This window comes from Ipomoea nil, unplaced genomic scaffold (assembly GCF_001879475.1).
Source record: "Ipomoea nil cultivar Tokyo-kokei standard unplaced genomic scaffold, Asagao_1.1 scaffold0666, whole genome shotgun sequence".
Lineage (NCBI taxonomy): Eukaryota > Viridiplantae > Streptophyta > Magnoliopsida > Solanales > Convolvulaceae > Ipomoea > Ipomoea nil.
The window spans coordinates 984,100-1,056,188 of record NW_017617094.1 but is presented as its reverse complement, the minus strand read 5'-3'; the positions used below and the strand labels follow the sequence as shown (position 1 = coordinate 1,056,188).

The 72,089-nt window shown below is 38.2% G+C and overlaps 1 protein-coding gene and 1 pseudogene across 2 annotated transcripts; both read left to right on the top strand.

The window, feature by feature from the left end:
* The first annotated feature begins 33,309 nt into the window (after window positions 1–33,309).
* Window positions 33,310–36,204, top strand: LOC109174815 (annotated as a pseudogene).
* Window positions 36,205–46,278: 10,074 nt separating this feature from the next.
* LOC109174813 (disease resistance protein RPM1-like) lies at window positions 46,279–64,273 on the top strand. 2 transcript variants are annotated; one of them, XM_019324052.1, is made up of 3 exons: window positions 46,279–46,285; window positions 58,564–58,570; window positions 61,633–64,273. In XM_019324052.1, exon 3 carries the CDS (start codon window positions 61,689–61,691, stop codon window positions 64,212–64,214), a length of 2,526 nt encoding a protein of 841 aa, XP_019179597.1. In that variant the 5' UTR covers window positions 46,279–46,285; window positions 58,564–58,570; window positions 61,633–61,688; the 3' UTR covers window positions 64,215–64,273. The 2 variants fall into 2 exon arrangements, with proteins under 2 accessions (XP_019179597.1, XP_019179596.1); XM_019324051.1 differs by lacking the exons at window positions 46,279–46,285; window positions 58,564–58,570 and having other exon boundaries at window positions 61,392–64,273.
* Window positions 64,274–72,089: the final 7,816 nt, after the last annotated feature.

Sequence of the window (72,089 nt, the reverse complement as noted above, 5' to 3'; positions counted from 1 at the left end):
AATATTCGTATCTTGTTTAATTGGTTGTGTCATTTCACCAAACTGTGAGTTATGAAAGGAAGAGTCTGAATGCAGGGTAATTAATCATCTTGGGCGTTGCTAAGTATGATTGCTAATTACAATGCTTACCTTAAAAATGTTTGTTAATTGTGATTAGAAATGCTAATAATATAATGCTCTCTGATTCAATACACTTATTCATATGTATGCTTAAAACCAATTTCATTTATCTGAGTTATATTTTGCCAATTTGTGTTGCACGGAACCTGAAGAGTTCTAGCGTAATATATTTTTAGCTTGCATTCCTAACTGCCAATTTGCGAATAAATGGTTGTCAATTGAATAACAATGCCGTGCTAGTTCAAGACCAAGATACGATATACTAAGAATAAATTGAATATGATAATAAATGTAAATGTGTGACTTGACAAAAGGCTGTGAACCACATTGCAGTCCCACCCCATCCATCCTTATTGCACCCAAAATAGTTAGCTAAATAACCCCCACCGAACTAACCCCTTGCGTCCAAAACAGAACGCCCCCCTGTACTACCTACTGCTTAACCAAACCAAAAACGCAACAAGTGTACTAAATAATTATTGCTAGAGTTGTGCCCGCCTTTGAATATCATATTGGCCAACGCGCGCTGCTATATTCTCCATGTGTTCGTTGTCCTTGCACAAAAGTATGCTGTGCATAAAACGCTTTCGTAGATCTAATAGTTGTTGACTGTTTCCTCACTGCAAACCACAGTCCCAATTTGCACACCTTTGCCCGGTGTACGTCTCCATATGACGCATTGTAAACACCGCAGAGTCGAGGGTAGATGTGGTGTCCCTCCACGGCATCTGCATCCTTTTTGGTTTCATGCTTTCTAGCCGGAATGCACGGAGCGTCTGTTTTTTCCTATCCAGGTATGTGCTCAGTAGATTAATCTGCACAACAAAAATTTGGTCAGTTCATTACACCAATTTGGTAAGGTAATCTGGTTAGTCACGTACCAACTCCTGTGGTGCTCCGCCATACAACTCTTTGTTGGTTCTATTAGTGGACGAGCTGTCGATGATATCAAACCTAGAGTGCTTGAAACTTATGCTCATCATGTAGAACCAGCCGTTGTGCATTACGGGAAAAATAAACTGGACAACACCAACCTGAGTGCGTTAGTTACTGCTTGTTCCATGGTATGCATCGATGTCTTACGTATTTAAAAGTTTGTGAACGGTTACCATATCTATAGTCGCCGTCCCTACATGGTGTGTAGTCCTTAATTCCTCATCGAGTCGCCTCGTAAACCACAAAACTCTCTCATCTTGGCTGGCGGAAGTGGACACGATGGTGCCAATCTGCAACAAGGTATGTTATACCCCAGTAGTTTATGTGGGTTTAATTGACCAGTGCAACATGCTCATGCCACAAGGGTAAAGATACTCACCGTGGTACTAGTCGAGAAAAAGATGCGGGAAAGTTCCCCCTCCCGCTTGGTTTTCTCCCTCAAATTGAGCACGCTGCACCATGCATCCACTACAGTCTTTGCCACGTTAGTCCGCTACCTTAGAGTTTTGAAATCACACCATCTCGCTTTCCGCTTGACATGTTGAAACAGCACCTCACGACTACATAGATAACCCAAAAGTGTTAATGACACAAGTGGATTCAGCGAATACTTATGAAACCAGTTAAAAACACATCAGCACTTTAAATAATGGGGGATAGTAGTCAAATAGAAGCCGTGCTGTGATGCACGCAGTGTGGCATCAATTATTTTGCAGCAGTAATAGAGTACTCCATAGTAGCCCAATATTACAATATTAAATAATGGTATCACGCTCTATGATGGGTATTGTACCATTTGGGAGTCCTAATACAGCTGCAACGTCCTCCTCTGTAATTTTGATGTATCTCCCACCACCCAAGTCCAATACCATTGCCGAAGGGTTAAAACAAGACAACAACCAATATCTGAGACGAAGTGGTAACTCATTGATGCGTAACCCCAGAAGGCTCCCCATTCCAATACTGATGACACCCTGCCTCTGTCGTGGTGTTAGTGAACCAACAACCCGCACGAGTTCCTTGGGCATCCCCCACGTGTTGATCTGGGGAAACAGGTAGTCCACATGTCCAGGCTCTGCACTAAGGACCCGCAGAGGGGTGTAGAAGTCCTCATCCGACTCACTTCCAGCATCAGTTACTAAAACAGCATGGTGTGCATCCCGACCTGCGACAAACCAAATACAAAATATTCAGGCTTAATAGTTCGCGTCCCTATAGACATCAAGCTAGGACATCATTATTATGAAGTTGACAACCATCAAAACACTTTCTACCAACGAACCTAATTGGTAGTTAGGACTACAAGCTAAACATAACTCAAGATAATACAAAGAAACTAGAACAGAAATCGGCAAAACATAACTAAAATAACAGCAATTTGGGTTTTAGTAATAATTAGAAACAGCAATGACCAACCTCAACTTTTAAGAGTTGCAGATGTGAACCCATGGGAGCATTATTATCATTTCTAATCAAAATTAACAAACATACTTGGGTGCAATATGAACGTGTTGGGACTGCTATGTGGTCTAACCTTTTTAATAATATCACATATTGAATTGGTTCTTAACATATTGTAAGACAAAATATTCAGGCTTAATAGTTCGTGACCCCATAGACATTGACCTAGCACAACATTAATATGCAATTGACAACCATTAAAATTGGTAATTCAAAGTGCAACTAACAAATCACTCCCTACCACCGAACTTAATTGGTAGTTAGGACAGCAAGCTAAAACTAAATTAAGATAAAACAAATAAATTACAAGTCTTCAGGTTCCAGGCACCACACACTGGAAAACACATAACCCAAATAAATGAAATTGGGTTTGTAATGCACAAAAATACTTAGCATACATGAGAATAAGCAAATTGAAACAGAGAGCACTATTAACATTTCTAATCATAATTAACCAAAATACTTAAGTTAAGCATTGTAATTAGCAAAAATACTTAGCAATGCCTAAGATTCGTAATTTACACTGCACTCAGACTACCCATTTCCATAAATCCCAAATTGATGAATTGACACAACCAATTAAACTGTTGTGCGAAACTTTGTTCTTATAAACTAAAATAAAATAACAACAACCAGATTGTAGACCCTGGAAATTACAAAATGCGAAAATCAATTCTGCACAAACACCCCACGGAGCACCCTGCGATTTTTTAGCCCAACCATTCCTACCTAGCCCACCCCCCAAGCTGCGAATCTTTGATCTTACTATCTAAAACCTAAAATAAAATAACAACAGCCGAATTCTAGAACCTGGAAATTGAAAAATGTGAAAACCAATTCGGCACCAACCACCCCCCACGAACCTTGTGATTTTTAGCCCAGCCATTCCTATCAAGCTAACCCACAACAGCATACAAACAGCCCCCCACCCAGTCCACACTCCCAAACCCACCGACGCAGGACAAGAAAATAAATTGGGAAAAAAGACGCAAGAGAAACCGAACTAACCCCACTCCGCCGACCGTCGCCCCGACCGTCTCCTTGCCTGGACCCTGGCCGCTACCCCAGAAGCCGGACAATCGCATACCCCACGAGCCACCGATTGCGATGGACGGCCACTTGACCGTCGCATGAAGACACGGTTCCCCACATTCACCCTATGCGAACCAGCTGCCGGCGGCGTTGCCGGCGTGAACGGACGCCCAGACCGACCCCTCATCGACCGGCGATATCCACTTGAACGCGCCATAAGCTCTGGACAATCAACCTGTAACAGAGAGACGAACCAACAAATGAACGGAGAGACGAGCTACTGGAATTTTTAAGAAGATAAAACCCAATTAGGAATCTAGACCCCTGGTAACGCCCACTACCGTGTCAAAGGGTTATTACAAAAATGCCCCCAAAATTGCGCAACAGGAATATGCACCATTAAGTCGCGGTGCACACTAGCCCCCTGTACCCTCATCCCGGACCATCGATCAACATAAAATGAGCGGTTAAGATGAATGCACACGTTCACATAGTACCAAAAGTTCACACCAGGACTTTATTCTATATAGGCTAATTTTCTGGTGCACGCCCAGACCGACCCCTCATCGACCGGCGATATCCACTTGAACGCGCCATAAGCTCTGGACAATCAACCTGTAACATAGAGACGAACGGACAGATGAACGGAGAGACGAGCTACTGGAATTTTTAAGAAGATAAAACCCAATTAGGAATCTAGACCCCTGGTAACGCCCACTACCGTGTCAAAGGGTTATTACAAAAATGCCCCCAAAATTGCGCAACAGGAATATGCACCATTAAGTCGCGGTGCACACTAGTCCCCTGTACCCTCATCCCGGACCATCGATCAACATAAAATGAGCGGTTAAGATGAATGCACACGTTCACATAGTACCAAAAGTTCACACCAGAACTTTATTTTATATATATATATATATATATATATATATATATATATATATATATATATATATATATATATATATATATATATATATATATATATATATATATATATATATATATATATATATACCAGGACTATGTGGTCTAATGGTATTCGGGTTGGACTTCCATTTGGAAGATTATGAGTTCGAGCCTCAGTGGAGGTGTTATTGGTTCTTTGTGTTTCAGTAGGTTGAGAAAGTATATGAACAGATACTACAATGTAATAGAGCCAATTGCTTTCAAAATATATATATATATATATATATCTCCGGTCGCCGTTTCTCTCCCATTGCGTCTGTTTGTGCATTCTCAATCTTCCGTTCGTTGCCGCCGACTACGAATCGCGATCACGAACTAGGGTACAGCCGTGCAGGAGACCACGAACCGGAGGTCATCGCTACCCACCGCGAACCAGAGGTCGTCTCCGCCATCTGCAAACCAGAGGCCGCCACCACCGACCGTGAACCAGAAGCCGCCGCCGCCTACCGCAGTAAACCAGCGATTGTTTGTTTATTGCTTTTCTAGTTTTCTCGTTTCCGTTTTCGTTTCTGCGAAAAGTTTCGTCAATATGTTTATGTCTGCCCTAAAGGTTCGAACGATGCTTCCAATGAGCGTTAGATGCAATACCTACTGGAATTATATCTACAAGGGCACCAAATTCAACTCCCGCAAAGAAGATGTCGTAGGCGAGGTATGTAGGAACTTATCAATTATTTTCACGCTGTTACTATCTTAATTTCAGCCGCTCTATTCATCTTGGAATTGATGGAAACTATGCAATTTAGGGTTTTAGCAAAAATATACTGGTATATTTTGCTGCTTTGAAACATCATGCACAAAACTAATTCACGTGTTGAGTGTTGAACGAATATGTGTAAACTACTCTTAATGCTAGTATAAGCCTGGTCTGCATTTGGGTATTTATAGTTTGATAAAAGAGTCATTTTGTGTCATGACATCTATATTGATTAAGGATTGGCTTTCTTTTGCTGAAGGTTTTCCTTTGGATTAAGTGTAAAACTCACTTGAGGCAAAGTTAGCATAATGTTATCCTTCTGTGTGCGTAGGTTCGGGTTTGCGTGTGCGTTTTGTGAACTTGGTCGTTGCATCGGTGTGGTATAGCGTGTGCATTTATTTCATATTGTTTGTGTGTGGTGTTCTAATTAAACTTGTATTATTGGTATACAAAGCTTGAACGGAGTATGGAATAATATTGTGGAAATTAAGGAGGAGTGTATGGATTTAATTAGAGGTAGAAGTCTGAATGACTTAGGTGTGTGCATGTGTTTTTTGTTGTGGGTGCATTGGAATAGATTATATGAAAAATGAATTAATGAATAAATATAATATTTTTGCAGCATTGGCACTACTATATAGCAATTCTCACCTAATTCAACCTACTGCAGATAGTCTTGTTCGTTCTTGGTGTTTTGTTAGCGTATGTAGTGTGTGCATTGTAGTGTTATATTTCTGTGCGTAAGGCTTTATATTTTTTTTGCAGGGTCCACTTCTGACGACTTTGTAGCCCCCCCGATGTTGCATATCCTCCTGCTCAAGTAGACTTGGCAGCTCCGCCTGTTGCGGTGTCTTCTAGTGTTCAAGCAGATCCGGCTATGTTCAAGCACACACCTAGCATATACACGCACACAACGTTGTTCAAAATCACATAAAGTAATTTTTAAAATGCACATACCAGTGTGGTTTGTATCCATTCGTAAGCTATGATATTTTTCTGTTTCTAGTCTTCTTTACGCACGGTATCTCTTAACCAGCTCTGTAAAAAAATTATTAGTAGTTCTTTCCATTCATATAGTACCTAATAGATGCACACTCTACCGTAATATATGCCACATGTCGGGGAAAAAAAGCCGTTGCACTATTTCAATCTTTTTGTTCAAAAACAAACCACCAACATGTATTAACACACACACCAACTAATAATCTTGGAAACTCAAAAAAAAAAAAAAAACCCTTGCATGGATTCAGTCCATAAAATATGCACACGCCATGGAACATACACTCACACACCACTGTTATATATACCACTTGTTGACAAATAAAAAAAACAAGCCCTTCCACTTTTTAAAACTTTTTTCATAAAAAAACAACCCACCAACATGAATTCACGCACACACCAAATAGTAATGTCGGTTTATATATATATCTATATAAAAAAAATAAAAACTAAAAAATAAAAAACAAATCCCCAATCCATTCAGTTTGCACATGGCAAAGCACATATACGCACACACTACAATAATATATGCAACATGTCGGAAACAAACCAAAAAAAAAAAAAAACGTCGCACTATTTAAATCTATTTCTTCAAAATCAAACCAGCAACATTTACTAACGTAGTCACCAACTAATAATCTTGAAAACCCAAAAAAAAAAAAAAAAATCAGTGACCCAAACCATAAAATTTGCACACGCCTTAGATCTTACACGCACACACCGCCGTATAGAATTAGTAAAAAAAAAAAAAAAAAAAACTTACACTTGGACATACTAGTATTATGACAAAACATTGGCAAGCTCTGGTTTGATGTCGCATTGAGCCTAGACTACGAACGTTTTGTCTTCAACAGCTTTGCACACATGTGTATTACTAGTTGTTGCCATTTATATTTTCCCTAATATCAAGTTAATAATTACAATTTGATTCTCATCAAATTTAAACACATGTCTACAATTACCTTTTAATCCTTCTGAATTAAATATATACTTAATTAATTTACATTTTTCATTCAATCTTAACCATCCATTTCCAATGAATTAATGGATGTGATGAGATCTCATGATCTCATGTATAATAGAGACCTCACCAGATCCACATCCTATATATATATATATATATATATATATATATATATATATATATATATATACTAATAAGAGCCCAAGAGAGTTAGGCCTATAATGGGTAGAAAAAATGGCGGTCACAGATTTTAATCAAATTAATGGCTCAGATTGATTGAAAGATTGATCAGATTTAAATTTTACACTAAAATACCCACACACCGTTACTAATTCCGTTAAAATTTTAAGAATTGCCGCTAGTTCACCGTTAACTTACTCATTGATTTCAATAGAAAAAGGTTTTAGGTTCGAATCTCATCCCAATCAAAGTTGGCATAATTAGTACTCTATTTTACTCTTATTATCCTTACAATGTCTTTATTCAGGGAAAAAAAATTATTAATTATCAATAAATTAATTATGTGTCCACAATGTCTTTATTAAAAAAAAAATTATTCATTATCAATAAATTAAATAAGAGAAATAATTTTATTAGTTATATTGTCTTTATTTTTCTTCAATATAAAAATTCTTTATATTCAAATTTATTAATTGATTATATTCGCTACATTATCCTTACAATGTCTTTATTCAGTAAAAAAAATTATTAATTATCAATAAATTAATTAAAAGAAATATTTTCATTAGTTATATTGTCTTTATTTTTCTCAAATGTAAAAATTTTTACATTCAAATTCATCAATTGATTATATTCACTATATTATCTATTATCTTTTTTCTGCACTATTTTTCTAATTAAATATCAAAATTATAATACAAAATAATGCTATATATTTATTTACCAAGTATTTTATTAATACTATGAAAAAATTAAAAAAAATATAATTAATAAAGCCAACCATATTAACTACTTGGGAGATTTTGTGACAAAAAGAGTATTCAAATCACACAACAAATTGAAGTGAGAACTACCTCGCAATGTCCTTGTTTGACAATCAGCAGTTAGGGGTTAGCGTTAGCGGATTTGACCAGCGAATTTATTTAATTATTAACATTGGGTAGAAAAAATGACCGCCAAATTATTAAATCAAATGAATGGTTCATATTGTTTAGGTTTTAACTTTTTTCTTTTAAGATTTTCTAATTTATCCTTAATTATATGATTATCCATTTAATTTTTCCGTTAATTCACCGTTAGTCTAATTCTAATATTAAAGTCTAATATAGAATTATAACTACACCATTAATCTAATTCTAATATTAAAGTCTTAATAGAACTTAACCACAAATCCTAATGTCGGAATCTCCTCAAACAATAATAGTATATATTTAATATTTTATGCCCTAATTTTTATTTGTTCTCCCTTATGTCCCGTATTTGGTTTCAACCATACCTATACAATTATTTTATTGACAATTATAATCAATCTTGACTATATTATCTTGCATTTGTAAACTTAGAATTACCTATTTAACCCGCACCGGCTTAGCTCAATGGTTTTGAACCTCGGCGGCGGCAGTGCGGGAATTATGTCCAAAGTGGGCAGATTCCTTGTCCACAATGCTCTGTCGGGTCGGAGTGTGGGGGACCCTTGGGGTTGGAGACTCAACCTTTGGGAGAAGAATTACCTATTTAAATACGCAAATTCAACCTTCAATTATCTATGCATGAACAATTTCAATATAATCCTGCCTTAATATACTTTAAAGTACTTATTTAAAAAAAACATTGGGCATTATCCCAATCGCGCAATGCGCGTAAAAAACTAGTATATATATATATATATATATATATATATATATATATATATATATATATATATATATATATATATATAGAATAAAGTTCTAGTGTGAACTTTTGGTACTATGTGAACGTGTGCATTCATCTTAACCGCTCATTTTATGTTGATCGATGGTCTGGGATGAGGGTACAGGGGGCTAGTGTGCACCGCGACTTAATGGTGCATATTCCTGTTGCGCAATTTTGGGGGCGTTTTTGTAATAACCCTTTGACACGGTAGTGGGCGTTACCAGGGGTCTAGATTCCTAATTGGGTTTTATCTTCTTAAAAATTCCAGTAGCTCGTCTCTCTGTTCATCTGTCCGTTCGTCTCTCTGTTACAGGTTGATTGTCCAGAGCTTATGGCGCGTTCAAGTGGATATCGCCGGTCGATGAGGGGTCAGTCTGGGCGTGCACCAGAAAATTAGCATATATATATATATATATATATATATATATATATATATATATATATACACACACACACACATACACAATTATTTTTTAAAAAATTAATATAACTAAGAATTTAATATTTAATCATAATATTGAGCATATATTTGTTGCGCATCGCGCATATAAAATATTAGTATTATATATATGTGTCAAGTACCTTGTGCTCACATGACATGTAGTGACTCTTCCATATGGAATGTCATGATATCGAGTCTCAATGGAGGTGGTGTTGATTAGTGTTGACTCTTTGTGCTTCAACAGGTTGAGAAAATATAAATGAATAGGTAGTCAGTCGACCCTCAGTGATTCATTAACCAATTATGGTGGAGAAAATTACTATGGTTTTTATTCTTTGATGCCATTTTATGTGGTACTATATGTCAAAGATTACCATTAAGATAAGTTGTTTATATACAAAGTTTAATGAAGATCTTACACAACAATAGATTCCTCTACTCGTTTATACCTTAACCTAGGGCAATCTCAATAATGAGATTTTTGGGATGGTTTTTGAGGTGGTAATTAGAAGAGAGAGGAGAGGAAGAGAAGAAAGAAAAGAGAAAAGAAAAAAAGTCTAACGCAAACTAAGCAAGATCTCAATTAGGGATTTTGGAGCCCTGGACTCTATAGAATTAAAAGAATTTGTCAAGAAGATTCTTTCAGTCATTACAAAATAGATCCATAACGGCCAACATTATAAAAAAAGCAAGCTAAACAACGAAACTTTGAATTTTTCGTTTTGAACATACGTTGCGATATGTCTCATATTTTATAGAGATAAATACAAATAAGCTATTGAACTATTTGAGAAATAACAATTATGTCATCGAACTCAAATAACCCCCAAATAAGTCATTGAACCTGGAAAAAAAGAGCAAATAACTCATTGAACCCGAAAAAAAAAGAGCAATTAACATTTTAACATGTTAACTCCAGATTTTTGTTGATTGTATTGCCAAATGTTTATTTTATTTACGTTTATTATTATTATTATTATTATTATTATTATTATTATTATTATTATTATTATCCACTTGAACAGTATTATATTTTAAATTAATTAAAATCAAAATATTTTGTCTTGTTGACATTTGATTTATTTATTTATTAGAGTAAATACCCAAAATGGTCCCTCAACTATAGCTAAATTCACAAATTGGTTCTTCGACTTTCAATTTTAACCAATTAAGTCCTTAACTTTGCAATTTTAACACGATTTGGTCCTTCAAACACTTCTGCATTAACGCCGACGCCCGCGCCGTCATCGACGATATCCAGAAGACACTAGTACAAAAAACTACATCCGAGTCACCTGTAAAATACTTTTCGAGTCACCTGCACAGGTGACTCGGATTCCTGTGACGCTGAAAGTGGTCAGCTTTTCGCGGCACCCGTTAAGGGTGTCGCGGAAAGCTGACCACGAATTTTTTATTTTTTATTTTATTAGGACTCGGAAAGTCATTTTGTTATTTATTATCCGCGACACCCACGCCCAAGTGGGTGTCGCGGATATCCACCTTTTTTTTTTTTTTTTCTAATTTCTACTAAAAATACAATAATTCCCTAGTTTTATTTGCTCAAAATTAAACCTGTACAAAATTTTTCAAATTCACACAAAAATTTACAAAACCATTAACAACTAATTAAACGTATCTATTCAACAACAAATTTAAACCAACACCAATAACTACGAACACAAACATAACTATATATATACTTCACAATATAATTATACAATTCTTTAACAAAACATAAACATAAGTTAATTAATAATAATAAAGATATATAATGTTTAAACCAACTAAAGTTACAAGCACCGATCTACAAAGTATTGTGCCCACAACTCGCAGATTTCATGTATGGAGTAGGTGGGCTGTTCAAATATCTACAAAAAATTTAATTTGATCAAATTAGTAAACATATTAATTAATGTATTATAATTTAAATATATACATTTAGTTGTATTTAATTTACTTACCTGTTCTAGACAATGAAGCTCTGAATGCTTGTTAACGATCTCAAACATGTATCGCAGTATGTAATATCCACATTCAGAACCTCCTGGTTGTTGTGGACACTACAAAATAGATATATATATATTCACGTTGATATATATCATATCAAACAATAAATAAACACAATTAAAACTTTAACTTTAACTTTATACTCTGCATTCTTTCCATTGTTTAAGTAACATCAAATTATAGGTTCTGGAATGAATCTACTGCATACAAATGTAGAAACAAATACTGAAGATCTTTTATAAAATGCACGAGAAAGAATATTTATGCACTCAAAACTAGACAGGACATTGAAACTTGAGAATAAATCTTTAAATCAATCACCTGACGTTTATTGGGCAAGAAGCCAGGACAATTATATTGGATCTTCCTCCCAATAGAATCTGATCTGCTGCCTGTAGAAGTGCAAGTGCTTGCTTTATTGAGGACTATCTATATATACATTTTCTAATAGTCAATGATTTTTATTCACCAAAAATAGATCCATATATACACAAATAGACACATACCACTTGAATGAGCATATAATTAGAAAACTCGCAAACAGAAATATGTACTTTGCAACCTTATAAACACCAAAAGTCTACAGTGAGATGTAATAAAACATTGACTAACAAACATAAACACCTAGCAAACATAAACACAAAGAACAGGAATACATTATACATCTACCAAGAGTATTCAACAAGATCACATTTCGACAATAGATTACATTAAAAAACCAAACAAATAGGTAAAACAGAAACATTTCCAGAGAAAAAAAAAAATAATAAGCAATGCGAAATAACAGGCATAAACAGTACAAAACAAGAGAGATTAGAGATCGCAGACACTTACAGTTGTATAGGCAAAATGTAGAGTTTTTAGCTTTCTCTTCTCAAGGAATCCTTCAGGGGAGGTTGCCTATAAACTTTTTCGCACACATCTTTAGGGTGGTGCCTTTTGCACCAATATTCCCAGATAAATAAGTCAAAATAAAAATGGTAAGACAAAGATTGGAAGACCATAAGAAATAAAATCAATCAAAATCAGGAAAAATATAGTTTCTCAACTCAGCCAGAAAAGACCTATATATCCATGTATTAACCTGGCAACCATTCCATACAGACCAACAATACAGACAATTTAAGTACCAAAATCCAAATCTACAGCTAATTACAAACAGGAACTAGGATTTAACTGTTGTAAGATACCAATTCTATTATTAACCAGGTTCATAAAAAAGCTACCTGAAAAAAGAACATGCCAGTCTCCTCAAGCAATATATACAAACAAACATATAAATACTTAAGAAGATAACAAGTGTCTAGTTCCATCCATATACAACATGTTTAAAAAAGAATAACACAATTTCATTTCAAAACAACAAAAGATTGCTAGTTCTTTCAATTATCAGTTGGCTAATGATAAAAAAACAGCATCATCTGACATGTTTCTTTTAAAGAAACTGTATTGTTGAGACAGTAAAAACATCCTTACAAAATCACTGGTTTACAGAATAGAAATAAAATAACAGAAGAAGAATCAAATTGCATACTGCAACTATTACCAAAAGAAGCTTCAATTTACACTGTAAAGCAGATAATGCAGCAGTACATTGTGCGATCCCTCACTTCGAATACTTTGCACTGACTAACGTTTGAACACTTCGCGAACTTTATTCCTTTGTTTTTACCTTTTCCCATTGATTCCATCAAATTAGGCATTTGTTCTCATCATCTATGCAGTTCGGGCAAAAAAAGCATACATATTGAAACTTTTTAACAAATAAAGGAAGGATCTAATCTTAACAATTGTCTGCATGCGTGCGTATTTCGGAATCTAAGTGTTGAACAAGACGAAGAGAGAAGATAGAAGCGGGAAAGGAAGAAAGTGTTTTTTTATTAGCTGGAATGAAGCAGAATACATTCGAATATATATCTAGGCCATCAAAGCAAGAAACGGTTATAACAACCTTTATGTAAGCCAATTACAAGAATGCCCTTACTTTACCAAATTAACCAGGGGCATTTATGTCTTCTCCAATACCCCCTGTAAGCTTGGCGTATACAAGTCGTGTGTACCAAGCTTAGCCTTAAAGTTTTGAAACAGAGAGGATGGCAGAGGCTTCGTAAACCCATCTGCCGTTTGATTAATGGAGGAAACAGACAGGAGTTTGATCAGGCCTTGATTTATCTTCTCACGAACCACATGCCAGTCAATCTCAATGTGCTTGGTGCGTTCGTGGAAGACGGAGTTCTCTGCAATTGCGATCGCAGACTTGCTATCACAGAATAAGGTGGCAGGTTTATTTGACATAAGCTGCAAATCATGGAGTAGATACTCAAGCCATTGAACCTCGCATACGGTAGTGGCAAGTGCCCGATACTCTGCTTCTGAGCTAGAACGAGACACCGTTACTTGTTTCTTTGAACGCCATGATATGAGAGATGCGCCAAGGAAGACACAGTAACCGGTGACGGACTTGCGTGTCTCTGCGCATGCTGCCCAGTCCGAGTCTGAAAAAGCCTTGAGATGCATATCAGTTTGTGTAGGGTAGAATAACCCTTGGCCTGGTGCACCCTTAATGTATCGCAATATGCGATGAGCTGCTGCCAAGTGAACATCTGTGGGAATGTCTACAAACTGGCTTAATTGTTGTACTGCGTATGTGATATCAGGCCTAGTGGCCGTGAGATACAAGAGTCTCCCGATTAGCCTTCTGTACAATCCGGGATCACTGATAGGAATACCTTCATTATGAGCAAGCTTCAAACCTGAAACCATTGGAGTATTAACGGGTTTACATTCCAAAAAACCGGCCTCTTCCAAGATTTCTAAAGCGTATTTGCGTTGGCAAATAGTTAGGCATGTGTTGTCCATGTGTGCCTCAATCCCTAGGAAGTAATTTAGTGTTCCTAGGTCCTTAATCTTGAATGTGGAATCTAGAAACTGTTTAAGGCTTTGGATGGGTTCCAATTCTGCACAAGTGACAAGTATGTCATCAACATACACCAAGAGAGCAATAAAGTTGCGTCCTTCTCCTTTTGTAAACAAGGATGGATCAGCCTTAGATTGTTTAAAACCGATATGAATGAGGGCTGTGCTTAATTTGGCGTTCCACTGACGGCTGGCCTGCTTTAAACCGTATAAAGACCTCATTAGTTTGCATACAAGGTTCTGCTTCCCATTCTCAAACCCCGGGGGTAACTTCATATATACTTCCTCATTTAGATCGCCATGTAGGAAGGCGTTATTAACATCTTGCTGATGAATGTGCCATGATTTGGAAGTAGCTGTGCATAGGAAAGTCCTGATCGTTGTTAGCCTAGCAACCGGTGAAAAAGTCTCAAGGTAGTCAATACCAAGCTGCTGTGTGTAACCCTTCGCTACAAGCCTCGCTTTGTGCCTCTCAACTGTGCCATCGGCCTTTAATTTTACTTTGTAAACCCACTTATATCCTATAGGGATCTTTCCCGGAGGTAGTTCAGTGAGTTGCCAAGTCTTGTTCTCTTGTAGTGCAGTAATTTCAGCTAGCATAGCATCTCTCCAACAGGCATGCTTAACTGCCTGTGTATAAGTCTTTGACTCATTTGTTAAAAGAACTGATAAGGCAAAGCTTCTGTGAGAAGGCTTAAGATTGTCATAAGTCATCACCTTTGATAGATGATGTGGTGATGTCTTGTTGTGCATAACACTATCACAATAATAGTCTTGCAATATGCTAGATGGCTGCCTTTGTCTATTTGAACGACGAACTTGGACAGGATGGATTGGATTAGGATCACTCATTCTATCATTAGTAGGAACTGCATGGTAGTGTGTAGAGGTGCTCCCTGCAGAATCAGAGATCAACTCAGTTTGTTCACTGTGTCCAGAGGCTGGGATATTGTCATTGGACTCAAGCCCATGATACGACTCTGGCATATATGGTGTTGTAGACTCCTCTTGTGGCTGGTGGTGTATATGGAGACCAGGATCCACATACTCAGTTATGGAATGATGGGTAGAGATGGAGCCATGGGATCAACTGTGTGACTGGACTGGGAATTAAGAGGAAATTTGTCCTCATAGAAGACCACATCCCGGGAGATGAATGTGGATCTATCAGCTATATCATACACAATGTAGCCTTTCACTCCTGCAGGCACACCAATAAACACACATTTCCTGCTTCTTGGAGCCATCTTATGTCGAGAGTTAGAGAGAGTAGCAGCATAGCATAAACATCCTAATACCCTTAAGGTGCTGAGATCAGGAGGCTTACCATACAACTTTTGATATGGATTCGACCAATTGAGGATAACTGAAGGCAGCCTACTGATGAGATATACTGCATGCATGACACACTGACCCCATAATTCAAGAGGAAGACCTGCCTGGAACCTTAGAGCTCGAGCTACTGCTAGGATGTGTTGATGTTTTCTCTCCACCACGACATTCTGCTGTGGAGTATTAACGCATGATCTCTAATGGACAGTACCATTCTTGTTGAAGAATTCCTTCAAATCAAACTCTAGGCCATTATCACTTCTCACGGTCTTGATGATCACTCCAAACTGAGTGTGTACCATTTTGAAAAAAAATTTGATCTCTTCCCGAGTGTCTGATTTTCGTTTCATGAGCTTCAACCATGTGTGTCTAGAGTAGTCATCCACAATAGATAGAAAGTATCTTTTGTTGGGTAATATGGTTGAAAATCCCAAAATAATAATAATCCTACGGAAAGATTAATATTATATGGGAAAACAGAAAATTGGGAAGGAAAAGGTTGAGTGTTTGGGTAGGGATTTAGCACGAGTTCGAACACGAAGTTCTTTTCCTTAAAACCTTATTTGCTACCTCCCACAAGTGCTAGGAGCGTTGTAGCCTAGGTTTCCCAGGATAAAACGTGCTACGATTCCTTGTTTAAGCACCTAAACAAGGAACCCGGCAAACAAAGCACAGTATGAACACTGTTGGCAAAAGAAGAGAGTAGAAGCAGAAGTTTTGAAGCTGAAAGCTACTGGAATTCCTTAGTTTCGTGTACTGTATATAATGCTACTACTCTACCTCTCTTTATATAGGGATGTTGGAAGGGATAGCATTCAACATGGCCTTTAATTGGTATTAAACCAATTGTATAACACCTGTAACGGTCACCCACTAAGTAGGATTAAACTCAGAATTTAAAATTGGAATTAAAACAGTATTAATTCCGTAACAGATGAGTTTAATCTGTACAACAGGCTAAACTTTCGGGTTTCAGACCGTTGGGGTGCAGGTTCACACGAGAGCACACGGACCAGGCAACACGAGAGTACATCTCTCGTGTGCACTGTGGTGCAACCCGAGAGTGCACTACTCTCGTGGTCACAGATGCACGAGAGTTGTGCTCTCGGTGCACCACAACCTCTCGTGCTACACACGAGAGTAGGTGCTCTCGGTTCGGTTCTGGCCGAACCAAGTGACTATACCATATGGAAAATGATACCGAAGTTAGGCATAACTTAGCCCGCAAGGCCAGCCCATTTCCGGACGACATTCGTGCCCGCAGGTGCCGGCGCACGCGAGCTCGGGCTTGATTTCAACCATTTTCCATGTCCTCTAGTTGGATTTTGATTTGCAATCCCCCCCCCCCCGCGCGCGCGCGCGCGAGAGAGAGCCTCTATGCTATACAATTCTACAAGCTTGAAATAAGCTCATGTATATAAGGGGGGCAAATCTTGTTTCCAAACCAATGTGGGACAAAGTCCTACATTTTTCCTTCATTTCCCAACTTAAATGGGTCTACTTTGAGAATCAATATCTCATTCACCCATTATCCGTTTTGAGCGTACAATATATCAATCTCTTCGTCTTACTACGAAGAATCCGAATCCACTTTGACCCGACCCAAATCGGAAGTGGACCCCACTGATAATTATACCACAAAATAGCCACTTAATATGCCATTTTATGCCATTTTAAGCTAATTTTTCCAACAATCCCCCACATGAATGAAAATTGATTTTCGGGGTAGTTTTAAAACGGAAACAACTGTGTTCAACGGTCGATCCCTGCATGGGATAGGTAGGGTCACACCCTTTGAACCTTCCCTCGTGAAGATACATTTACTCTACTGACTGTACGGTAGAACGCGATGTCTTTGAACCGACTGCCGTTTGTGTAGACGATGACATATCTCACACAGGAACCTCCCAACCATGCTTTGTTCTCATGATTGTGCCCATTTTGGTCGTGGGTCACCATTCCTGGTTCTGCAAGAGTTTGTGAAGAATTGTGCCCGTCAATTCTCCTTTGAAGCGACCCTCACTTCTCTCTCACATAGGTGATTCTTTCCCGAGTATCCCGCATACTCACATATGTCAACCAACATTCAAATCACTAAAGCATTTAACATGCTAACCTTGTGCGGGAGCCACTGTTTCTAACGAGGAGTGGTAGGGAATCCGAGACCCCCACAGTGACACGCTCCGTTCCATAATTTAGTTGTCCCATTGAACCTAGGTGCCAGCTAGGTTGGGTGTCCACTATAGAACTTATACCAAGGGCTTTAGACCCATTCCTCGTCTCAACTTCTCCACAGCTACTCTACATAACCCTTTGGTTAGCGGATCCGCTATATTGTCTTCTGACTTTACGTAGTCAATCGAGACAACACCAGTTGTGAGAAGTTGTCTAATGGTATTATGTCTACGACGCACATGTCTAGACTTACCATTATACATATGATTCTGTACTCGTCCAATTGCAGCTTGACTATCGCAATGCACACACATTGGAGGTACAGGTCTTTCCGAATTAGGAATATCCTCTAAAAAATGGCGTAGCCATTCTGCCTCTTCACAACATTTGTCCAAGGCTATCAGCTCAGATTCCATCGTGGATCTAGCTATCACGGTCTGTTTAGAGGATTTCCATGCAACGGCTGCACCGGCTAGTGTAAACACGTAGCCACTTGTGGACTTGGAGTCCTTAATATCGGATATCCAGCTAGCGTCGCTATACCCTTCAAGTACAACAGGATATCTCCCATAGTGCAGTCCAAGGTCTCGAGTATACCTTAAGTATCTCAGAACCTTCACTATTGCCGTCCAGTGCATGGCACCGGGGTTACTCGTATATCTACTGAGTTTACTAACCGCAAAGGCAATATCCGGCCTAGTACAACTCATTAGATACATCAAACTACCAATAACCCGAGCATATTCTACTTGAGAAATACACTCCCCGTGGTTCTTGGTTAGATGAACGCTTCGATCTAATGGCGTCCTAATCCCTTGATGATTATCCTTGTTAAATTTTTCAAGGATTTTATCAATATAATGTGATTGGCTTAACACCAGACCATCAGGTCTTCTAATGATTCTAATCCCGAGGATTAAATCAGCCAAACCCATATCCTTCATGTCAAATCTCGCATTTAACATGTTTTTGGTAGACTTGATCATCCGATCGTTACTACCAACGATGAGCATGTCATCTACGTATAAACAAAGAATGACATAACCGTCTATCGTTTCTTTAACGTAGACACATTTGTCACTTTCGTTTATTTTAAATCCATTAGTCAACATCGCATGGTCAAACTTCTCGTGCCATTGCTTAGGCGCTTGTTTTAAACCATATAGCGATTTAACCAACTTACACACTTTCCTTTCTTGGCCCGGAACCACGAACCCTTCGGGTTGTTCCATATAGATTTCCTCATCTAGTTCGCCATTTAGGAAAGCGGTTTTAACGTCCATTTGATGAACTTCCAAATTCCGCAGCGCAGCTATAGCAAGTATCATTCTAATGGAGTTTATTCTCGTCACGGGAGAATATGTGTCGAAGTAATCAAGGCCCTCGCGTTGCCTGTAACCCTTGATTACAAGCCTAGCCTTATACTTCTCGATGGAACCATCGGGTTTCATCTTCCTTTTAAAGACCCACTTGGATCCTAAGGGTTTACTACCCAGAGGAAGATCAACAAGTTCCCAAGTGTGATTTTGTAAAATAGAATCCACTTCACTTTTAATAGCCTCTTTCCACATTGGTCCTTCTGTAGAAGTCACGGCTTCTCCGTACGTTCGAGGCTCGTTTTCTATCAAACAAGATAGAAAATCGGGTTCATTTTCTAATAAACAAGTTAGAGTACTCGAATCGTACTCCAACAAGTAAGTTAGAAAATCAGGACCAAATGATTTTCCAACTCTCGCCCGCTTACTGCGTCTTGGCTCGAGCTCGGGTTCTCTCTCGGATTCCCCACTATCATTATCCATAGCTTCGTCAAACGTTCGTTTTGACGAACTCGGTCCCTCATTGGACCTACAAGGAAATACATTTTCAAAGAAAGATGCATTCCTTGATTCTATTATCGTGTTCTCGTGTACGTCCGGATTATGGGACTCGTGTACTAAGAACCGATAAGCACTACTATTATGTGCATAGCCAATAAAGATACAGTCCACCGTCTTAGGACCTATCTTTATTTTCTTAGGTGTTGGCACCAAAACTTTGGCAAGACACCCCCACACTTTCAGGTACTGGTAGGAAGGTTTCCTACCGTTCCACAGCTCATAAGGAGTCTTATCAAACTTCTTGTGGGGTACCTTATTTAAAAGGTAATTACTTGTCAAAATAGCCTCACCCCACGCGTCTTGAGGTAGGCCCGAACTTATAAGCATCGCATTCATCATATCTTTCAATGTACGATTCTTTCGTTCGGCAACACCGTTCGATTGAGGTGAGTAAGGTGCAGTACGCTCGTGTATTATACCTACACTCACACAGAAGTCACCAATAGGTGCTTCGTACTCACCACCTCGATCGCTTCTAACTTTCTTAATCTTACGATTAAGTTGGTTTTCAACTTCATTCTTATAAAGAATGAATTTTTCCAAGGCTTCGTCTTTGCTTTTAAGCAAATACACATAGCAATAACGTGTGATATCATCGATAAACGTGATAAAATATTTATTACCACCTCTCGTTTGTATCGATCTAAAATCGCACAAATCACTATGGATTAATTCTAGTGGTTCAGTTTCCCTTTCAACCGATTTGAAAGGTACTTTCGTTAATTTTGCCTCAACACAAATTTCACATTTGTTATTTGTGTTAATTTGAAAATTAGGAATATGGTCCATGTTCATTAATCTACGTATAGAATTATAATTAACGTAACCTAGTCTACCATGCCACAAATTGGAAGACTCAAGTAAGTAAATGGAATTAACTTTGCTCTTATTCATGATAATAGGCATTACATTGAGCTTAAAAAGCCCATCAGTTACATAACCTTTGCCTACAAACATTCATAACTTAGACAAAACAACCTTGTCTGACTCGAACACCATGCGAAAGCCATGTTTGTTCAACAGTGAGCCAGACACCAGATTCTTCCTCAGCTCTGGAACATACAGCACGTTCTTCAACGTCAGTTCCTTCCCGGAAGTCATCTTCAGAACCACCTTGCCCACGCCTTCCACAGCAGACTGAGCAGAGTTTCCCATCCAAACCTTCTCGCCCTCGACGGTCTCAAAGGTGTTGAACATTTCTCGGTTGCAACACAAATGCCTTGTTGCACCAGTATCGATGAACCACTCTCGTGGGTTAGAGTCCACGAGGTTCACCTCGGTCACCATAGCCGAAAGGCTAATCTCGACCTCCTTCTGATTGCTTTCCTCAACCATGTTGGCTTCAGAACTCTTGTTCTTCTTCTTTGGAACTTTGCACTCAGAGGACTTGTGGCCAGTCTTGCCACAATTGAAGCATTTTTCATGAAATTTCTTCTTGGTAATGCCTCCTTTCGGACCTAGCTTTTGCTTGTCCTTCTTGTTCTTCTTGGAGCTTTTAGCATGCTCCACAACATTGGCCTTAGCGCCAATAGTGACAGAATTTCTCCCATTATTCGTCCTGTTCCCCTCCTCAATTCGGAGTCGCTGGATCAGGTCCTCCAGGTTCATTTCCTTTCGCTTATGCTTAAGGTAATTCTTGAAGTCTTTCCACCCTGGAGGCAGCAAGTGGATAACAGATCCCACTAGGAAGGCTTCACTCAACGTCATGCCTTCGTCACGGATTTCATCAAAGATTAGTTGTAAATCTTCAACCTGACTTAGCACGGTTTTGGAATCAACCATTTTGAAGTCAAGGAATCGGCCAACCACAAATTTCTTTGCGCCGGCATCCTCACTTCGGTATTTGTGATCCAAGGCTTCCCACAGCGCTTTCGCTGTGCCAATCTTGCGATATACATCGTATAACGCATCACACAATCCATTTAGGATGTAGTTTCGGCATAGGAAGTCCGAATCCTTCCAATAGCCAACTGCCATCACGGATTGGGCATCCTGTTCCCTTAGTTCGGGAACCTTCTCGGTCAAAAATCTCGCCAAGCCGAGAGTTGCTAGGTAGAACAACATCTTTTGTTGCCACCTTTTGAAATTCGATCCAGTACCGGTGAATTTCTCCGGTCTTTCGGCCGAACCACTCGGTACCGTAGGTACCCGAGTCATGGGAATATATCCCTCGGTGCTCCCACCATCTTGTGAACCAATGTTCACTGGTGTAGCTTGGGAATTAGCAACATTATTGCCATTCCCACCACTGTTGTTCTCAACAACATTCTCCTCCCCGAGAGCTGGCAAAACTGGATTCTCCATTTCTTCTAGGAAATTAGAGATAAACAACCAACGGGAAACGGATATAAGGTTTTAAGATTGTTAGGTAATATGGTTGAAAATCCCAAAATAATAATAATCCTACGGAAAGATTAATATTATATGGGAAAACAGAAAATTGGGAAGGAAAAGGTTGAGTGTTTGGGTAGGGATTTAGCACGAGTTCGAACACGAAGTTCTTTTCCTTAAAACCTTATTTGCTACCTCCCACAAGTGCTAGGAGCGTTGTAGCCTAGGTTTCCCAGGATAAAACGTGCTACGATTCCTTGTTTAAGCACCTAAACAAGGAACTCGGCAAACAAAGCACAGTATGAACACTGTTGGCAAAAGAAGAGAGTAGAAGCAGAAGTTTTGAAGCTGAAAGCTACTGGAATTCCTTAGTTTCGTGTACTGTATATAATGCTACTGCTCTACCTCTCTTTATATAGGGATGTTGGAAGGGATAGCATTCAACATGGCCTTTAATTGGTATTAAACCAATTGTATAACACCTGTAACGGTCACCCACTAAGTAGGATTAAACTCAGAATTTAAAATTGGAATTAAAACAGTATTAATTCCGTAACAGATGAGTTTAATCTGTACAACAGGCTGAACTTTCGGGTTTCAGACCGTTGGGGTGCAGGTTCACACGAGAGCACACGGACCAGGCAACACGAGAGTACATCTCTCGTGTGCACTGTGGTGCAACCCGAGAGTGCACTACTCTCGTGGTCACAGATGCACGAGAGTTGTGCTCTCGGTGCACCACAACCTCTCGTGCTACACACGAGAGTAGGTGCTCTCGGTTCGGTTCTGGCCGAACCAAGTGACTATACCAGATGGAAAATGATACCGAAGTTAGGCATAACTTAGCCCGCAAGGCCAGCCCATTTCCGGACGACATTCGTGCCCGCAGGTGCCGGCGCACGCGAGCTCGGGCTTGATTTCAACCATTTTCCATGTCCTCTAGTTGGATTTTGATTTGCAATCCCCCCCCCCCCCCCCGCGCGCGCGCGCGAGAGAGAGAGAGCCTCTATGCTATACAATTCTACAAGCTTGAAAAGAGCTCATGTATATAAGGGGGGCAAATCTTGTTTCCAAACCAATGTGGGACAAAGTCCTACATTTTTCCTTCATTTCCCAACTTAAATGGGTCTACTTTGAGAATCAATATCTCATTCACCCATTATCCGTTTTGAGCGTACAATATATCAATCTCTTCGTCTTACTACGAAGAATCCGAATCCACTTTGACCCGACCCAAATCGGAAGTGGACCCCATTGATAATTGTACCACAAAATAGCCACTTAATATGCCATTTTATGCCATTTTAAGCTAATTTTTCCAACATCTTTCCCCTTTTAGAGTTTCAACAGGAAAGGGGCCCCATATGTCCATGTGGACTAAATCAAAACAAGCCATAGAACTAGTGGTACTTATAGGAAAAGAAGATCTCCTGTGTTTGGCAAGGTGGCAAGTATCACACACTAAGTTCTTTGTGTTGGAAACAGGAATATCAAGAAGGTGCAGTTTATTAATGGGGAAATGTCCCAGTCGTTGATGCCATAGCTCAACATTATTACATTGCACAAAAGAACTATAAAAAACAACAGAGTTGACATTAGTTTCTGGTGGCTCATTCAAGAAGTATAATCCCTTCTCCTCCTTAGCAAAGCCATTGATCCTCCCATGGTCCACTAGAAGGCACTGATCATATGCAAATATCAATAGATGAGAGGTGTTTTTCAGCAACTTGTTCACAGAAATAATGTTGAATTTAAATGATGTGATATGTAAAGCATCATTCAGCCACAAGTTGTTTTTCAACTTTATGTTTCCCATATGCTTGACAGTAGTAACACTGTTTCCATCTGGCAAATTAACCATGACTCCTTCCACAGTTTGATAATTATCAAAAAGTTCAAGGGAACATATTATGTGGTCAGTAGCACCTGAGTCCACAATCCATGTAGAAGATGAAAGAGAAACTGAATTGATCTGAGTAAGTTTAGAAATCTTGCCTTCATTCCCAGTATTGATATTATTAAACTTGGGAGCCAAAGTCACAGCAGCAGTACTAAGTTGTTGATTGTTCCCCAACTGGTTTTGTAGAAGAGATATGAGGCTCTGGATCTGATTAGCAGAGATGTTCTCGGATTGTGCTGTGGTCATTGCATTCGAAACATGTTGCTTGCCTTTAGATTTGTAGCCCGGTATCCATCCCGGAGGATAACCGTGTTTCTTGTAGCACTTCTCGATTGTATGTCCACTCATTCCACAAAAGGTGCACCTAGCTGTGTTCTTAGTTCCTGCTCCCATACTCATTGGTTTCCTGCTATTAACAAAATTAACACTGGTGTTAGAATCATCAGAATGGTCCTGTCCGGTTTCTACTGCATTAGCATGAGCGATCTCCAATCCAATGCTGTTCAAGTTGGTGATGTTAAGCTGTCTCTCAAACTTCTCAGCCATCACGAATATCTTATGCAACTCGGGAAGAGGATCAAGCAAAAGGACTCCAGATTTCAAAGAATTGTATTCTTCATTCAAACCTTGCAAAAATCTAATTATCTGATCGATTTCTCTGTCTTTCCTGATTTTGTCTACTAAATCACACGAGCAGCGTGGAACACACTTACAGATCGGAAGAGGACGAAGATCATTCATCTCCTCACAAAGAGTCCGGCAGCTTGTATAGTAATCGTTGACAGTCATGCTTCCCTGTCTTAGGCCATAGATTTCGTTTTGCAGAGATGAGATGCGATGTGCATCTCTTTGCGAGAATCGTCTTCGCAGATCATTCCAGATTTCCTTGGCCTCCTCCATGTACATTACACTTTGCGCTATTGAAGTGTTGATAGATTTCAGGATCCATGCCTTGACGATGAGGTTGCATATTCTCCAAGCACCGTACTGAGCATGGCCGTATTCCGGCGCGATGAAGCTTCCGTCAACCAGGCCCCATTTATTCTTCACCTCGAGGGCAACACGCATGGAGATGCTCCACGAACTGTAGTTTCCACTGCCGGTGAGAGGTGGACTGACTAGAACCACATTGGCGTTCTCGTTGATATTTAGATACAACGGATTGCCTATATCTTCACTGGTATTGTTCCTCTGCGGAACTCTCTGTGCGTTGATTACCGGAGGTGCGCGAACAGGAGATCCAATGATCGGAGATCCTGCACGAACTCCCTGACTAGACTCGCCGGAGCCACTGACTGCGGCGGCGTAACTTGCTCGCCGTGGCTCTGATACCATTTCGGAATCTAAGTGTTGAACAAGACGAAGAGAGAAGATAGAAGCGGGAAAGGAAGAAAGTGTTTTTTTATTAGCTGGAATGAAGCAGAATACATTCGAATATATATCTAGGCCATCAAAGCAAGAAACGGTTATAACAACCTTTATGTAAGCCAATTACAAGAATGCCCTTACTTTACCAAATTAACCAGGGGCATTTATGTCTTCTCCAATAAAGAAAGGAAAAGGTGAAAGAAGCTCACCAACGCCGGCAATGGTGGCTGCGTCGGCGGTGTGGCTGACGGACGGCGTTGCAGTGACGGTTGGCGGCGAGGAGCCGCGATTGACGGAGGCGGTAGTTCAGAGGGCCACTCTGCCGGACATTGCTGTGGACGGAGGAGGACGGACGACTGAGGAGAACGGAGGACGGACGGACGATTTGGCGACTGAGGAGGACGGTCGGACGATTTGGCGAATTTGGGGGAAATGAAATTTGGGTATGTACGTAGTGGATCGCACGACAAGAAAAAATAAATAATTAAAAAATACCGCGGCACCTTCTTTAAAAGGTGCCGCGGATTCCCATTTTATTAAAATAATAATAAAATATCCGCGGCACCTTTTCCTAAAGGTGCCGCGTATTCCATTTTTATTAAAATAATAATAAATTATCCGCGGCACCTTCTATAAAGGGTGCCGCGGATACCCATATTAATATTTTAATAATTTAATATCCGCGGCAACCGTTTGTCGTGGGTGTCGTAGATTCCCTATTATTATTTTAATAATATCATTTTCGAGGCACCTTTATTGTGTAGGTGACTCGAAAAGTGGGCGTCCATTCCAAATTCTGTACTAGTGAGAATCCGCAGCTCTCACCGGAGCACATGGAGGCCTCCAGGATGACGCTGCACCGGTTCGGAAACACGTTGTCTTCTTCACTCTGGTACGAACTCAACTACATTGAATCCAAAGGGAGGATGAAGAAAGGCGACAGGGGATTTGGTAGATTGCTTTCGGCGGTGGATTCAAATGTAACAGTGCAGTATGAAAATGCAACCGGAACCTTAAAAAATCGACGATGGACCATGAAATTACATATATATCCTCAAAAATCACAGTTAACAAACGGTCCAATTTGTGAATTTAGCTATAGTCGAGGGACCATTTTGGGTATTTACTCTATTTATTATTATTTTTTCATTGGATCTTTTGTTTAAAAAATAATAATAAATAAATAAATTAGATCTAGACAAGACAAAACTATTTTGATTATAATTACTTTAAAATATATTACTCTCTGTCTCATTTTATCCGTCTTACTTACTATTAATTGGTCAAACCAGTTCTTTCTTCTTTGTTTATTTTCTTTAGTATTTTTTACTTATTTTTAAATTTGATTTTTTGTGTTTAATAGTACTTTTACTATAGTTTCGAAATATATAAATTTTGTATACTAATACTCGACTTAATATTATGAAAAATTGGATTAAAAATAACTCCAATCAAGCCTCGTTAACCGAACCAGACACATAAAATGGGACGGAGCGAGTACTATGTAGGTGGATTATAATAAAAAAACGTAAATAAAATAAACATTTAGCAATCCAGTCAGCAAAAACATGAAGTTAACCTGGTAAAAATGTTAATTGCTCCTTTTTTTTTTTTTTTTTTTTTTTTCCGAGTTCAATGACTTATTTGGGGGTTATTTGAGTTCGATGGCTTAATTGATATTTCTCATACGTCAGTGACTTATTTGTACTTTATCCCTATTTTATATTAGATACCATGCCCTTTTGATAAAAATTACATATAGATAATTTTTTTTTCCACAACTTTCTTTTTATTGAGTTAATAGTGTATTCTATTTACACATTTTCCCCTTTCACAAATAAAGTATAATTTTTTTTTAAAGCAAATTAGAAAGTAAATATATTACCAGGACTATGTGGTCTAATGGTATTCGGGTTGGATTTCCATTTGGAAGATTGTGAGTTCGAGCCTCAGTGGAGGCGTTATTGGTCCTTTGTGTTTCAGTAGGTTGAGAAAGTATATGAACAGATACTACAATGAAATAGAGCTAGCGACACTCAAACAAAAAGAACCTCCAATCATTATACGGTGCACATAGCAACGTTGTTTTGTATTTTGTTATAAAATTATGTGTTTCAGGTATAAAATTTTTGTACATTCGAAATGCGCCTCTCAAAACGACGTTGTTTTGTATTTTGTTATAAAATTATGTGTTTCAGGTATAAAATTTTTGTACATTCGAAATAGGGAATTTTTATCTTTTTAAAAAAGATTATATGTTTTCAGGTATAAAATTATGTGTTTTCAGGTATAAAATTATGTGTTTTCTATTATATAATTCTGTACATTCGAAACATGAGAATTTTCAGTTATAAAATTCTGTGTTTTCAGGTATAAAATTATGTGTTTTCTATTATATAATTGTATACATTCGAAACATGGGGATTTTCAGTTATAAAAATGATGTGTTTTCAGGCATAAAATTATTTGTTTTCAGGTATAAAATTCTGTGTTTTCTATTATACAATTCTGTACTTTCGAAACATGAATTTTTTTTTAAGGGATTAACAACAAACACGCAAAAAAAATCAAAATGGCATCGTTTTGGGCCAGGGCGCACAATGCACCGTGCGCCCTGGTGCATGGTATAATTTGCCCTGCCCCCTCAGCCTTGGCTAAGGAGTGGGAGTAATGGTTATTGACTCTATGAACATAACGTACTACACAACCATTCAAATTATCATAAAGGGTCCGCATGAGCAGCTCAACTGGTCATAGAGGTGAAAGTTGAAAAAAATGACAGCAAAGATCTAGGGCCGGGATGGTCCATACAATTATTTGCCTTTATATTATTAACAAATTTTTCATTTCAAAAAACAGGGCAAACAATTTTTAAAAACAAAATTTGAAAGAAAGTATAAATGCACAAAAAATACAAATACTTTATATAACTTGTATTACTACTAACTAGTTTGATTGGTTTTGCAGATGATAACATTCTCTTCTTCGAGGCTAATATCAGGAGGTTGGGGTTATTAAGCTCTGTCTGATTGATTAGGCTAACAGTATCTCTGTAAATCTCTTTTATTCTAAAAAATGATCCCACTTTCACATCATTCCATTTACAAATCATCTACTATTTACACTATATCCCTATAAATCTCTCTCACTTTCAAAAATAAATCTCACTTTCATTTTATATTATATATATATATATATATATATATATATATATATATATATATATAATAAAATAATAAAAAAGAAATGAAAAGATAAAGCAAAGGATGGCAGCCAGCAGCCTTCCTGCCCTGAATTACTAAAGTACAAAAGGCTGCTATTTGGCAGCCTTTTTTGTACTTTGCAAATTTGCATGCAGTGCAAACTTGCATTCCACATCAGCTTGCTATCATATTTAAAAAAAAAAAAAAAAAAAAAGCACAAGGCATGTCAGCTTGCAAAGATGAAATTTGCAGGGTTAACTTTAGTTTTATGAGTATTTGTCTGATCACGTCGTGAACTACCACAAGTCTAATGTATGCTTTAGCAAGAACACGGTAGATGCAGATAGGGAGGATGTGGCGCTTGTTTTGGGGTTCCTCAGGCTCCTAACTTTGGTAAATATTTGGGTTTGCCATCATTTGTAGCCTGGTTTAAAAATCAGCTTTTTCATACATTGAAGATAAAATTAAACAGATGATTAATTCATGAATAAGAAGCTTTTATCGCATGCGAGTAATGAGATTCTCTTTATAAAAACGGTGGCTCAAGCTATGCCTACGTTTAGTGTTTTTTTACTGTCCGACTCTGTCTGTGTTGCTCTTGAGAGAACCATGAATCGTTATTGGTGGGGTACTGGCAGTGACATGGGTATTCATTGGAAAGCTTGAGATTGATTATGCATTCCAAAGAAATTCGGGGGCCTAGGTTTCAAGGAGCTTCAGATTTTCAATTTGGCAATATTAGGGAAGCATGCTTGGCGATTTTTAACTAAGCCCCACTCTTTGGTTGCTAGGGTATATAAGGTAAGATACTATCCAGAACTTCTTTCAGGGAGGCATCCCTGCGTAATAATCCTAGCTATTGTTGGAGGAGTATCGTGGCGGCACAAGATTTAGTTCATGGTGGTATTAGGAAGAGGATTGGTAATGGGGAATCTACATTAATTTGAGGACATCTTTGGCTTTTAGATGATCATGATCCTGTGGTCTAGACAGATATGCTTGAGCAGTAGAGTGGCTCATTAGTAGTTAGCTTAATTGATCAAGAAACCAAAACGAAGGACCTGGATATCCTAGCCGATATTTTCACGCTAGGGACCGGATTGTTAATGTTCCCATGTGCCTGTATATTAGGATGGTTGGTACTGGAAAGATGACCCAAAGGGATGTTATTCAGCGAAAAGTGGCTATAGGCATGTGGTTGGTGACTACTCTACCACCCCCCCAATAGTTTTAATAAGTGGATCACTCTACGGAAAATTAAAACCTCCCTAAATGAAAGGACTTTCTTGTGGAAAGCATTAAGTGCAGTGGTATCCTTCCAACCACTAACAATCTGATTTTAAAGAGAGTGGAAGTGGATCCATCATGCCCTATGTGTGTCATGAGAATATAATGCATGCATTAGTTTCATGTGATTTCTCCTTGTTGGTTTGGCGTGAATCTTGTTTGACTGTTTCTGCAATATTTATCAATAACTTTCCAGTGTGATTCTCTCATGCAATGAGCAGGGACGGAGCCAAAAGGGGGCAGCTGCCCCCCTCACCCCACCCCCACCGCCACCCCATATATAATTTTTGTATGTATATATAGTATATGTTTTAGTACTAGTATAAAAAAACTAATGAATGTCAACAAGTAAGGAGTTAGATTAGTTGGTAAAGTATATGTTTGGTAATAAGAAATGTTTCAACTTGGGTTTAAATCCTTGCATTAACAAAGTTTTATATATTTTTGAGTCATTTTCCATGGCTTCGACACAGTCACTTTTTAAATATTTATTACACACACACACACACATATATATAACATTCTTTTATATTAATAGTGAGATGCGTAATTTATAATGTGTTTTCTATTCAAATTATTTTATCAAATTAATTATGTTTCATATTTTGTTATGAATATTTTTATAAAGTTTCGATGTGTTTTATTTTTGGCATATATCCAACAATATTTACAACTATATTTCTTAGGTAATAGTTATAAAAAAATTCTTAGGTAATTTATTTATTTATTTTTAAATTATCTCTTTTGTTTTAATGTTTTGCTTTGAAAATTTTTTTTGAATCCGTACTACTTCATCTCCTCAATCGAATTTCTGGCTCCTTTCCTGGCAATGAGTGTTCCTAATGAGGATAATCTTGTGTTGGCTGCGGCAGTACTGTATCATATATGGAAGGGAAGGAAAAAAGCTGTTTGGAAGGCATCTCTAATGTTACCCAAGAGGGTTTGGGCGGCGACAGAAGCATCCACGAAAGCGTGGCAACAGGTGCATCAGCGGCGGTCTACTGCAGCTGCCACTTCCGTTCCTCGCACTGCCCCCTCGCCTGCCATGCATCCCAGGTGCCATTTCGATGCTGCTTTCCACCCATCGTCTCGGAAGGCATCCTTTGGAGAGGTCCTATTATCGCCGGAAGGAAGGTTTGTGGTAGCCACCAGTGGACCACTTTCGGATTGCTCTTCTCCCCCTATTGGCTGAATCACTTGCATGCAAGGAAGCTCTCTTATTGTTAAAGGGTCGGGATGTGTCGACAGTCGAGTTGTTTATGGATTGCTCAACCTTATAGTGTTACTTGACTTCTTCCGGCCCTGCTCTGCTCTCTCGTTTCACGATTGATTATTGCAGGACTGCCATGTATGTCCACTTTTATGTATTGTTTCGTTAAATTAGTACCAAGTCTTGATAATGTTTTAGCTCATATTCTTGCTTCTGCCGCCTCTGTTCAGACTAGCTGGGACTCAGTTCCACTAGACTCTATTTCTGTTTTGCTCAGTTAATCTATTTATGCTATGTGTTTGCTTTTAAAAAAGCTAGTTTGATTGGTGTGATTGATTGTGCACTCTCATCCAAAGAGATTAAGAGTTCAAAACCCCATTTAGTATTAATTATACATTTGTTGATTTTAATTGGGATTACCCAAAGCTTTTTTTTTAAACACCAATTCATATTATAGGAAATAAACTAGTAATTCACCCGGGCGATGCACGGGAAAAAATTATGTTATTATAAATATAAATAAAAAATAGAAAAACTAAAATATTTTAAATTATTTAATATAAGAATATTTTTGAGCTTCCATTGGTCAAGTATTTATTATTTTTATAGAATACAAAATTAAAATTAAAATTAAAATTTTGTATGGTTAATATAATCTCTAATTATGTGCATATTCAAATAAACTTATCGAGAGAATTTACATAATTACATTGATTTATTTTTAATTGTATTTCATCTATATTATAATTTTCACAATACGAATAATAACTAAGATAATTACATTTGGAAAGCAAATTTTAAATTTTGTATGTGTAAATTTAAACTCTAATTGAACACATTTTTTATATGATTATATAATATATAGCTATTTTATTTTTCAAAAGTATATTTTTATATGATTATATAATATATAGATATTTTATTTTTTAAATGTTGTGCTTTTTTTTTTAATTATTTTTTTATAATAAAGGATGTTGTGACATTAATTGTAACATTAAATATTTCCCAAACTATATAGCTTTATTATATAAAGGATGTTGAATACACAAAGGAACGAAAGAAATCCAACAAGATGCACTATCATGTGAATCAATAGTCCGAGTATGAGCCAATTGATTCCCTAATATGCAGATATGACAGAAAAACACCATTTCAAAGTGCTTGGTAAAATAATGACAACCTTCAATGATACAACCACTATATGAGTAATTCAAGATTGACGAGTTTAGTAGACAAACAACATTTAAACAATCAGATTTCACTCGAATTCTTCCACAACTTTTGTCCTGCATCCAAGAGAGTGCTTCTTTTACAACCAAAGCTTCGATCGTATGGGAATAGTCAAGACATCGAAGGGGTCCTCGGCGTGCGGCAATGAAGTCTTTTGATGGAGAAAATAACGAAGGTAAATAAGCTCCCACCTCGGTCGAGAAACACAGCCACATCCACTTGACAAATCACAACATCTGTATGTAAATAGCGGTCTGCGTGGACACCTTGCGTATTTTAATTAATTGCTCTATCCTATCTTTTCAAAAAAAAATAATAAATTGTTCTATTATCCACCTCTTTAATCAGGAGTTATAAGACAAATAATAGGATATATTGTATAATATAGTACTAATTATATATTTATTTTGTTACAGTAAATCAACATCTCTCTTGATATTATTTTTTTTAACGCCGCGTGAACTTTAATTAATATATGGCGGTGGTTTTGGTCCGCTATGATATTATTGTTAAATTATGTGGTTTATTTGATAGATTCGGGTCCACCTTGTAAGGTAGATTTGGGGTCTAAATGTTCACCATTTATATATTAAATGTTCGCAATTTATTTTTTAAAAATTCACAGTTTGTATATTATTAACCCATAATGTTAACATATATGTAGTTGATTACTTTGTTTTATATTCACAAGTTCCTTTCCAATACTCCAGTCACATAATATTAACAGATTAGGATTTGATAACTTTGTATTGTATTCAAAAATTTCCTTCTACAGTGTGTTTTGACTTAAAAACACAATTTATATACTAGAAGTTCATAATTTCAATACACAATTTATACGTCGTTTATGATTAAGGTCCACCTAGCAGGATGGACCCGATTCATGTTATAACAACTCCATATTAATATATTATTGCGTCGGCACCTAAACAATTGTATAAGGTTTGTTCTGAATTGAAGTCTGAACTGAGCTTCATAAAAAAAACATTGCCAAGGACGAGTAGCTTTCCATTCATCATATCGCCGGTGAAAGTAAAATCTGAACTTTATTCCTTGCCGTACTTATGGCGCATGCTCCAGTAATGTTTCTACTGGGACAACTTTCAACCTTGATCCGTGATGAGTACTCACTGCTGGGAGGGCTCAGAGAAGACGCAGAAGACATCAGAAATGCTTTGGATCGCCTAACGGCTGCCTTGAGAGTCGCCGATGAGATGGAAGAAATTGATCCTCAAGTTCAAGCCTGGGTGAGGATAGTCCGGGAGCTGGCTTATGACACTGAAGATGTTCTTGACGAATTCCTGTTCCGATTTGGAGGTGGCCGGACCGGTGGTGGAGGGATCTACACTAAGATCAACAACATATACACTTCCCTCAAGAACTTGAGAGCTCGGCGCAGGCTTGCTCTTGCACTTCGCAGGATCAAGGCCAAAGTCAACGAGAACTCGCAATATCAGCCAAGCTTGCCAACAACCTTTCCAGGCACGGTTCGTCACGGCCACAACAAAAGGATGTATGATAGTAGAGGGGATGCTCGTTTGGTAGAAGATTCAGATCTGGTAGGTATTGAAAATCCCAAGCAATTTCTTGTTAATCTCTTACTTGCTAATGATGAGGAGTTGAAGGTCCATTCTGTAGTGGGCATGGGGGTTTGGGAAAGACTACTTTGGTTAAACAGACATATGATGATGCGGAAGTGAAAAATCACTTCCAGTATCGTGTGTGGGTTACAGTTTCTGAAACTTTTGAGATTAAGGAGTTGTTGAAAGATGCAATTAAACAACTTGTGGAGCAAACTAAGCAAGGTCTCCCTCAAGACTTTGAAGCCATGGGCTCTACTCGATTGAAAGAATTTGTCAAGGAGATTCTTTCGAGTCGAAGGTACATCATTATTTTCGACGACATATGGGACGTTAATGCTTGGATGGAAATCAGATGTGTTCTTCCCAAACAGGCTTTTGGTAGCCGTGTAGTTATCACCACGCGAAATAACAAAATAGGTGCTCAGGCATGTCATGATACCCGCGGTGTTGTATACTCTTTAAACAATTTGTCTCCTGAAGATTCTTGGACTTTGTTTTGCAGAAAGACATTCTTATGCGATCCATGTCCGCAACACTTGGTTAATATCACCAGAAACATCTTAAAGAGATGTCATGGTTTACCCCTAGCGATTGTGGTTATTGCGGGGGTGTTGGCCACAAAGAATGAGGACATTGAAGAATGGGAAAGATTCCAGCAAAGTCTCAACATCCAATTAGTAGAAGGCAATGATATGACAAAGAACATGAAGAATTTACTTTCTCTAAGTTACTATGATTTACCGTATTATCTAAAGTATTGTTTTTTGTACATGTGCATCTTCCCCGAGGGTATCATCATCCCAAAAACGCAAGTGATTCAACTATGGATTGCAGAAGGATTTGTTAGAGAGAACAACCAACAAGTAAAAGAAGAAGTCGCTGAAGCCTATCTTAATGAATTACTTCATCGAAACTTAATCCAAATTGGAAGGAAAACTATAGTTGAAAAGATTAAGGGCTTCCGAGTGCACGACATTTTACGAGAAATTGTTCTTTCTAAGTTAGTGGAGCAAAACTTTGCAACCATTGCTAATAGGCGAAACATAGAATCACCCAACCAGTTTCGACGCCTAGTAATCCATAGATTTGATGAACAAATTTTGAAGAGCACTACATCAAAAAAGAATCTTCGTTCCTTATTGATCATCGAATCCCTTTCAAGTTTGAATGTGTCACTTTTGTTATCAAAGTTATTCACTTGCAGTTATAATCCTCTAAAGGTCTTGGATTTAAGAGGTGCTCAACTAGAGGAAATCCCAGAACAAGTTTTTAACTTGTTTCAATTGAAGTATTTGAGTTTGAGGGGTACAAAGTTGAGAAGCGTTCCTAAGTCTATAGGACGTCTTCAAAACTTAGAGACACTTGATCTGAGGTACACTCGTGTGAATGAGTTACCGGCTGAGCTCTCAAAACTATGTAAACTCCGACATCTCCACTGTTACTCGAATTCTCATGTGAGATTTAATCTTTGGAGTGGTGGTGAAATACCAAGCTTTAAAGCTCTATTTAAGGTTGGGGAATTATTGTTTTTACAAAAGTTGTGTCATATACAAGCAAAAGATACTACTAGGGGCAAAGTAGTGTCTGAGATAGGAAAGCTAACACAACTAAGAAGACTAGGAGTTACTATGTTGAGACAAGAAGATGGCATAGAATTATGTTCGTCCTTGAAAAAGTTGACAAATCTTTGCTCTTTAGATCTTTGTTTGGCCTCAGAAGATGAGATCCTTGATATTACACTTGATCTTCCTCTCCGTCTTCGTCAATTAAAATTGATAGGCCGTCTTGAGAGGGCACCTCAATGTTTATCCTCACTTTTAGGCTTGACCAGTCTATCCTTGATATGGAGTAGACTTTCTGAAGATCCGCTGCCGCTCCTCCAAGATCTGCCCATATTAACAAATCTTGTTCTTATGAAATCTTATGAAGGGGAAGGATTGTGCTTCAAGGCCGAAAAGTTCTCAAAGCTCAAGTTTCTGGTTATCTCTAGTTTTGAGGCACTGAAATGGATAACAATGGAGGAAGGTTCATTGCGTCATCTTGAAGTGTTTGCCTTGTTTAAATGCGAATTGTTTGAGCAGGTGCCACTAGGTATTGAATATTTGTTTAATCTTAGGATATCTCATTTCTCTGAATTAGCTGACAAATTGATGGAAACTTTAGAGAAAAAATATCTCACATCCCAACCATTTACACTTCCAAGTTGATAGATGGTAAGCATTACAATTTTTCATAATGGTCCGAAATTGTAGTATGTGTTAATGGTCATGTAAGTTGTATTAGTTTTTAATTAATTAATAAGGTGATAGTTCCAATTGTGAATTGTGTTTACTTTAATTATATTGTCTTACATACTCCGTACAATTTAAGAGTCTTCAATAATATCTGTCATGTAATTTGGGATGCCATATACATGGCTCAACCCATGTTACTTCTATCTTCTTTTATTATTGTTCTTTGTTTTATTATTTGTTTTAAGTTGTACTAGTTTTAATTTTTATCATATATAATACAACTTTCTTGATGTTGTCTAATATTAATACAAGAAAAGAACTTAAACTAGTTAGTACAATTATATAAAAAAAATTGGTGTAAGATATATATGATTTGTAGACTATATTGGTGACCTCTAATGTCCTTTGAAAATGTTCAGCATAAGATTTATCCACAAGTTTGCAGCATATGTGTTTTTATTATTATTATTATTATTATTATTAATTCTTTAATGCCACTTTATGTGGTACTATGTCAGAGATGATTATTGTTACGATAACTTGTTTAACTACAAAGTTTAAGGGTGTGTTTGGTTGGTGGGTTTTGCCCATAAGAATGAGTATGAAAGTGATTGTTATTGTTTGGTTGATAGGTTTTTAGAACACTACTATGAGTTTCGAATACCCCTTCAATTGAAAAACTCATACCCAAATAAAATAAGGGTTTCATTCCCTTATTCATTCTCAAGCACTATTATTAGTAACCATTACCATTCCACCGTACTACCAAACATGTTAAATACTTTCACCAAAACCCATTATCATTACCAAGTATTTGATAACCATTTCGATTCCGATTCCTATGTGCGAACCAAACACAACCTAATAAAAATCTTACCCAACAATAGAATGCTGTGAATCCCTTCATAACCTAAGTTGTTAGTGGAAAAAAAATCACGAAGAAGATTGCTCAAGCTGTTCTATAAATCACTAAATGAGATGATATTTCTTAATTAAACTCAAAGTGTTGCAAGATATTCTGAATTTTAAGGCATAGAATGAACGCACCATATTAGATTAATATCCTATTCACATATATAGATGTTGGAAATTAGCAGGTCTTTAGAAGCACAAAAGTATTCCTATGGGATAGGAAGATGGAAGGTTCTATATATGTACACACTATATATCCCATTAAAAAAAAAAAGTTATAACTAACTCTTAGGGTAAAAAGACTAATAAGCCCCTAATGCCTCAAGGCTTATAACAGCAGCAAGCAACAGAGAAATGAGAAGTCACTTGGCTAGCTCATTGGATGTGTTATGCTTCATCAGTTTTGTATACTATATTCATTAGTCGATCAATTAAATATTCTTGATCACCTAGGCCTAATTGATCACCTAGGCCGAGCTCAGGGCTCGGCTAAGAGGCCATCAAGGCCCGGCCCCGTGTCCCGCCTCGGTTACTAAGGTTGAGCCCAGGGGGCTCGGCCACGGCCATCAAGGCTGAGCTCAGAACTCAACCTCAGTCAATTAGGGCCCGGTCATAGGACTGGACATGGTCAAGCCGTCAAGGACAGTTGTAACTACCTCTACTTGTCTATACTAGTCTAGTATCAATACAAGAGAATGAACTTGAACTAGCTAGTAAATTTTCTTTTTAAAATGCCTATTGTCCTTTGAAAGTGTTCACCAAAGATTTATCAAAAAGTTTGCTGTATATGTTTTTATTCTTTGCCAATAAAATGCAAAATCCTCTCACCCCTATCCCAATCCGACAAAATAGTAGAGTGGTAAATCACAGTGACTCATCAACCGATTAAGTGGGAGAAAATTACTATATATGTTTTTTATTCTTTGATGCCATTTTATGTGGTACTATGTCAAAGATTACTGTTAAGATAAGTTGTTTATATACAAAGTTTAATAATGAAGATATTGCACAACAATAGATTCCTCTATTCGTTTACACCTTAACTAAGTACCACTAAGAATGTATATATACAAGTTTGATAGGAAGATGGAAGATTAATATGCACTCTCTATCCCATTTGATTTTTTTTTTCTTTTTTGTTTTGTTTTGTTTTGTTTTGTATTTTGTTTTTTGTTGTTGTTGTTTTTGTTTTTGTTTTTTGTTTTTGTTTTTGGGTATACTATATTCATTAGTCAATTAACTATTCATTTTTCACTCATATCATCAACTGGGAATTCAATTCAGTTAATAATAGCACTTTCTAAAAAACAAGAAAATGTATTTTTAATCCACCAATTATGTAAATATTTTCGTTTTAATCCTTGTCCTTTAGTCATTACAAAATAGATTCCTAACTACTAACGTTATAAAAGAAGTTACAATTATGAATATTTAGTTTCATTCTTTTAATTTGAGATTGTGTTTATGTATATAACCAAATTAAGTTCTTACCCAAGGTCTCGTGTCCCGAATCTGTAAAACATCTTCGACCTATAGGACTATGCAACGTCTCGTATAAGCTTCTCACCAAGACAATGGTAAGGAGACTGAAAGCAGCATCCAAAAAACTTATTGGACCCCATCAGACCAGTTTTGTACCGGAAAGACAAATCACCGACAACATCATCGTGTACCAAGAACTTCTCAATTCAATGAACAACAAGAAAGGTCCTAGGGGATGGATGATGCTCAAAGTTGACCTCGAGAAAGCCTACGATAGGCTAGCTTGGGGATTCATAGACGAAACACTTCAGGATATTTGTTTCAATCCTTAGTGGTGGAGGAACATCATGACATGTGTGACAACACCGAGATTAGCCATCAATTGCGATGGAATACATTCTAATTGGTTCCACCCTGCTAGAGGAATCCGACAGGGAGATCCCATCTCACCACTTCTCTTTGCACTATGTCTAGAAAAACTTAGTTATGCTATTAACGTTTCTGTAAATGCAGGTCACTGGAAAGGCATAATGACAACTCGGGATGGCCCTCTCATATCCCATCTCTTTTTCGCCAATGATATGGTGCTGTTCGGCGAAGCCACGCTTGTGCAAGCTTCAGAAATGAAGGGTTGCCTAGACGCTTCTGTACCAGTTCTGGTCAAAAAATGAATCTGCAGAAATCAGCAATCTTCTTCTCTAATAATACACCGCTTTCCCTCCAGGAGTCCATTACCAATTTCATTGGTATATCTAAGGTGGAAGATCCAGGCAAATACTTGGGGATGCCTTCAATCCAGGGTAGACTAAAACAACAAGCTTTCTCAGGGGTCCTTGAAAGAGTTCAATCCAGATTAGCAGGCTGGAAATCAAGAACACTCTCCCTTGCTCGCCGCCAGGTGCTAGCCCAATCTGTTCTTTCTGCAATCCCATACTATTCAATGCAGACTATGCCTTTACCAGCTGGGATCATCGACTCTATTGAGAAACAAATTCGAGGCTTTTTGTGGGGTAGTTCAGAGGGCTCAAGAAGAATCCATTTGGTCAGTTGGGATGTTGTCACTCAAAGTAAACAGTGTGGTGGACTTGGCATTCGGAAATTGAAGGAAATGAACCAAGCTTTCTTAGCTAAACTTGGCTGGAGAATGCTACATGAAAAAGGTAGTTTGTGGGCTCAGTTGATGAGATCCAAATACTCAGTTAACAGTGACGATGTATCACTTTGGCAACCAAAAAGAAGCATGTTCCCCATCTGGAAAGGCTTTCTAAGCTCCAAGCATATCCTCCAAGATGGCATCAAGAGAGTGGTACACAATGGCAATAACACCCTATTTTGGATCGACAAATGGTTGGATAACTCCTCCCTAAGACTTCGCCTTTCCGAAGCAATCCCCCTTCCCGAGCTTTACAGATTAGTTTCTTGCTACTGGGATCCCAACATTGGGTGGCGGTGGAACCAGCTCAATAACTTACTTCCAGAGGAAATCTTAGACCAATTGGCGGCAGTAATAATTAGCAATGACCCTAAGGACAATGATTCGCTAGGATGGCGCCATGAATCCTCTGGTAAGTTCTCCATCAGCTCTGCGTATGATGCAGCTTTAAGACCTCCTACTATGGCCAATGACGTCAAGTGGAAGAGTATTTGGAAACTAAAAGTTCCTAATAAGATTTGTATATTCATCTGGACTGCGATGCATGGAAAAATCTTGACTAGTAGCAATAGATATAAGAGGGGTCTCTCTGACTGTGACAAATGTATTCGCTGTGTAACCATGACGGAGAACACACAACATGTTCTTTGGGACTGTCCAGCAGCCAAGGAGGTTCTGGATCTTGTTATCCCTTGTCTTTTGTCGTCTCCAAATCTGTCATTTGAGGATTGGCTGTATCTAGGCATCAAAAGAAGTGGTGGAAGTAGTCATCCCTCTAATAGGTCTACCCTTTTCGCAATCACCCTTTGGTGAATTTGGAGGTGGAGAAATGATGCGGTCTTCAACAACCAGGAGAAAACACTCTCCTTCAAAGTTGAATGGATAAAAACACAGGTTGAGGAAGCTTCTAAAGCCTTTGGAAAAACCAGAACACCCCTCCTGAGTTCTTGGTATAAACTCTGTTGGACGAGACCCCCAGCTGGGGCTATTAAGATTAACGTTGATGCCTCTTTTGATCTCCAGACAAACAGAGCAGGCTGCGGAGGAGTACTCGCTAGAGATGATTCAGGCTCTTGGTTGGCCGGTTACACGTACAGCATCGGGATCTGCTCTCCATTGGAAGCTGAGGCTTGGGCTCTCTTAAAGGGCATACAACTGGCAAACCACCTAGGCTTCAGGAATGTGATATTTGAAACTGATTCGAAGGAGCTCTCTGAAAGTGTTGCCGGGAACCAGTCTTCCAACAACGTTGTTCAGAACCTTGTAGCGGCTTACATCCATGAGTGAAGAGCTTTTAATGCATGGAGTTTGCTCCCTATTTTCCGTGAACAGAACTTCCTAGCAGACGCACTGGCAGTTAACGCCAAGGGCCTCCCCAAGGTATCCATATCCTCAACAATCCGCCAGTTGATCTCATGGGCATCTTACAAGATGATCGATATGGACAGTATACCAACTTGGCGTCAAACATGTTAATAGCTGTGCTTTATTTTTGGGTTCCCCTTCCATTTGATATAAAAAAAAAATTAAATTAATCCCCTTCCATTTGATATCAATTAACAATATTGGCCTTTGGGTTCTTCGGTCCAAGAATAATACAGGTTAAGAATGTGTATGGTGTAGTCAGTTACCCACATCTTTTGTGAATGCCCTGAGGCATGTCGGGCTTGAGGTGTGGCTGATATTTTTTGTGGCCGATCTACTTTCGACTTAGTTGAGAGTGTTTTGGATATACATGATCATGACCAAGTATGGTTTCTCGTTTTTGGACACTATGGAAGGTTAGAAATGACATGATGTGGAATGAGAAGGCTTGGTCTATGGATATGATAATGCACCAGGTTGATTCTTTTGTTTCTGCATGGCGCCAAGCATATATCACCTCGCATTCGTAGCTTCTCCATACAACAAGCTCTACAGTAGCTTGGTCACCCCCCCCCCCCCCCTATTGGAAAGCTTAAATGTAATGTTCATGCTTCTCTATTGTCGAATGGGGTGGGGTTCGGTGCAGTCATTAGAGACCGTACAGGCCAATTTGTGGCAGCTTACGCAGGCTTATTACAATGCACACGAGACCCTTATGTTGCTGAACCGATGGCTTTCAAGGAGGCTCTTACTTGGTTAAAGAATAGTCATATGTCTCATGTAATTGTTGAATCTGATTGCTTGAACCTTTGTTCAAGCTGTAACTACTTGTCTGCAGATTTTTCATATGTTGGTCTTCTCATTAAGCAATGTCGGTTGATTGCTTGTGACATTGGGAACATAGTCCACCATGTCAAAAGGTCAGGGAATCATGTGTTGCTCATGTGCTTGCACGGGCGACTGTTTCATCATCTGTCCTTGGTGTGTGGGATATATGGTTTTCCACCCAGTTGTATTGCTGGTTTGCTATGATTTATGATGCAGTTTGGTTTTTTTTAAAAAAAAATGTTAAGATGTAGAACCGCAATAGAAGAACCCTTAATTTCAACCCACCAGTTCTATAACACACACCCTCTGGCTACTGCTCGCGTTGTTCTCCAACCCCTTCAAATCCAACGCTATCGCCGCGCTCCCCAACCACTTTGCGCTCTTTAAAATTCCACACCCATTTCCACTCCTACCGGCAAAAATTTCAATCTTTAAGATTTCTCCTTATTGCTCAACCTCTCCACCATCTTTTCAAGCTTGGATTTTTTTCAAGGTGTAGTAGGCGTGAACCCACCACGCACTAAGCTTGATTTTACAGTAACAAGAGTCCATCGACGTCCTCAGCTTTGCCGGAAACTTTAACGCTAGATTCCTAATGTTAATTCGCACGAAAAGACACGGATCCATGGCTGGCCGCCCTCCCTACCAAAAAAATCTCAATCTCAGAAGTGGTTGTGAATCAAATAGAAAGTAAATAGGGAGAGCATAGTTGATTTTGTCTATTAGCGGATGAGAAGAAATGAGGAATAAAATGGAAAAATATTGGGAAAATGACACTTTTTCTCCCTGTGTTATATACTTGTAGCATTTTTTTCCATGAATTATTTAAGTGACAGTTTCTCCCTGATATGTTAAATAGACATATTTAGTCTTAAAATATATATATATTTTATTTATTTTTCTTCTCTAACAAATTATAACTACGATTTGGTTCAAACCGAACAGACACTATACCAACCAAACAGAAATATTCTGATGACAATTTAGAACCGGAACACGATATTTGAGTTTATTAAAATTGCGAACCGAAACTACCAGTTCTTCTTCTGAATTGAAAAAAATAAAATACACCAATTGTTGAATTTAGAATATTTTAAAAATAAAAAATAATTTTAACAGAAAGTTTGAACTAGCAGTTCAAATTAGATCCGAAATCGTAAACCGACGATTCAAAAACAAAACCAAATCGCGATTATATATACTTATATGTGAGAATCAGAATAAATGCGAAAGAGAACATACAATATTTACAAATACTATAATTTTAATTTTAAGCTAATGTAGTAATTGTTTTGATTCGAACCTCCGATTCACGGTTCACGATTCAGTATCTAGTTTTTTCAGTTCCCGATTTTAATAAATTGAAACCCAAATATTGGGTTCTGGTTCAGAATCATAACCGAAAAATTTTGATTTGATTGCTATAGTGTCCGATTCAATTCGAACTGAACCGTGATCATCCCTACTTATAAGCAATAATTTGTTGAAGAAGAAAAATAAATAAAATATTTATTTTAAGGGTAGAAATGTCCATTTAACATATCGGGGGGGGGGGGGGGAGGGGGGGGGGGGGGGAAACCGTCACTTTTATAATAATTGAAGGGGCTAATGTGGATACGTGAATAATTCAGATGGAAAAAACGTTATAAGCATATAATTTTAGAGCCGTCAAAACGGGCTTAGCCCGCCGGCCCGCCCCGCCCCGCCCTTACTTAGGTAGGAGGCGGGTTTTGAAAATAGAGGACCGTTTAGGAGCGGGCTTTTTTGGCCCGGCCCGCTTAGGCCCGCGGCCTGCCAAGCTCGCCCCGCCGGGCCCGCGGGCTACCCGCCATTATTTTATTTTATTTTATATAAAACATTTTTATATAAAATTTGCACTTTAAAATTATTTTTATGTGTAATATTTTTGGACTTTGTAGTTGTGACTAGTTTGATGTTTGATAAACTATGAACTTTGAACTTTATGTTTGATTATTATGTTTCATGTGAGTTATGACTTATGTATCAATTTATTTTACTCCCTCCGTCCCGAATTGGTTGTCTCATTTGCTTTTTGCACGTTTTTTAAGGAATTAAAGTAAATGTTATATATTTTCCAATTATGCCATTCACTTTTTCACTTTTGGAAATAAAAGCAAAAGTCATAAGGGTAATTTGGGAAAAAGTAGAATGATGGTGATGTTCAATTTTGGAAAGAGGACAACATTTTGGGACAAACTAAAAAGGAAAGTAAGACATGCAAAATGGGACAGAGGGAGTAATTAGTTTGATGTTTGATGCACAATTTTTTTTTTTAAAAAAAAGGGTTTTGGGCGGGGGCCCGCCTAGCCCGCGGGCCATTGGCGGGGCGGTCGGGCCTGTCAAACCTAGGACCGTTTAGGAGCGGGCTTTTTTAGCCCGCCTCGTTTAGGCCCGCGGCCCGCCGGGCTTTGGCCCGACCCACCCCGCTAGCCCGTATTGACAGCACTATATAATTTTGAGGGAAAAAGTGACATTTTCCCTAAAACATTTGGTTAATGAATTTGGTCTTGGGAGAAGAAATTAGGAAAAAAAATGGCAAAAGATTTGATTTTACATTTTTGTCCTCAAATTTAACACCTATCTAAGTGAGATTTAATGCAATGACCAAAATTGAAACAAAATCAATAGTTAAGGCACTAATTTTGGTTAAATTAAAAGTTGAAGATAAAAATTAATAAAAGTTAATAGTCTAAGGATCATTTCTGGAAAGTAAATTGTAATTTTGGTCCTATGAGTATTGGGGGTCTTGTTAATTGCAATCCATGACTTTCAAAACTGTTAATTTAGTACTTTAACTATTCAATTTTTATCAATTTTTGCCACTCCGGCCGAATTACCGGCTAAAAGTCACCAAAAAATTGTAATAGTTAAAATAACGAGAGTATTTTAGTCAATTTACATCTCTTTTCTTTCTCCCACATTCCTTCGTCGGATCTATTGCAAATTCGTCAGAGAAGAAGGTCGCCCGTGAACGCCAGAGAAAAAGTAGTACTTCGACGAAAACATACTTTGTTGGAGCTGCTTGATGGGCTATGAATTGCTTCATGAATGTTACCGAAGCTGAAATACGAGGTAGTGTTGTTGTCGAGAAACTGGCTACACCTAATGATGCCACCACCGTCTGTGTAGGGCGAAGAATTATTATTATAGAAAATTACACTTTTAATCTTATAACTGTTGGAGTCTTGTTAATTTTAGTACTTGACTTTGAAAACTAATAATTTAGTTATGTAACTATGCAATTTTTAACACATTTAGTCCTTCCGGTCAAATCACCGGCCAAATATCGCCGAAAAAACTTAACCCTTTTTGAATTATTTATTCATGAGAGCAAAATAGTCAATTAAAGTCACCTTCTTCTTCCTTGCACCTACTCGCTGTCTAATTCAAGCGACCTTCTTCTTTCTTGTCATTAATTAACAAAATAAATTGCCATTGTTATCTTTATGCTTCGCCGAAAGGGAAGTGGTTTCAAGAAAGGGATGATTCGAAACCACCGCAATCTCACTTAGTACGCGAAGAAATTCGGCGACAATCTCACCGGAGCTGGCCAAAGAGGAGCTCCACACGCAGGGGGTGGAGTTCAGGTCCCACAATCGGAACATCGTGCTCAACTTCTTCACCGGGAAGGAACAGGAGATGGTGTTCACCGTCTACGGCGAGCACTGGCGAAAGATGCAACGGATCATGGCGTTGAATGGCGAAAGGAGTAGATTGGCGTTGAAGGGCGAAAAGAGTGTCCTTTGAGGCACTGGCCAGGAGGACTAAATGAGTTAAAAATTGCATAGTTACAGAATTAAAATATTAGTTTTTAAAGTCAAGTACTGAAATTAACAATACACCCGTAGACATTTATGAGTCATGAGAATTTCCTTATGTGTTCTAAGAGGGTGGAATGACTTTGAGAAAGGAATATAACTCTTTCTCTTGTTCAAGCTGCGTATTTAGAAGGACTATCGCTTCCGAAGTTCTGAGCTTCAGACACAGATAGTGAACGCGTTAAAGTAATCTGCGTCCGTCGGATGTTTCAGACGCAGATTGTTAGGACTTTTTTTTGAATAAAACACCCAGTTCGTCGTCTTCCCCACACCCCACAGCCACTACGCCCTCCGCTGCGCTTCTTCTCTGCCGCACTCCTCCATCTTCTTCTTCGAATTCCATTGTCTCTTTGTCGTTCTCGCTTCGTCGTCTCTCCGCCTCCATCGTCTTCATCGCAAGGTCATCGCCGGTCATCCTCGCCCCATCTCTCCAGGTCGTCTCTATCGCATTCTCATCCTCACGACCTCCACGGCGACGACGATCTGCATGTTTAGTCCCACGGAGGGAGGTCCTATTGTTTGGCCTTCTGTGGAAGAGACAACGAAGGGATTCTTGGAGTTTTGGGGGCCGGGCTTCCAAATGCGGAGACGACTAAGGACATGGATTTGAAGAGATTTCCGTAGGCGGTGCTGTTCCTGTCTGGTATGTATATGCATACTTTTAATCTACAAGCTAATGTTATGTGATGGTCACAGTAATTGCGATCTTGAGGGAAATTATTGTATTCTATTTATTTTATAGGCAAGTTGATCTGTATGTATTATTTAGTATTTACTCGTCATATGCTCTCTTAATGCTTACAGATTGCTCTTCTATCTGCTACTTATAATTATCCTATGAAAGACTCTTGTAAAGAAATTGGGTTTAAGATCTAAAAGGTTTAATTTCCTTGTGGCTTTCTGATTTATGATCATTGCATTTCCACTTTAGGGTGATTGTACAAGATGGACAAATGAGAAGCACAACTTATATCTTTACGAGGCAGATCTCCATAAATGTCATAAGCTTCATAGTGAGAAGAAATGCTTGCAAGAATATAAATAAGGTATTTCTTTGATCTGTAGTATTATATTCCTAAGTTTGATTGCTTTGATATGTAATATGATTTCAACCATGAATTTACATGTAAGCCATTTTTTTCCTTGGAATGCCTTGTCATTTCCCTGATGAATAATGAAGCATTTTTTCAATTGTTAGTATGTGCATGAACTTATGAAGCTCAATATTACACATCTAACTATCCCCTGCCTTGCAGTGATCATGAAGGTGGGAATGTTAGTGCTCACACTGGTCACCTGGTAAGATGTAATTTGAGGGTTATAAAAATCACATATTTTTAGACTTGTTTATCAATCCGTATGTGGAGTTTGAGATATGCTTATATGTCTGAATGTATGCCATAGTGTTATTTATTTCTCTTACATCACCTTCCTTTGGCTACTTGCTTTTGGTACTCACTCATTAATTGCTTGGTGTTACGCCAACTACCATGACACAAGCTCGTGAACCTTCTGAACCAGACAAGGAAAGATCCACTATACAAGGAAAGAACATTAATTTGAGGAGGACAAATCAAGAGAAGATAAAGGCTGGATGGATGACAAATGATTATGTCTATAATTAAAGGATTGAGAAGATTGGATGGTATCACAGAAAAAGAAGGAATCATGCTAGCAAGGAAATATTAATTTGTTTACATTCAATAAGTTTTCTATATATTGTACGCACCTTTGTTTTATTGCAGTAAGAAGAATTCAAGCATTGTTTTTCTTAATTCTTGTCTTTGGAGTTTTACGTGCACTCGAAGCTCGTAACTGAGTCGTACTTGCTCGAAAGGTACAACGATACGCTAGCGTATCAATTGGTGCTTTCATTTTTGTCCTCACCTCTCGTTTTTTTTTTTTTTTTTTTGCCTACCCACCATGTCAACTTCAAACACCACTCAAACCCCCCCAGTTGACATTGAAGGTAGTAACCAGAATCCTTCGGAACAGCCGTGGGAAGCATCTATCTCTGCTTTGCAGCAACAATTGAATCAACAAGCCCTTTTTACACATCATAGCACACAGGCGTTGCAACGGTCCATGCATCAACTTCAGCAGACCATGGACAATATGAGCATATCAATGCCATCCATGCCCACACAACAAGACATGTTGGATCCACCACACATCGGTCATCACACTACTTTTCCCGACTCAAACAACAAGCCAAATTGCCTCAAGTTTGATCCTCCAAAATTCTCAGGGACTGACCCCGACGGATGGATTTTTCGGGCTCAATAATATTTTGAATACAATAATATTTCATCTGAACAACGACTACGGGTTACATCATTATTGATGGAAGGAGAGGCCTCAGAATGGTTCCGTTGGATGAAGAACAACCGTCTCTTGACTTCGTGGTTAGATTTTACAACTCAAGTCAAGTTGCGATTTGATCCGTCTCATTTTGAAGATTTCGTTGGCCAACTTTCAAAACTAACATAGCTTACGACGGTTGGAGCATACCGTAGTGCATATGAAAAGTTGTTGAACAAGGTAACTAACGTTCCAGCACCGGTCTTAATTTCTATGTTCATGGACTGAAACCGCTGATCCGTAGGGAGGTTATGCGAGCCAAACCAGCATCACTAACTGCTGCGTTTGCTTTAGCACATGAGGTTGAGGCACAACATACTGATTTCCAGACAGAACTACGGGCTACGGCCTTGCTAGTACAAAGACGCCATTACCCAAACTCCTCCCAAATAACCCCATATCCAGTTCCACATAACCCACAACCACACCAGCCAACTGCCCAGATTCAAAACCCTTCAAATTTAAACAGAAATACACCCTTATCATTACCGGTAAAACATATTACCCCAGCTATGCGCCAAGAGAAAATTGAGAAGGGCCTCTGTTTTAGTTGTGATCAGAAGTGGTCCCGCAATCATAAGTGCCCCAACCGTTTCCTCTTGTTTGAAGCACACGAGGAAGACATTGAGGAGGCCATGGAATCTAATGAGCAGCTTTTGACCGGGGACGTTTCCAGTTTGAACTCTCTATCCAGTTCGGTCACGCCACGATCATTACGTCTCATGGGGTTCATAGGAAATGGTCAAGTGCAAGTCCTCATTGATGGTGGAAGCACCCACAATTTCATTCAGCCCGCCGTAGCTGAAAATCTAGCTCTTCCCCTCACTATTGTTAAACCGTTTCGGGTCTACATTGGCAATGGAGATTCTTTGGCATGTAATATGCTCTGCAAATCAACCCTTTTGAAGCTGCAGGGCCATGAATTTGCTGTCAATTTTTTTGTTCCACCCATTCAAGGACCTGATGTTGTCCTCGGTGTTCAATGGTTACAGGAACTTGGAAAGATAACACATGATTACTCCGAACTAACCATGGAATTTTCTTGGCAGGGGCAGAATATTTTGTTGCAAGGTGACCAACCATTGTTGCCCACACAAATTTCTTTTCATCACCTGCAAGCGTTATTCTCAGAAAATGAAATCATGGAGGGTTACGAGTTATTTTTGCACACAACCAGCTCCTCAGTGCACGACGACATTCAATTCCCTTATGACGTTCCTGTTCAAATTCAGAATGTGCTACAACAATTTAGAACTGTGTTTCAGACTCCGTCGGGCCCCCCACCTCGACGGCAAACCGACCATCAAATCCATCTGTTACCTGATACGAAACCAGTGAATGTGCGTCCTTATCGCTACCCCCACTATCAAAAGACAGAAATAGAGAAGTTGGTTCGGGACATGCTCGAACAAGAGATTATCCGCCCAAGTCTCAGCCCGTTTTCTTCACCAGTGTTGTTGGTCAAAAAAAGGGATGGGAGTACACGGTTTTGTGTCGACTACCGGGCCCTAAACAAAGTTACAGTGCCGGATCATTTCCAATACCCACCGTTGACGAACTGTTTGATGAGCTTGGTGGTGCTAAATATTTTACTAAGCTTGATCTTCGAGCAGGGTATCACCAAATTAGGATGCACGATGAAGATATTTTCAATACAACATTCCGGACACATGAAGGCCATTATGAGTTTCTAGTAATGCCACGAATGCCCCGTCAACATTTCAGGCCACAATGAATCGTCTGTTCTCTCCCTACTTACGAAGATTTGTCATCATTTTCTTCGATGACATTTTGGTCTACAGCCCATCCATGGAGCTTCATGTGCAGCACCTCCATATCATACACGAGACTCTGGGAGCTGAATTTTTTTATATGAAACTCACAAAATGCTCTTTTTGCAAGACCTCCGTAGACTATTTGGGACACATTATTAGTGAAGGGGCAGTTCATGCAGATGAGGAAAAGGTAGCTGCCATGAACAATTGGCCAACTCCAAAGACTGTTAAACAATTACGTGGGTTTCTTGGGTTGACGGGATATTACCGGTGTTTTATACGTCATTATGCTCACATTACTGCACCCCTCACTGATTTGTTGAAGAAAGATGCTTTCACATGGATAGAGGAAGCACACAAGGTTTTTTTGGCCCTTAAGCATGCTATGTCCACGGCCCTTGTTTTGCGATTGCCAGATTTTGAAAAACCATTTGTACTGGAAACCGATGCCTCAATCACAAGGGTGGGTGCAGTCCTCATGCAAGATAACCAACCCTTAGCTTTTTTCAGCAAAAAGCTAGGATCCTGATTACAAGCGGCTTCAACTTATCATCGCGAGCTCTATGCCATTGTGGAGGCAGTGCATAAATGGCGTCAATATTTGATAGGTCGTTCTTTCATCATACGAACCGAACACCGTAGTCTCAAGGAGTTGTGGCAACAATTAGTACACACACCAGATCAACAATTTTATATTCGGAAGTTATTAGGGTTCCACTTCACCATTGAATATAAGCCAGGAACCACAAATAAAGAAGCGGATGCCTTGTCACGAGTGGAATCCTGGGAGGATGATGGGGCAGCTACCATGTTCTCTGTTTTTTGCCAACCATTATTGTTCCTGATTGATGATATTAGAGCTGAAAATGCATCTTTGGAGGATCTTCGAGCTCTACACACTAAAGCACGTGCTGGTACACTGTTGCATCCTTTCATGGTTCATGACGATATAGTTTTCCACAACAATCGTTACTTTATTAGCCACCATTCGAACCTCAAGAATAGTATTTTGCATGAATTCCACACGGCACCAACAACAGGTCATCCAGGGGTTAAACGGACGTTGGCAAAACTGTTAACAACATTCTTTTGGCTCAATATGCGTAACGAAGTTAGGCAGTTTGTGGCTTCTTGTGTTACCTGTCAGCACACAAAATATTCCACTCAACCGCCTACAGGCTTTCTCCAACCATTACCAGTCCCAGATATGGTGTGGCAGCAAGTTACAATGGATTTTATCACCCATCTACCTTCATCTCGAGGATTCACTGTCATATTAGTGGTGGTTGATCGGTTGTCAAAAGTCGCTCATTTTGGTCCATTGCCAACAGGATTTGATGCGCCAAAAGTTGCAGCGTTGTTCACAACCATGGTGGTAAAATTGCATGGTTTCCCAGACTCAATCATTTCCGACTGTGACGTGATTTTTATGAGCTACTTTTGGAGAGAGCTTTTTCGTCTTAGTGGAACTACACTCAAACGAAGCACGACATATCACCCCCAAACTGATGGGCAAACAGAGGTGGTTAATCGAGGCTTAGAACAATACCTCCGAGCTTTTACACATGCTCGCCCGATGCGCTGGTACGATTTCCTTTCTTGGGATGAATATTGTATAAATACTACTTACCATGAGGGACTCAAAATGACTCCTTTTCAAGCACTATATGACTGTCCACCACCCACAATCCCACGCTACACAGCAAATGCCAGTAAAATTGCCACAATTGACGAAATGCTTGTGGAAAGGGATGGACTGATAAAAGAACTCCAGGCCAATCTGTTAGATGCGCAACACAGGATGACACAACGGGCAAACTCCAAGCGTAGAGACGTATCGTTTCAAATAGGTGATGAAGTCCTGTTAAAACTCCAACCATAACGTCAACACTCAGTGACTAAACGATAATCTCAAAAGTTAGCATGCCGTTTTTATGGGCCATTTCCAATTATTGAAAAGATTGGGGCTGTAGCGTATAGTTTAAAGCTGCCAGAAACATCAAAGATACACCCAGTGTTTCATGTGTCGTTGCTACGTCCGGTCCGGACATCCGCACCTCTACCAACAGTCATTCCTCTCCCAACAGAATTCTGGGATGGTAAACCAGTTTCCAAACCTGTGGCTTTGGTAGATACTCGAACGGTGTTGCGTAATGGAAGGCAGGAAGAGCAGATATTAACACAATGGAGCGATGGTGGTCCTGCTGATGCAACGTGGGAACCTGCCGCAGTCATTGCCAAGTATTTTGACAACCAACACCTTGAGGACAAGGTGGTTTCCGATGGGGTCGGGAGTGTTACGCCAACTACCATGACACAAGCTCGTGAACCTTCTGAACCAGACAATGAAAGATCCACTATACAAGGAAAGAACATTAATTTGAGGATGACAAATCAAGAGAAGAAAAAGGCTGGATGGATGACAAATGATTATTTCTATAATTAAAGGATTGAGAAGATTGGATGGTATCACAGAAAAGGAAGGAATCATGCTAGCAAGGAAAGATTAATTTGTTTACATTCAATAAGTTTTCTATATATTGTACGCACCTTTGTTTTATTGCAGTAAGAAGAATTCAAGCATTGTTTTTCTTAATTCTTGTCTTTGGAGTTTTACGTGCACTCGAAGCTCGTAACTAAGGAGTCGTACTTGCTCGAAAGGTACAACGATACGCTAGCGTATCACTTGATCAGGTGGCCAGTGCTCTTTTAGATCCTTACCTCTCATTTGCAGCTGCATTGAATGGTCTAGCCGGACCATGATGTAATTTAGAATGCTTATATGGATATTCAACTCTAAATATTGTACAGGAAAAAAGTTGTATTATTATTATAAAAAAATTAATTTTTTTATCAAATATTTTTTTTAAAAAAAAATTAAGAATTGCGTCTGTTGCTGGACCGAAACAGACGCAGATTCTCTTTTTTAAAAACGAAACTGACAATCTGCGTCCTATCATGTCTACTATATGTGTCCGAAGTTACCTCAGGCGCATTGTACATACAATCTGCGTCTCTTGCATATGCGTCCGTGGTACTTCGAACACAAATGACTGATTCTGTATTAGTGATGGTGATCAGCGAGAATCCAGCATCGTCGGCCACCACCACGGCTTTCACTGATGACCTTCTTCTCCAACGAATTTGCAGTAGATCCGGCGAAGGAATGATGGAGAAAGAAAAGAGATGCAAGAGACTAAAATACCATCATTATTTTAACTATTATAATTTTTCGGGTGAGTTTTAATCGATAATTGATAAAAATTAAATAATTAATGTACTAAATTAACAGTTTTGAAAATTATAGATTGCAATTGTGAGTATATAGCCATTAACGTGCAATCCAACTATCAGCTTAGGCTTTTAGTTGAGATGGAGCACATGCATCAATTTGGTATCAGAGCCAGACCAAAGGTCATGGGTTCGAATCTCAACGCCACTCATAAGCAACTACGGTTTACCGGTCCATGTATTGCTTGGAACCCACCGCACACGTGAGGGGGCGTGTGAGTATAGGCCATGGAGCATTGCTATACCGTAGGACGGCGGTAATGCGCCGCACACGTGAGGGGGCGTGTGAGTATAGGCCATGGAGCATTGCTATACCGTAGGACGGCGGTAATGCGCCGGAGCACATACCCGGTGAAATCCCAGCATTGTGGCAATAACAGAGGCGTGCATTGCTATACCGTAGGACGGCGGTAATGCGCCGGAGCACATACCCGGTGAAATCCCAGCATTGTGGCAATAACAGAGGCGTGCCGGGAGCAGCACCCTGCAGCGACGGCATTCCGAGGAGTGCCGGAGCAACGTCCTAAGGCAACATCCAGCAGTAGCCTCCCCGATGATGGTGGCCGACGGTGAGAAGAAGATTAGTGCAGCATTCCGATGATGGTGTCGACGAAGGAATGGTGGCCGACGGTGAGAAGAAAATTAGTGCGGCATTCCGATGATGGTGTCGACGAAGGAGTGCCGGAGCAACGTCCTAAGGCAACATCCAGCAGTAGCCTCCCCGATGATGGTGGCCGACGGTGAGAAGAAAATTAGTGTCTCTCATGTGTCTGCAGCGACGGCATTCCGATGATGGTGTCGACGAAGGAGTGCCGGAGCAACGTCCTAAGGCAACATCCAGCAGTAGCCTCCCCGATGATGGTGGCCGACGGTGAGAAGAAAATTAGTGTCTCTCACGTGTCTGCAGCAACATCCTGACAATGGTGAAAACAGTCAGAAAAAGCCTCCTCAATGATGGTGGCCGACTGTGAGAATTGACAATGGTGAAAATAGTAAGAGAAAATTAGTGTCTCTTCTTGTTCTTCCCCAATCAAAGTTGCTTAGAACCCACCGCACACGTGAGAGGGCGTGTGCGACTACGGTTTAAGGAGGCGTGTGAGTATATAGCCATTAACGTGCAATCCAACTATCAGCTTAGGCTTTTATTTGAGATGGAGCACATGCATCAAACAATTTACTCTTAATTCTTATATATATATATATATATATATATATATATATATATATATATATATATATATATATATATATATATATATATATATATACTAGCATTTTGTACGCGCGATGCGCGAACACTTATGCCCAATATTAAAATATTGTTAAGTAACCAAATTTAAAAAATTAGTTAAAATTATATATCACAATTTCTTAAAGTAATGATATTTTTGAATTATCATATATTTGAATATAGTGATAAAAAAAAAAAAAAAAAATATATATATATATATATATATATATATATATATATATAGGATCATATGAGGTCATGTTCCCACATGAGGTCTAAGGTCAAAATCTGGCCTTTGATTGTGCGTTGATCTATGGTTGTTGTTTTTTCAGATTTTTATTTTGTCTTTATTTTTTCTTTTGCCGCGTGAGTGTGTAAGGGCTTTTTTGTCTTTGTATTTTTCTTTCCTATTTATTGGGTGTGTTTGTCGGCTAAGTTGCTCGTTTTAAGGAGTTTAATACATGGTAATTAAATATTGTGAACGTTTATAATCTGATGTAGCGATCAACTTTATACACTTTCTAGTTTTTGTGATTTTTCCTTGCATCGTTTCATAGTTATTCAATTTTTTCGTATTTCTCTGCTTGAAGGCTTATGGATTCTCTTCGTTTGTTTCTTGTATATTTTAATTAAGCATCGGTTGGTATTTGGTTTGTGTATAAGTATGTGTCCATTTGTATGACATGCGTTTTAGGTGTTGTGGTTTGATGTTGTTTATGGTGTTTTAATTTTTATATTTCAGTCGTGGGTCTTGGATTAGTGATTGTTTATTTGGTTTGGTTTTATGTCGTAGTTGTATTTCTGATTTTCGTTTGTTAATAAGTGCCATTAGCATATGTTTTTCGTTATAAATTGTTTTGCTAATTTATGCATTGCGGTATTTGTTTGACATTATGACTTATGTGTCCTGGGTTTTTGTTCGCTGTTAGGATATTGCCCAGGTAGTTTGTGGATTTCGGTATACATGGTATTTTGCATTTTATATTGGTTTGAAGGTTTTTGTTTTGTGGGGGATGGGTGGTTACTTCGTAAAGTGCATATTTTGGTATTTGATTTGTGCATGTTTTCGTTTTTTAATAAGTGCCATTGGCATATGTGTTTCGTTATAGATTGTTCTGCTAATTTATGGATTTCGGTGGTGGTCTGACTACATGGCTTGTGTGTGCTGGGTTTTTGTTCGCTGTTAGGATATTATGTTGTTAGTTTTGTCCATTTCGGTGTACATGGCATTTGCATTTTATATTGGTTTTGAAGGTTTTTGGTTTGTAGGGGGTAGGGGTTTACTTCGTAAAGTGCATGCTTTGTTATTTGATATGTGCAAGCAGCGTGTTTTTTTTTTTTTTTTTTTTTTTGGAATGTTTTGCATGTCGATTTTATTTGACTGGTTTTGTGTTTGTGTGTATATTTCTGTTTGATGTTTGTGCAGTACGGTCGGAATCGCTGCAAGGGTGTGTTATGGACGTGTCCCCCGATGGGACTAAGTTTTGGACGCCTTCGTGTGATGAGGCGGTTAGGCCTTTTGAGGGGCTGACCCTATTGCGAAGGAAAATTTTTCAGCTTTTGGAGATGTGGTGTCGTTTGATGCAACTTATGGGACTAATAGGTCAAGTTGATGTTCGTCCTCCTCCAATCTCTAATAACAAGGGTGGTGGTAAACGTTACAAAAGTACAAGGGAATTAGCTATTGAAAAGTCGGGTCGTCGCCAACGCCAATGCCAAACTTGTGAAAAGTATGGGCATAATAGTCGTACCTGCCCGATGCGCAACGTTGATGTATGACGAAGGGGGTCGTATTGCTCTTTGGATTAAATTTAAATTTAAACACATTGCTATGTTTTTTACTTCACTAATGACTTGGTTTTATTCGGCATTTGGTGGTGGGTTTCAATAATGGATTTGTTGTGTCTTGTTATTTGGATTTTGTGTTTCTATGCCGTGGAATAATTTTATATTATCCGTTTTTTATATAAGTTGGTCGTGGTATTATTTCATTCCTTTTTCTCCTATTTCGAAACCACCCCCTACTTGCACAGTATAGGTTACTGCCGTTGCACATTGTCTCTGGAATTTTGTGCGAATTTGCACGAATCCCTCCTTCGATGTTGCACAAATATCCATATGTCTTGTAACCGACTATACGCGTTTGTTGTTTTTTTATTTTGCTTCCTCTCTTGGTTAACACCCGCCTAATGAACGGTTTATGTTAGGTACTGGGATATTATATATGTTTTTGAGTGGTGTCTTGCACATTCGGTCACTTTGATGTACCATATTATTTCGACTAAAGGGTGTCATGCAAACATCCCTGTTATTAAATCTTCAATGTTAAGTTGCTTTATTTCCGGTGCACCGACCACTCACCTACCGAGTGTCATGCAGCACATCCCACTTGCACACTACTGTTCGTTGTCGGTGCACAAGGTGACTGGATTTTTGTGCACTTCTGCACGTATGCTTCCATCAATGTTGCAAAACAATTCATATGTACTATAGATGACTATACACGTTTGTCTGCTTTATTTTTTATTCCCCTTTTTGTTAACTTCCCCCCAACGCACAGTTTAGATTAGGTGTGTCATTCAGTTCCTTCGATTTACCATATTATTTCGAATAACGGGTGTCTTGCGAACATGCATTTTAATATAACTTCAAAGTTAAGTTGGTTTATTACCGTCGCGGGGATGCCCCCTACCGTGTGGCATTTTATATTTCTGTTTGGGTGCACATCACCTGAACGTGTCTTAATCTATTTAGCGTTCTACGGGTTATTATTTGTTGCCATTTATCATTGCATTCATACAGTAGCCGGCGATGCACATACTGATTCATCCAGATGTAACGCCTTTGCACACTGGTGTACTCCACTACAAATTGGCTCAGAATAATAACACAAACAGGCAGAAAAACATCATCCCTACCTCTCATTATATACTCTTTACACTGCATAAGTTTTATAAACCCCTTTCATCACAGTTTCAAAAACAACCAATTTCATACAATTCACAACACGTTTTTGATTTGTGCATTATAACATACCACCACCGTGCTTCTACACAAACGGGCAACTAAACAGCCATGTTTTCCACTGATGGTAGTCGTAAAAAAAAAAAACAGAAAACATAAAAAAAAAAAAAAAAAAAACAGAACAACCATCGTCTATCGTATAGAGGTTCTCATCGGAAACTACACAATAATATACCCCTATTCACGTTTATTTCTCCCCAACCCTGCCGGTATTTCAGATTCCGACTGAATCGCCGACTTCAACAACTACACGCACAGTGTTTTTTTTCCCCAAATCAAACCCACCATTCTCTGGTTCCCTAACTCATAATCAACTAACACATACATGCAATTGCATTTTGCACTCAATCGCTCCTAAAAAAATCAGAGTGTTTAAAAAAAACACAAAAAAAAAAAAAAAAACAAAACTTACGCAGTCTGCTCGTTGCGTCGATCGACGCACGCCAGGTGCTCCGCCTTGGGGTTCCGTAAGCCATTGATTCCGTTGTTGAAGTCGCCGGTCGGAGTTTGTGTTTGGCGCTGTCGGTTCGTCTGCTCCAAATCTCTCCAGTGTGCAAAACCGTCAGTCTCCTTATTATTAGCAACTTTGAACCCTACACTGTCAAGACCCGTAAACAAAGGGATTTCCTTCTTTGTCTTGCACAATTAACAGTATAATTACTTGTTTACCCCCAACTTAATTACATATTAAGTAACAAGGCAGCGTACGTGGCGTTTGAATTCCATCTAGCCATCATTTTTGGGCCGTTAGATCGTCTCATCTTAGGGTGGGATTTTGACCTCAAACCTCACCTAACACATAAACCTCACTAGAACCCCACCCTATATATATATATATATATATATATATATATATATATATATATATATATATATATATATATATATATATATATATATATATATATATATAATTTACAAATAATACTAAGCTAACGCCCACATATATGATATATTGATATGTATACACAAATAATATATATACATATTATTTATAATTAAAATTTAATATTCATATAAATATTTAATTAAATATAATTTATAATTAAATTAATTGTTATATGATAATTTTAATAAAATTATAACTAAAAATAGGAAAAAGATACCAGGACTATGTGGTCCAATGGTACCCGGGTTGGACTTCCATTAGGAAGGTTGTGAGTTCAAGCTTCAGTGGAGGCGTTATTAGCTCCTTGTGTTTCAGTAGGTTGAGAAAGTATATGAACAGATACTACAATGTAATAGAGCTAGTAGCATTCAAAAAAATAGGAAAAAGATATAATAAGATTGGTGGACATGTTAAGCAAAATGTATATATTTATTAGCATATAAAAAAAGAGACAAAAATTAAGGACATAACTTGTATTGGCACTTATTATGTTTTTAGATTAGATATATATTATTTTTTTTGAAAAGGAATTAACTCTTATATTAATTGTTCACAGCTGGATATTTAAAAAGAAAAGTTTAAAATGTATAAAAGAATGTTACTTTAATTTGATCGAGATCAATGTGTCGGCCATTAATTGTCCTTTCACATGAATGGAGATTTAAAATAAATAATAAACAAACAAAAAAAACAAAAGTTAATTAAAAGGGAAAATGACACTTTTTCCCCCTATGTTATATATTTATAGCATTTTTTCTCCCTCAATTATTTATGTAAGCACATTAACCCCCTCAATTATTTTAAAAGTGGTGGTTTCCCCCCCTAATATATTAAATTGACATTTCTACCCTTAAAGTAAACATTTTATTTATTTTACTTCTCCAACAAATTATTGCGTATATGTAGCGATTACCACGGTTCGGTTCGAACTGAACCAGATACTATAGCAATCGAATTAAAAGTTTTCAGTTATGATTCAGATCTAGAACCCAATATTTGGATTTCAATTTATTAAATTTAAGAATAAAAAAAAACTGGATCATGAACCGGCGGTTCCGGATCCCGTTCGCGATTTTGAACTGTCTATATTTTAAAATTTTATTTTTTATTTTAAAATAGTTTAAATTCAACAATAAATGTATTTTATTTTTTCAGTTCGGAACATGAATCGGCCATTCCAGTTCGCGATTTTAATAAACTCTAAATATCGCGTTTTGATTATAAATTGTAATTGGAATATTTTGGTTTGGTTACTATAGTATCTGGTTTGAACCAAATTATAGTAATAATTTATTGAAGAATAAAAATAAATGAAATATTTATTTTAAGGGTAAATATGTCCATTTAACATTTAAGGGGGAAAAAGAGCCACTTAAATAATTGAGGGGGAAAAAGTGCTATAAGTATATAACATAGGGGGAAAAAGTGTCATTTTCCCTAATTAAAATGTATAAAAGATTGTTACTTTGACATTATCGCATCTGCCATTAATTGTTAAATAATTGCGCACCTCAATAATGGCAATTATGGCATGTGTTTTCTGAACTGAGCTTCGTAAGAAAACATCCAACTGAAAATTATACTAGCTAGCTAGTAGCTACCCATTCATTCTTCGCTGGTGACTAATTTTGGTCAAATTAAAAATTAATGATAAAAATTGATAAAAGTTAATACTTGAAGAACCGTTTTTGAAATTAACTCTTATATGAAAAAAATTGTAACTTATACTCTTCACAAATATGCCAATTATCAGTGCCACTTTTAAATTATATTAGTGGTGTAAATGTTTACACTTTATTTTTAAAATATGACCTATATTGCACCTCTCCTGAATTATTAGCAAGATAAATGTGGTTACTCACCATATTCCTTATTCGAAGACCACGTTTTTTTTTCTCAATTTTGTTTCTTCGTTTGTTCTTCTTCCGCTCACAACAATATTTCTCCTTTTCCCTATTAGGAGATGGGCAATATATGTCACATTTTAAAAATTGAAAAGCAACATTATATCATTAATAATTCAGATGTGACATTAATAATTGGCATATATATTTACAATTTTCTTCTCTTATATTAATTGTTCACAGCTGGATATTTATAAAGAAAAAAAAGTTTAAAATGTAAAAAAGAAAGTTTAAAAAGAATACAAGATTGTTACTTGAGTCCATTGAGATTATTGTGTCGGCTATTAATTAACCATGTCCATTAAAGTACAGGAATTAAATTGAACAAAATTAAGGTATATAGATTAAATTGAACAAAATATTATAATACAGGGACCTAACAAGTACTTTGACCAATCTGACCGTTATTAATTAACCCCGTGTAAACTTTAATATATCAATCGTTATATCGTGGACCGCAGTGCACATGCACTGCGGTCTAAACGGCGTCGTTTCAGTTAGGAGCGCGCATATTTGGTGTAGTAATTATCAACTGACACTACAGTGTATCTAAATCGATACTGCTTCACGTATTATTTTATATATTATTAACTGAAACTGCAATTCAATTGAAGTGAAACTGTAGTTGTGTTGAAATGAAACTACAGTGTATCTAAACTGACACTGCCTCACGTATTATTTTTATATTATCAACTGAAACTGCAATTGAATTGAAATGAAGTTGTAGGTGTGTTGAAATGAAATTGCAGTGTATATAAAATGAAACTGAATAACATTTCATATTTTTGAGTGTATATTGTGTAATGAAGCTGCAGTTATATCAAAATGATCATGTAGTGTGTTTTAATGAAACTATGATGTATATAAAATAAAATTAAATAATATTTTCACATATTTGGGTGTTATAATATGGAATGAAACTGTAGTTATATTGAAATTAAACTGTAGTTATATCGAAATGAAACTACATTATATACAAAATAAAACTGAATAACAGAGTTACTTTTTGCGGAATGGTGCGAAACGACGCGAAACAGATTGTGTTTCTTTTTATTAAATAAAACGATATCGTTTTGACGCGCGGCGTATAATCGACTATGCACCGCGGTGCACGATATAATTGGCCTTAATATATGCCTATGGTTTTGGTCCACTATGATATTATATTATTATTGCGTCGGCCATTAATTGCGCATCTCAATAATATAATTGTATAATGTTTGTTGTGAAGTCTGAACTGAACTTCATAAGAAAAAACATTGCCAACGACGACTAGCTTTCCATTCATCATATCGCCAGTGAAAGTAAAACCTGAACTTCATTCCTGGCCGTACTAATGGCGGAGGCTGCTGTAGAGTTTCTTCTGGAAAAACTGTCATCGTTGATCGTTTCAGAGTACTCACTGCTGGGAGGGCTCAAAGAAGACGCAGAAGACATCAAGAATGCTTTGGATCGTCTAAAGGCGGGTTTGAGAGTTGCAGACGAGATGGAAGAAATTGATTCTCAAGCTCAAGCCTGGGTGAAGATAGTCCGGGAGCTGGCTTATGACACCGAAGATGTTCTTGACGAATTCCTGTTCCGATTTGGAGGTGGCCAGACCGGTGGAGGATTCTACGCTAAAATCAACAACATATACACTTCCCTCAAGAACTTGAAAGCCCGGCGAAGGCTTGCTCTTTCACTGCAAAGGATCAAGGCCAAACTCAACGACAACTCCCAGTATCAGCCAAGCTTCCCTACAACCTCTACGGGGACTACTATTCACGCCCACAACAAAAGGCCGTATGATAGTAGAGGGGATGCTCGTTTGGTAGAAGAGTCGGATCTGGTAGGTATTCACTATCCAAAGCAATATCTTGTTAATCTCTTACTTGCTAACGATGAGGAGTTGAAGGTTCATGCTGTAGTGGGCACTGGGGGATTGGGAAAGACGACTTTGGTTAAACAAGCATACGATGATGCGGAAGTAAAAAATCACTTTCAGTATCGTGTGTGGGTAACAGTTTCTGAAACGTTCGAGATTAAGGAGTTGTTGAAAGATGCAATTAAGCAATTTGTGCAGCAAACTAAGCAAGGTCTTCCTCTGGACTTTGAAGCCATGAGCTCTACTGGATTGAAAGAATTTGTCAAGGAGAATCTTTCGGGTCGAAGATATATCATTGTTTTCGACGACATATGGGGCATTAATGCTTGGATGGAAATCAAATGTGTTCTTCCCAAACAGGCTTTTGGTAGCCGTGTAGTTATCACGACGCGGAATAGCGAATTAGGTGCCCAAGCATGTCATGATACCCGTGGTGTTGTATACTCTTTAAAGCATTTGTCTCCTGAAGATTCTTCGACTTTGTTTTGCAGAAAGACATTCTTATGTGATTCATGTCCGCAACACTTGGTTAATATCACCACAAACATCTTAAATAGATGTTGTGGTTTACCCCTAGCGATTGTGGTGATTGCGGGGGTGTTGGCCACAAAGACTGAGGACATTGAAGAATGTGAAAGATTCCAGCAAAGCCTCAACTTCCAATTAGTAGAAGGCAATGACACGATGAAGAACATGAAGAATATACTTTCTCTCAGTTACTATGATTTACCATATTATTTAAAGTATTGTTTTTTGTACTTGTGCATCTTCCCAGAGGATTTCATCATCCAAAGAATGCAAGTGGTTCGACTGTGGATTGCAGAAGGATTTGTTAGAGAGAACAACGGACAAGTAAAAGGAAAAATCGCTGAAGCCTATCTTGATGAATTAATTCATCGAAACTTAATCCAAATTGAAAGAAAAACTAGAATTGAAAAGATTAAGGGTTTCCGAGTGCATGACATTTTACGAGAAGTTGTTCTTTCTAAGTCAGTGGAGCAAAACTTTGCAACCATTGCTAATGGACGAAACATAGAATCGTCCAACAAGTTTCGACGCCTAGCAATCCATAAATTTGATGACCAAATTCTAAAGAGCACTTCATCAAAAAAGCATCTTCATTCCTTATTGGTCATCAAACCCCTTTCAACCTTGAATGTGCTACTTTTGTTATCAAAGTTCTTCACGGGAAGTTATTATAATCCTCTAAAGGTCTTGGATTTAGGCAATTCTCAACTAGAGGAAATCCCAGAGCAAGTTTTTAACTTGTTTCAACTGAAGTATTTGAGTTTAAGGGGTACAAAGTTGAGAAGCGTTCCTAAGTCTATTGGATGCCTTCAAAATTTAGAGACACTTGATTTGAGGTACACTCATGTGAATGAGTTACCAGCTGAGCTCTCAAAACTATGTAAACTTCGACATCTCCTCTGTTACTCGAATTCTCTTGGGTGTTATGATCTTTGGAGTTGGAGTATTGATGGTGAAATACCAAGCTTTAATGCTCTATTTAAGGTTGGGGAATTATTGTTTTTACAAAAGTTGTGTCATATACAAGCAAACGATACTACCGGGGAGAAAGTAGTGTCTGAGATAGGAAAGCTAACACAACTAACAAGACTAGGAGTTACTAAGCTGAGACAAGAAGATTGCATAGAATTATGTTCGTCCTTGAAAAAGTTGACAAATCTTTGCTCTTTAGATCTTTGTTTGGCTTCAGAAGATGAGATCCTTGATATTACACTTGATCTTCCTCTTCGTCTTCATCAATTAAAATTAACAATTCTTTTTCTTGTGAAGTCTTATGAAGGGGAAGGATTGTGCTTCAAGGCCGAAAAGTTCTCAAAGCTCAAGTTCCTGTATATCTCTGGGTTTCCGGCACTAAAATGGATAACAATGGAGGAAGGTTCATTGCGTCATCTCGAAACGTTTTCGGTGCGTAATTGCGAACTGCTTGAACAGGTGCCAGTAGGTATTGAATATTTGTCTAATCTTAAGGACATTCATTTCCATGAATTGGCTGACAAATTGATGGAAACTTTAGAGCCAAATGGTAAATACTATGCAAAAATATCTCGCATCCCAAGCATTTACACTTCCAAGTTGATACATGGTAAGCAGACATTTTTTCTTAATGGTCAGAAATTGTAGTATTTGTTAATGGTCATGTAAGTTGTGTTAGTTTTTAATTAATTAATAAGGTGTTAGTTCCAATTGTGTTTAATTTAATTATATTGTCTTACATAGATTTAAAAGTCTTCAATAATATATGTTTTTTTAGAGTCATTGAACCGCACACAATAATGTAATTAGGCCATTGAACTCAAAAAAGCAACAATTAAGTCTCTAAACTAACCCATTTCAAACAATTTGTCCAATTTGCAGGTTTTCCCCTTTCTAACAGGTCACCAAATTTAAAATATATTTTTAAAATAATTAATTAAAATAAGCTAAAATTATTAAAAAAAAAAAAAAAAAAAAAAAAAAAAAGAACTTCGTCTCCGCCGGAGACAAAGATCCCTTCTTTGTCTGTGGCCGAAGACGAAGATACCTTCGTCTCCATGGCCGGAAACAAAGAGTCTCCTTGTCTCCATGGCCGGAGACAAAGAGACTCTTCGTCTCCGGCCATGGAGACGAAGGTATCTTCGTCTCCGGCCACAGACGAAGAAGGTTTCCTCGTCTCCAGCTGGAGACGGAGACGACCTTCGTCTCCATGGTCGGAGACGAAGATACATTCTTCGTCTTTTGCAGTTGACGAGTTTTTTTATTTTTTTTTTGTTTTGTTTAATAAATAATTTTAGTTTATTTGAATTAATTTTTTTAAAAAATTATTTTTAAAATATATTTTAAATTGAGTGATGTGTTAGAAAGGGGAAAACCTGTAAATTGGACAAATTGTTTAAATTGGGTTAGTTTAGGGACTTAATTGTTATTTTTTTTTTGAGTTCAATGGCCTAATGGCCTAATTGCATTATTGTGTGCGGTTCAATGACCTATTTGACTCTTATTTCTTTTTTCTTTTTTTAAACATATATGTTTCTTCAATAATATATGTTTGTAATATCTAAATTAATCGATTATTGATAACTAGAGTTGGCAATGTAGGCTCGGTCTATATGCTATAGTAGTTATTTCTGGTTTTGCCATCCAGTCATGTAATTTGGGATGCCATGGCTCAACCCATGTTACTTCTATCTTCTTTAATTATTGTTCTTTGTATTACTCCGTATTATTTATTTTAAGTTGTACTAGTTTTAATTTTTAAAATCGTTTGGTCCGCATAAAATGGCTCACTTTTTTTTTTTTTTTTTTTTTTTTGAAAACAAAATGGCTCACTCAATCACTAAATGTATATTATCATATATATGAGTGATGACAACTTTCTTGATGTTGTCTACTTGTCTAATATTAATTAATACAAGAAAAGAACTTAAACTAGCTATTACAATTTAAAAAAAAAAAAGAAATTGTGTCAGATATATATGATTTGTAGACTACATTGGTGACCTCTAATGTCCTTTGAAAATGTTCAGCAAAAATTTATCCACAAGTTTGCGACATATGTTTTTTTTTTTTTTTTTTTTTTTTTTTTTTTTTTTTTTTTTTTTTTTAATTCTTTAATGCCACGTTATGTGGTACTATGTAGAGATTATTACTATTACTATAACTTGTTTAACTAAAAAGTTTAATGAAAATCTTACCCAATAATAGAATTCCTTTTACCCGTTGACAGCTTAACTAAGTATGCACCATTTTAGATTTATATCTATTTATGCTATTCACATTGATGTTGGAAATTAGCAAATTCTTTAGCAGTACAAAAGTATTCCTATGGGGTATGATTGTATGAAGATGGAAGATTATATATATATATATATATATATATATATATATATATATATATATATATATATATATATATATGTACTCTCTATATATCCCGTTTGATCTGTTTTGTATACTATATTCATTAGTCTATTAAATATTCTTTTTTCGCTCATATCATTTGGAAATTCAATTAAATTCAATTCAATTAAAATAATAAAACTTTCCAAAAGCAAGAAAATATATTTTTAATTCATCAATTATGTAACTATACTTATTCTCAGTGGCGGATCCTGAAAATTATGTGAGTGGGGACATACTTAAAATGACTCTAGAATTGTCAATTACAAAATATCAAACACCTATAATATGGTTCAAATACATTATAAATTATAATACAATGTTTATGATAGACAACATAATAATTTGGGGCGGAGCCAAAACTATACTTGGGTATGGTGAAATTTTAAAATACTTTGATATGTTATGCAATTATTTATGGCAAAATATAAAACATAGTCAATTACATAAAATAGTTTGAATAGAAATGACATTATATGATCATAAATACTTTAATATAATTTTAATTAGATCAACTTTAAAATTTTCTAAACTAATTTGAATACAATGAAGTATAATATAAACTTGTTGACTATATTAACTAAATGATTCACAAAAAAAGTTGACTTAAAAAAATTATTTAATTTATCGAAAGGTGAGAAGAGTTAAAATATATATATAAAAAAAAAGAAGCTATAATATACCCACAAAAAAAAAAGTAAAATTAAAAAATAAAACATTTAAAGAACAAGCTAAAATATCCAAAAAATACCATAGGTGGATTTGAACCCATGCCATCTCATGACACTATCCAAGGTACAACAAACCCAGCATATGAACTCTTTATTCACTACTAGATAACATATATATTAAAGCACCGGGGGGGGGGGGGGGGGGTGAATGGGGGCAGCTGCCCCCACTGCCCCCATTGTAGGTCCGCCACTGCTTATTCTAATCTGGTGTTGAAAAAATCTCTTTGCGCACTGCAGTTTAAGTGTTAAAATGACGCATTTTCAGTGTTAAAAATAGTGCACCTTAAATATTACAAAGACGCACCTTAAGTGTAAAAATGACGCACTTTAAATGTTAAAATGACACACATTCAGTGTTAAAAATGGCACATATTAAGTGTTACAAAGACGCTCGTTAAGTGGTAAAATGATGCACCTTAAGTATTAAAATGGTGCATCTTAACTGTAGAACTTATGCACCTTTAGTGTATAACTAACGCACATTAAATGTTAAAATGGTGCACCTTAAGTGTTAAAGTGACGCACCTTAAGCTTTAGAATTACGCACCTTGAATTTCAACAATAACACACCCCAAGTTCTCAAGTGTAGAACTGACGTCGCACCTTAAGTGTTAAAATGACGCACCTTAATCTTTCAACAATACGCAAAATTACCATAATACTACCGTGTCTTATTAATTAATTAGTATGCATTCTGGACGATTGATTTTGACAAGATCACTAGCTATTATTAAATTGCATGTTTTACCTGGAGACCTCCTTCGCATTTAATCTCTATTATATATATATATATATATATATATATATATATATATATATATATATATATATATATATATATATATATATATATATATATATATATATATATATATTAGCGCTAAAATGCGGCAGTGACTTTAGGTGCGGCGGTTCGGCCATATCAGCATTGTCCATTCTGCTTAATCTAACGACAGCGGCTAATTTCTGAAGATTTAAAGATTTAAGCGCGTCCTGGTAAGTGGGGGGTGTTATGGTAATTGTAGTGGTCATTTATATCGGTCGCTTGTCAGAATACACCAACAGTGTTAACAAAAGACACCAATAATGTTAGGAAAAAGCACCACAATGAAATGCACAAATACACCAAAAAACACACAACACACCCAAAAAATACACCATATAACTCACCACCCCAATTGTGTATTTCTGAACACTGTGTGATGCTTTTATTCATACCTAATGGTGCGTTCTGGTGATGCATATCTAATTTGTGCATGTTTTTTGGTGTGCATTTTTAACATGGATGTTGTATATTTGTATAACTATTAGTGCGCCCGCACTGGTCGCATTAGAAGGCGCGGACGCACCTGAACTTGGCACTGCTCCAACACGAATCCTCAAATACACCACAGTAAGGTTAATAATGCACCAATAACGAACATAAAACACACAACACTATAATTTGATCTATTCTGGTGCCCAATGACGACTTTAACCTTGCAGTTCGCGTAGTGTGAGAACATGCGTGAAAATATCGGAAAAGCCTTGATGAATGTGATTCGTTAGATTTATCTAATCTAATGGCCTACAATTAGCCGCACTTGAACCTTCCTCTCTCTCTCTCTCTCTATATATATATATATATATATATATATATATATATATATATATATATATATATATATATATCATATTTTATATCTAATACCATGCCCTTTTATAAGAATTACATATATATCTTTTTTATTCACAACTCTCTTTTTGTACAGAATAAAGCATCATTCATTTGTGAGTCTTCATGAATAAGACTTTTCATCCTAGCTTGTCTCTCTTGAATACACATTCCTCATCCTCGTATATTTCGTAAAGCCGAGAAGGCTTACGGAGCCTGGCTTAGAGCAGGCTCTCGTCGGGGAGCTCCGATTCAGAATCTGTGCTGGATCGCCCCAGAATCAGCGGCCGAAAGGAGGATTTGGAAATCACCTGCTTTGTCGTGTGTTCCAGAGGTTCATTCCGTCGATGGGGCAGAGCAGACACACGTTAGCAAAACTGGCCAAGGTATGGGCAGTGTGCGTACCGTGGTTGCTACGATGGGTGTTCCGGGAGTTGTGGTGAGGGAGCAGAAGAGAAGGCAAGTTGATCAGGAGGAGGCCTAAACTCTTGAAGGGGATGAGAGCATGGAGTGTGATTTAGCAGTGTCAAAAAACAGATTGGAGGTGGGTTTTGCGGAGCAGGCCCGCCTAGAGTCTTGAGTCTGATGACTTGGAACTGCCGAGGGCTTGGCAACCAGACGGCAGTTCGTGTGTTAGCGGACCATATCCGCTCTAAGAGGCCGAGTGTGGTTTTTCTCATTGAAACTTTTGTGGATAAGCAGCGAATGGAATCTATACGGGTTCAGTTGGGCTATGACAGTGTGTTCACGGTAGAGGCTACGGGTCATAGTGGAGGATTGGCTCTACTTTGGTCTAACACTGTGGATTTGAATGTTAAAGGTTATTCTTCTAATCATGTGGATACGGAGATAAGGTTGGATGTCGGTAGTCCAAAATGGCGTTTAACAGGGTTTTATGGGTACTCGGATCGAAGTCGTAGAAGAAAAGCCTGGCAATTGTTGCGCACCCTCTCATCACTTTCGCCATTACCGTGGCTGGTTATGGGGTATTACAATGATATTTTGGACCACTCTGAAAAGTTTGGCCGGACACCACACCCTCAATGGTTGATAAATGGGTTTCGGGATGCAGTAGCGGACAGTGGGTTACAGGATGTTCCTTTTAGTGGGCATCAGTTCACTTGGGTTAAGTCACGGGGCACAGATCATATGATAGAAGAGAAGCTGGATCGTTTTCTTGCTAGCGACAGTTGGTTGAATATGTTTGAGGGAGCCCAGGCACTTTCTTTGTCAACTACCTACAATGACCATCTTCCTCTAGTTATAACGCCAGTTATGCGGCCTAGAACCCGGAGGAAGGCGAGATTTTGCAATGATAATATGTGGATAAGGGAGGAGTCGTGTAGGGAAATTGAGGCGCATAGTTGGAGCCGAACAGTGGGACTGGACACGCTGGAAAGGGTAGAAGCATGTGCTCGGGATATCTCAAGATGGGGGCGGAACTATAACAAGGAGTTCCAGCGAAAAATAGAGCACATCAAGCGCCGGTTAGATGGGTTGATTTCACGTCGAGATTTAGCCGGCATGAGGGAATATGCTTCTGTGGAGAAGGAGTTGCTCTTTTTGTTAGAACATTAGCACTCATATTGGAAACAGGGAGCTAAGGAGCATTGGTATCAAGGTGGGGATACAAATAGTAAGTTCTTTCATAATTCCGTGAAGGCCAGACGACGAAAGAATGCTATAAGGAGGTTGCGGGATGAAACCGGGAATTGGGTAGAGGAGGAAGTGGCGTTGGATGGGATTATGGTAAACTATTTTGCTAATATGTTTGCGCCGGATTATGGGGATATGCAGGAGGTAGTGGATGCTATTGATGAGAGGGTTTCTGAGCGTGATAACGCATGGCTGTTACGGCCTTTGAGTATGGAGGAGGTTCGTGCTGCTGGTTTTTCAGATGCACCCGGATAAGTCCCCGGGACCAGATGGCTTTGGCCCAGGGTTTTTCCAGTACTTTTGGGATGTTGTTGGGGGGGGGGGGGGGGGGGGGGGAGGTCACGGCATTTTTTAGGAGATTTCTGGAGACGGGTAGGTTACCTAACAAAGCAAACGATACTCTCATTGTCTTGATCCCAAAAACAACGAATCCGGAGACTATGAAGAACCTTCGCCCAATTGCGTTGTGCAATGTTGTGTATAAGGTGGCGGCCAAGGTGTGCGCTAATCGAATGAAGTCTCTTTTGCAGAATATGATATCACATGCGCAGAGTGCGTTCATTCCAGGTCGGTTGATCACTGACAATATAATGCTGGCTTATGAGGTGCATCATCATTTGAAGCGGAAAACTCAGGGTAGGGAGGGGCTAGTGGCTTTGAAACTTGACATGTCGAAGGCCTATGACCGGGTCGAATGGCAGTACCTCCAGGCGGTGTTGTTGAAAATGGGGTTTGACAGGAGGTGGGTGGATTTATTGCTGGAAACGGTGACATCGGTACAGTATCATGTTCTCCATGACCAGCGGCAGCTTGGGCCTATCATCCCAGGTAGGGGACTCAGACAAGGTGACCCGTTATCCCCTTACTTGTTTCTTTTTGTTACAGAGGGGTTGAGCGCAATGATTGAGAAGAGGATGTCTATGGGTCTTTTACATGGGGCGGTTGTCGCCAAGGGAGCCCCGTCTATTTCACACTTGCTCTTTGCGGATGATTGCTTCCTTTTTCATCGTGCGAGTATCGATGAAAGTGTGCAGATGAGGTATGTGTTAGATACATATGCTAAGGCTTCTGGTCAATATATAAATTACGACAAATCCGCTGCTTGTTTTAGTGCTAATGTACCACAGAATATGCGGAATGAGGTGGTGGATATTCTCGGTGTGGAGGAGGGGGAGACTAGTGGAAAGTATTTGGGACTGCCTTCATTAGTAGGCAAGAAGAAGAAAGCTATCTTGAGGTTTCTGAAGGATCGAGTTCTGTCCCGGATTCGCTCATGGAATTCTAAGTTCTTGTCCAGGGCGGGAAGGGAGGTTCTACTGAAGAATGTAATTCAGGCTATGCCAACATATGCAATGATGGTTTTCTTGTTACCCCTAGGGCTATGCCGTGAAATTAAGAACATAATGAACCAGTATTGGTGGGCAGGAAGAGTTGGGGATGGCCGTGGAATAAAGTGGCGCACTTGGGAGGGTTTGTGCAAGCCAAAAGCTGTTGGTGGGATGGGTTTTCGACGTTTACATGAGATGAATAAAGCCCTTCTCGAGAAACAGGCCTGGAGGCTGTTAACTAGACCTGAAGCCTAGTTGCACGTGTGTATAAGTCCAGGTACTATCCTTGTTGTGATTTTTTCGATGCGAGAGAAGGGAATAATCCATCATATATCTGGAGGGGAATGATGGAGGTGAAGAGTTGTTTGAAGGAGGGTAGTAGGCGGGTGATAGGTGACGGGAGGGACACTATAATTGGCTCAGATCCGTGGCTACCTGTTGATGCAAACCCTTATGTGGAGACTGAATTACACCAGACGATATATGATGTTCCGGTGTCTTCACTCATGAATTTGCAAGGTAATGGTTGGGATGTGGGTTGTGTGAGGGATATTTTTGGTGCTCGTGATGCTAATTTGATTTTAAATATTCCACTCAGTATTAGGAAGCCACGGGATCAGTGGTTTTGGAATTGGGATCAAAAGGGTGCTTACACTGTTAAGTCATGTTACAGGCAGCTTACTATGGTGGCTGGGGATGATCGGCCGTGGTCCACAATCTGGAATCTACACATTCCGCCGAAGGTGAAAAA

Coding starts and splice junctions, on each gene's coding strand:
- LOC109174813 (XM_019324051.1), top strand. CDS start 61,539: ATGGCGGAGGCTGCTGTAGAGTTTCTTCTGGAAAAACTGTCATCGTTG.